This window comes from Pinus tabuliformis, chromosome X (genome assembly GCF_031772625.1).
Source record: "Pinus tabuliformis cultivar Carrire ecotype Pingquan chromosome X, CPIR1, whole genome shotgun sequence".
NCBI lineage: Eukaryota > Viridiplantae > Streptophyta > Pinopsida > Pinales > Pinaceae > Pinus > Pinus tabuliformis.
Window position 1 is genome coordinate 1,141,179,133 of NC_142308.1, and position 72,089 is coordinate 1,141,251,221.

Genomic DNA, 72,089 nt, shown 5'->3' on the forward strand with positions numbered 1-72,089 from the left:
AAGATCACAGTGTCAGCGCAAAAGACAAAGTGCTAACTAAAGATGGAAAATTGAGTGAATCCCTCAGGATCTCTTGATCCTAAGGGATCGTTGTTACTATTTTACCCTTCTTATCGCTTGGCCATTATAAAAGGTAGCGATTGTAAAGAGAACAGAACGATTATTCAGAAATTACTATTTATTGTTACTTTGATCATCGACTCTCGTTGTTGAAACAGAGAACGAACTATTGTAACTAATTTTCAAATGATTAATACATAATACAGTTGTTATTCCTTCTCTCATAATAAAGTAATCTGGCGGCGTTCATTAGTAGCTAAGGGCCCGGCCTTGGTGGATTCACTTGTTGTTCCTGTATCATTTGTTTACAGTTTCTGCTGTGTGATGGTTTGGTTTGATTTCCATTTATTGTAATCGCATCGCTTTGCTATTTCATATTCTCAGAATTACTCTGTTTTACATGCTGCAGAAGTATTGGTTCAAGTTGTTATTCAATTACCTATTTCAGTATTTCTTTATTATTTCAGATTGAGTCATTTGAGTTCAGCATTCTATTTCCAATCTAGTAATTAGTTCAGCGTGTTGTCTTGAGATTCTCCACTGTAAGAGCATTGACTACTGCTGTCTACACTCTCAGACCGAGATCCCTGCTGTTCAGATTAGAAAATACTTTTGGAATATCAATCAGTTAAAAGAGAAATGAGTTATTGCTACTGTATTCTTGACTGATACTTGAATGAATGTTTGATTTGGTTTTATTAGCAAGATTAAGCTTTCTTTTAATTGTAATTTGAGTTCACTAGCAACATCCATTTACTTTTATGTTTGAAAGCATTGTACTGCAATTTAGAAACATTACTCTTGAGTAAATAGCCGCCACATACTGTGTACACTCTTGAAATAGAAAATCTTGCCCGGATTGATAACTAATGTGAAGATAAATAGGAGTTAAAAAGACATCTTTTATACCTCAACAGTAGGTACCATGAATATCTTCCAATAATCACTGGGGATTTCAATAGGTTATGCAGGAAGTGGTAGAAGGGTTCTTATCACAGGAGTTTGAGTTGTTTTAACAGCACTCCCTTTATCCCTTGGTGATAAAAGTACCCCTACAAATTCTTCCTCTCTGTCACAATGGCTTGACTTTTCAGACCCCTTCTTTGTGACTTCTTCTTCCCTACTGGAATGGGTTGATCCCTCAGATCTTCTGCTTGCAACTTCTTCTTCCTTTGTTACCAGCAGCGGTACTTCTTTATTGGGTATACTGCTACATAACTCTTCTGTTGTTGTAAGGGTCTGTTGTGTTGAATCAACAGGGGTACTGTGGATAGCACTGGTTGTTCTACATATTGTCCCTCAAATCTTGTTCGAATACCTGGCCTTACAGCAGCACGAGAAGATGCCTCTAATTCATCTTTTGCGATGATTTGTTGGATATAAGTATTCCTTCCCAAATCATGTCCTACCTTCTTTGGGGCTCTTCCTCTGCCCCTTTTATTATAATCTTTGTTCATGCAAATCGGTGAGATGAAAAATATCTAAATTAAGTCACTATGCTCAGGACCTAGAGTAGGGTGTCAAAAGACCATTCCCTCCCCAGGACAAGAGATCGATTTTAGAAAACAAGAAAGGAAAATGGCTAAAAAGGAGATCTAGGGTCCAGGGCCTAGAGCAGGTTGTCAAAAGACTCTTCCCTCGATAGGACAAGAAACTTAAATAAGAAAAGAACACACATACAAGGAAATCTATAGCTCTGGACCTAAAGCAGGGCATCAAAGGACCATTCCCTCCCCAGGATGAGAGATTAAGTTTTAATAATGCAGAAAAATTCAAAACAGCTAACCAAAGAAAACAACTCGGCCCAAAAACAATAAAAGCAACAAAAATCAAAACAATATGCTCAGGACTTAGAGCAGGGTAGCACTTCCCTCCCTAAGATGAGAGATTTATCCTCTAGTTGATACAGATCATGTCTTGTACCTTGTTAGCCTCCCCAAAAATGGCACCCAAATGTTGGTGTCCAAGTGTGAATAAAATATTCAACCCTTTCCTACATTAATTCATCAATTTGGGTGCGGACAACTTTCAAGGTAATGCGCAAGGTATATGCAGGGGCAAGGTTACAGCCCTCCATCAACCAAGGATTCGTGATTAATAAATCAACACATCGTTGTAACAGGAATAGAAATTAAATCACAAAACTTAAAAGGCATTCACATCAATCTATATAGAGATCTGTAACAACAATAAAGAAATAAACACAACAAGTAAAATAGCATACATAAAAGAAAATATGCAGAACCTGATCAGAAGAGCAGGCCCATCTCTCTTATCAGGGCTACGTTAAATTACAACTAGAGATAGAGCGACAAAATTGCTTGTATTTTATTAATCTATAAAGAAGTTGTTACAATACATATCTCTACGCGGCTAACCCTTCACACAGGAATATAACCCCTTTTATACAATACATGGGTAATAACGTATTACTCCAAAACCTAGCAACTAAATGCCCAAAATATACAACAGTTTATAACAGCACTAGTCGCTGAGAGAGCAAGAAAAGAAACGATCCAAAATAGGCTTGAAAACAACTACAAGTTGGTTATGTTGTCTCAATGTTACCGAACAGCTGTTGTGAATCGCAGAACTGCTACTACATGCTGTGAAAGAGATACTTGTTCACTGAAATCTGCAAACATAACAAGTTTTAGTAGTTCGCATAGGCAAAACCCTCGTGACTTTACTTCATCAATTAAATATTCCAAGAGACATAAGAAAGGAGGGTTACCTCATAGGTTTATCATAATAAATGCATGTTAATTACTGCAAAAAGGATGAAAGGATGGGTGGAAATGTGAGGAAAAGATAAGCAAATTTGGTGCCCAACACAACTCATGACACTACTAACATGGACTAGCTTGATTATGTGGAAATGTCAAATCGTTGTTGTTGTTGAGTGCTATATGTGTTCTTGGATATGATTTCTCTTCTCCTCCACATAGCTTAGTAATGTGGTATCTTCAATGATCTTTGGTTTTGGAAGGTGGTTGTAAAATTATGTCCCTTTGCTTTTTCTTGGTAAGTCCACTTACTTGTTCAGCTACAAGTGAGTCTTTAGGCATGCTTCCCTCCTTCTTTTCCTTGTTCATCATCTCGCCATGACTTGATAGTGTGTCTCTTCTTGCAATTCACTCATGACGGGATGAAATCAATCTGAAAAATCCCTAGTCTAAGATGATGCATTATTTTCCGTGAACTGAGACCGGGACAAGTGACAGGCTAGGAGATAGGGCCCAGTAACTGAGAATTGCACAGTTCTAGGTGAAAGGGAGAGAGATTGATCACTGAGACTACGCAGAGCGCAGCTTAGGCTTGACTAACGAACTTTTTAGCACAATCCCCACTGGGGAAATAAATTATGCAGTGGCCACTGGGAGTCAATTTTGCACAGTTCAAGCCGGCAGTGATTAATGCAGGATCAAGCCCTGAGAGGTCAGTTCTGCGCAATTTTTAGAGGCAAGGGGGGTTGGGCAGTAGAGAGGCCTGGAGGAAAAATTTGTGCACTTCTTGAGGTCAGGGAGTTTTGGCTAAGGGAAGGACACTAGAGGACACATCTGTGTAGTTTTTTAGGCCAAGGGAGGTTTGGACCTCTGCAAATTGTGGGGTTCCAACAGGAAAGGGAAAATATTGAGGAGTGAAAGTGCAAAGTGTACAGTTCAAGGCAGACTGGGAGGCATAACTACGCAATTCTGGGGGTCAAGGAAGGTTGTTGGGCCCTGGAATTGCGGAGTACAACTGACCTGAAGGACAGTTATTGCGCAATGTGCAGTTCCAGGCAGCAAGGTCACATCAATGAGGGTTAAGACTGTATAGTGCACAGCTCAGTCGGGGCCTAGTGAAATTGAGTTTCCCAGTTGGGAAGATTTTTTGAAAATGGCTAAGTGCGGGAGGAAGATATATTCATGATGGACTTGAACTTGTGATCACACACTTAGCATACTTCGATGACACGAAAACATAGACCACCGAAGCAACAAACAAAGCATTACCCTCTATGTGATTTTCTCATGACAAGAAGCGACAAGTGTGACACTTGAGATAGACTTTAAGATGACCGTGACAACACTTGTGCAACAGAGCTCAAGACTTTGTGTATGAGGTGTCAGATGTTTACATGGTTAGGAAAACTTGTATACGCAAAATCCAACCTTTGAAACCACCAGAAAGGTTAGCAAACATGACATAACAGACAGACATGCTAGAAGATGAAAATTAATCCAACAAGCGAAACGATTCATTAACTTGGAGAAAGCTCGTGAAATGAGCTTAATTGTTTGCAAAAATCAAGGGAATGACCAAGGAAGGCTCTGAAATTTGAGTGCAAGACAAAATTTTGGAGAGTGTTGCAGCAACACAACACTTGGTGACACACTCGTTGAATACCAGCTTCTCTATCTTGGTTATTTTCTTCTGTGCAGGGCCTTGGTCCTTCAGGTAGTATTGATTCATCATGTAGATTACTTTGGCTTCCCCACTTACCCCATGGGAATACATGGTCCCCTCTATACCTTCTCAGTTGAACACAACATAAGATTCAACATCACAATGTTTTGATTTGGGAAGGGTAGTTTAGCTCGTGAGCTTAGTATTTTCAGAGTATAGTTTTTCATCTATGGTGTTGCTCCATTGCCACTAGCCCTGGACAGTACCCCAATGGAGTCACACAAGAACACAAACATTGCTCCGCTACTAGTGAACCTGGATAGTACCCCAATGGAGTTGCTTACTTCACCTCTCTATGCGGGAAGTCTTTCTCTTATTTTGTCTTTATTTATTTATTTAAAGAGAACTATGAATCAACACTTATTTATTTTTGGGCGGAAGAGGGATCCTGACTTATTAAGAGTAGGAGAGGTTGTTCCTTTAGAGAAGCATATAAAGATGTCTGATTTAGGTTTTCTCATTTAGATTTTCCCCCTTCTCCATTTCTACTAGTTAGATAGGCTTGAAAACACCAAAGCAGAAAATTGAGTATAGGCATGAAGTTTCCATACTAGACACCGGTTCATGGTTGGACCAAAACTATCCTTACAAATGGATCTTATTTTTTGGCAGAACATCATTAGCCAAAATATGCAACCAACACAAGGAAGATAGGCAGAAGGATAGCCAAGTGCTCCAGTTCACAAGACTCTTTCGACTTCAGCCACACACACACTGCGGTTAGGCACAAAAATTATTCACATGACAAAAGAACACAAAACTAAAACAAAGACATAAAAAGCAAAGAACAAAAGACTGTGTACATAATGTGGGGCTCAGCCCGAGATATTCATTGAAAATATTGCTAAGTCTTGGCTATTAACAGGGAGAGAGTTAATATTCTCGTCAAGTGATTGAAGATGATGTGTGTTGGCCAAGCTTTTCATGGACTGTGTATGGACCAATCCATAGGGACTGAAACTTAGTGTGTTTGCCTTTGTCCCCCCTGTAGATTTTCTATCAAACCATCTCTTGATACGACTCTGGTGAAGTGAAAATTTTCATTTTTCTTTCAGCCTTTCTTCCTGTACCTTATGCAAAGTGTCCATCCTACACTAAACTAAAAGACATGGCTTGCCTTGGGATTCTTGGGACAATTGGAGAGCGGGAAAGTAGATGTTCAGAGGGAGGATGGTTTCTTTTCCATACACCAGGAAGTAAGGGGAGGTGTTCAAAGAAGGTTTAGGCATGACTCGGTCAACCCATAAAGAATTCACCAAAGCAGAGTGTCATTTTCATTATTTAGAGAATATGATATTTTTTATGATACGGATGACGTTCTTGTTCATAGATTCAGAAATACCATTCCCTTGTGGATAATAATTAGCTAAATGTTTCAATATAATACCATTTTCCAATGCAAAATCATAAAGTCTTAACGATGAGAAGTATGTTGCATTGTCAAAAACAAGTGACGTAGGAACATCGAACCTGGAGATGATGTTTTGCTGCAGAAAGTTGATGACTTTGTGATCGTTCACCTATTTTAGTAGAACTTCCTCTGTCCACTGCATGAAATAATCAGTAGCAGTTAGAATATAGTGGTGTTTCTTTGACAAGAGCAGGAAAATTTTCCCAATGATATCCAAGCCCCACTATTGAAAGGGTTCTTCCACTACAATGGGATGCAGTGAGGCTGCTGACTTTTGATTTCGGTCGGCATAGCTTTGAGAGACCAGACACTTGCAAGCATAGGCATGAGCATGCTTGAATAATGTAAGCCGGTAGAATTCAGCCTACATGACCTTATGTGTTGTAGTGTTTCCTACAAATTTTCCCCCAGCTGGTCCATCATGGATATCACATAACACCTCTTCTAAATCGTGTGCCTCCAAACACCTGAGTAGTAATCCATTATGGTGTTTCCTGAACAGCACCCCATGCACCAACTCATATGACAATAATTTAAGTCGGAGTGCCCTCTTCTGTTGCATAGATAAATGAGAGGGCACTGTGACATGACCAAGGTATTTGAGCACATCCATGTACTAAAAGTTTATGCTTGAGGTGGGGGAGGTTCACTCAACATTGTACATTTCAATCTCTTGCTCCCATCCTATGAGTTGTTCTTCTTCCTCTTTTGTATTACTTGCTTTTGCTACTAATTTGAAAATACCATGACCCTTGATTGTGTGAATTGGATTGATGTCAATATCATATTCCTATAGTTCGGTCATCTAGTTCGCCCTCCTTTTACCCAACTCTTGTTGAACAAGCAGTGATCTGACTGCTATGTGTGGAACAAAGATAATAAAACAGTTTTTTAACAAATAGGGTATGAAGTGCTTTACCGCCTTGTACACTGCATAAGCTTGTTTGACAATGACGGGGTAATTTAGCTGTGATCCTTTCAAGTTTGCACTCATGAAGGAGATAGGTCGTTCATTGTTCAACTCATCCTTCTGAGTAAGCACAACAACAAGAGAGGTGTCGGAAGCAAAAGTGTAGAGCAAGAAGTCTTTATTGAAGCTTGGGTTGTACAACATGGGTGCTTCTGCTATAGCTTTCTTGATATGGGAAAACACGTCATTTTCCCTCTTGTCCCATTTATAAATTGCGTCCTTCTTGATCATATACTGTATTGGTTTAACAATCTGATCATAGTCAAATATGAACTTTCAGAGGAAGTTGATCTTCCCCAAGAAAGAGTGCATGGATTTCTTGTTCACTGGGTGGGAAATCTATGTGATGGTCCTGACCCTATCTGGGTCTACCTTGATCCCACTTTTAGCTATGGTGTGTCCCATGAGGTTACCTTTGGACACTACAAAGATACTCTTCTTGGCATTCAAGGATATCCTGTATTTACGACATCACTCAAAAATCTTCTTTAGATGGCGCAGGTGGTCTAACCTCTGTTTGGAAAATATTGTCGCATCATCAAGGTAGACCACTATGCTCTATCCAATAAGTCCGCTAAAGGCGATTTCCATCGCACGTTGGAATCTGCACCGGCATTGACTAGCCCAAATGACATTCGTTGAAATGCGAATGTTCCCCACTTTGTCTGGAACGTAGTTTTAAGTCTGTCAGGCTCTACTACCAGAACCTAGTTGTATCCTGAGAATCCATCGAGAATAGAAAACATTTTGGCCCCTGATACTAGTTGCAGTATTTGCTCCATGGATGGTGCAAGGTAATTATCCTTGTCCGAGGCACGGTTGAGATTGCGAAAATCTACGCACAGGTGGATCTCCCCAAACTTCTTTCTCATAGGGACCAAGTTTGATACCCACGTTGAATGTTGCAACTTGTAGATGATCTGAGCATCCAACAGTTTTCTCAAATCCTTCTGTATGAGGGGCTCAAGCATTGGGTGAACTTTCCTTAGTTTCTGCTGAAATGGCTTGGCCCATTCCTTGATTGGTATCACATGTTGGATGATTCACGTGTCATATGTCTTGAGTTCATCGTATTTCCACGCAAAGATATCACGGTACTGCTTGAATAAGTGGAAGAATTCTTGCCACTCTTGTGGTGTGTTGCAAGTACCAAGATTAACATATTTCAAATCTTTGTCAGTTCCCAAGTTGATTTTCTCATGCAATAATGTAGAACTGTGGGTCTTGGCATTAACCGGTCCTCGGAAGTAGCTCTGCAGATCATATAGCTTTTCAATTGATACTACACCCTGAGGGATGAGGTTTCCTTTATTGCGTTCGTGCTTATCCTCGTCGATCGATGTGTCTTTGAACACGTCAGCGTTCACCATAAAGTACAGTATCTATTGGTCATCATAAAAAATGTGTAAGTTAGTTATGTTATTTGGGACGAACAGTTTATACAAAATTTCAATAGAAAATTCATCCCTTGAAGGTAACATCCTAGCAGCAACATTTTCCAAGGCATTCGCAGTTGCGTTACACATTCTTGGTACTGAAATAATATTGAAAGCTTGGAAATGAGAGATGAGTCGCCATACCTCTTGTTGATAGCTCTTAAGATGAGGTGACACGCAGTGTATAGTGTTACGTACCAGATGCACCACAATTTTGGAGTCACCTACCACTTTTAGAACAGCAACGTTGAGGTCAATGACCTTCTGTAAGCCCAAGACGAGTGCTTCATACTCTGTAGTGTTATTCGTGCACTTGAATTCCAAGAAAATAGAGATCAAGTGTTTTCTCTACAGCGGGTCTATTAAAACACAACTAGCTCCAGAGCCCTCCTGTGTCTTGGATCCATCAAAGTACATTTTCCACATATCATATGTATAGGGATTGCTCACTACACTAGTACTACTACTACTACTACTAACTATACAAAGTTCATTATCACCAGTTGGACATGGAAGGAGATCCAACTGTGTATCTTGTGGAACTAGTGATGGATCTGCAAGATATCACCCCAATTGTGTTTCCAGAAAATAATTTCCAAATAGAAGTTATGTGAAATCCATTAGCTCGTTATGCCCATTCAAGGGATTCATTGTGTGCTTCATGTATCTCTCTAACTCTACCCAGATCTGACTGTTCTTGCCCCTCTACCGAAGCCATAAGTGTGACCAATCTGTAGAAAAGTACCCTTGAAGCTTGCTTGACCAATCTCTACTCAGTAACACTCCATATGCTTCCAAAATGTCCACAATCACTATATTGATACATTGGTGGACTCGCCCATCAGATGATAACCGAATGATGACATCCCTAATTTCACCAATTGCCTGGATGTGAGTTATGTCTAGCTGAATGTTTTCACATCTGTCTTGTCCCATTTAGCATTGATCTTCTTGGCCACAGATAGTGGCATGACATTCACCGATGCACCAAAATCAACCAAGCAATTATGTACATTGAAGTTGAATATTTCAAATGTTAACAAGAAAGGTCGGCAAAGTGTGTTTTCTTCCATCGTGAGTGCATTAAGTACAGATGTGAGAGCATCAGGAGACTTACTAGGTCCCTTGTCTAAAGAGGTAGCATTACTGGTAGAATGTTTTCTAAGTTCTTGCAAAAGGATGTCCCGCTAGCTCATGATATTTGTAAGTTCAAACAGGGAGGTGTTTGCAATAAATTTCTTCATATCCTCTACAATGTTATAATCTACAGTGGGAATACTGGTCGAGGTGTCTGGGGATGGAACTGGATTTGTGGTTTCCAGAGGGATGATTCTGTCTTTGTTGTTTTCAGAAACACTTTTCGTTGAAACTACTTTCCCGAACTTGCTCTGAATATTCAGTGTTGAGTTTGCTAGAGGATTGAGTTTTCTTAACAAGTTTTCTTTGAATTTCTATTTCAGCACCTCAATCAAAGTGGTCGACCCTTGGCTTCTTAAGTTGTATCGGTTTCTTTGCTTTTGGGTCAGACCATCACTCAAAGTCTGCATATTGGAAGTACTTTTCTGGGCTACGAGAATGCAATGATACATGTTCACTACATGCCTAGTGCTTGGAGCTTCATCAGTTGCAACAGCTTCTTCCTTCTCTTCATCGGGCTTAGCTTGCTCCTCAACCATGACTGAGTCAACAAAATTGGCAGCCATTATGATCATGAGTTGGTTCCATTGTGGGCATGTCTTCTCCAAATGATGCTCATTATGAAACGTGCAATACGAATCTGTGACAATCTTCTCAATGTTCAGAACCACATTGGAACTCTGCGCAGATTTTTTGGTTGATTGTTGCTGCTACCAGAAGTTGAAGTCCTTCTAAGCATGAACTTTGGGGCCCTACTACTCATGGTAGTCTTGCTTGTCCTTTGTTTTATTTCATCCATTTTAGTGGTCAGGGAATTCACAAGACGAGTCAGGCTTTCAAGATCATTCGGTTCCATTTCCTTAGCCTTGCTCACAGAGGCCTGAGACCTCTTGCTTGTGTCCTTGGAGTCTTTTGATAATCTGTGATGAATCCAATAGCACACAAGTCCTTCTCAATGATAATAGCCTCTTCATATTTTTTTGTTAATGTCGGTTTCATAGTTCTCTTTACAAATTGCGTAATACTTTTCAACAAGGCAGAAGTGTAGTAGTATATGGTGATGGAGTCATGGGGTTTTGTGTCATCTAAAAACTTGTTCAAGATGCGATTGAACCTTTGATTGAAATATTTAACTTTTTCCTTCTGCTCCATCTTAAGACTACCCAACTCCTTTAATAACATGGCGGGGGTCTTATCTTCAACAAATTTCTCAAGAAATATTCTTTTGAACCCCTCCAATTCTAGATGGAATTTGGAGGAAGGTTGTGATACTATATAGTTGTTATACCATCCAAAGTACATGGAAAAAGTATGCATTCAACGTCATTGTAACGTACCTCAAGTATTTGCAGATGTAGGTAAAATTTGTCCAAGTGATCTTCAACCTTCACTATATTTTTAGGGTCATTTTTTGTCAAAACCTTCTCTGCGTGCCTCGGCATCTTGTGCAAGACACCCGGAAGTGCCAGTGGGCCCTAAGTCATCCAATCCAAATTTTTCTCTACCATGTCTTCCTCTTCATTTTCCTCCTCTTCCTTTTCTGAATTTGATGGTTCCTCCTCCTCCTCTTCCTCTTCTGAATCTGATGGTTCCTCCTCCTCCTCTTCATTTTCTTCCTCTCTGTCTGTCCCGTGAGAAGTCAAACCTGAGAGTAAGGAGTTACCTCCTTCTCCTCCTTGAAAGAGTGGATGCTTTTCTTCCCTTTCAACAACATCTACTAGTTCTTCAAGAGTGTCGAGGACCACGTCTTCAATAGATGAGACCACTACTCCTATGGGGGTGGTTTTGTTCTTATTTTGAGAATATGGAAGAGTGATTACTCTTGGAATCAATCCAACAAACTTTGCAAACTGACGGGTGATGGGGCGAATGGCCCAAACTTGATGATACATGATTTCACGTTCAGGCCTAGGCGGTGAAGAGTTACCAACTTCTGAATTATGAGAAGGGGAGACAGAGTGAACGTTGTTTCCTTCACTAAAAGATGAATGAGTGGGGTCGGTGGGATAATCAGCCATAAAGTACTAGCTACCCTCCTTCTAGCACCAAAAATGTTGACATTGTTGGACCCACCAACATTCAGGGGATCTCCCTGATATGAAGTCCCAATTAGACATCACACTGTTTGGTGTAGGGTTCCCATATGGTATAAAGGCCCGATTGCTAAATCCTTAAATATTTTCCTTGGCTCTAGCTATCAACACAAGAGAGTGATGCAATGGTATCTTCGAAAATCAATGCGAGTGTGCTTGGTGAGTGTGCAACACAATTGTGTCTAGGTTCTCTTGCTACAAAGGGGGTAGAGAAAAGTGAGCCTCTAAATGAGAGGTAATAGTACCATCCAGGAAGAGAAACACACAGACCCAAAGGACCTATCTAGCATCCTGCGAAATAGTCCACAGGGGACGTGACAGTCATTAAAATCAACAAACAAGGGAAGATCCTTCTAACATCTAGCCGAATAGTCCACAATGGATGTGACGATTGTTATAACCAATAAGAAAGGAAATATTTGTCTGGTATCTTGTGGAATAGTCCACAAGGATGGGACAATAATAACAACCACTACAACACATTCTCAACAAGATAAACACTAAAATAATCGAAATAATTCAACTATCTTAGTACAGTGAAAGAAAACATGAAATATAAATGTCCACAAAATAGTCTTACAAACATTCATAAGTCATGCATGAAGAATGTGTTGGCCTTAAAAGGCTTTTGTTATTATGCAAAAGTTCCAAGACACATATTTACATTGTACATCACTAGCCCCAGTAGTTGTACATTGGATCCACTCCTTGCTCCTTAAAGAACTAGTTGGTCTCTCTAATGCCTTGCGGGAATATCCCTAGTGAAAAGTCCCCTTCTCATACAATGAGGGGGTATATATAACCAAGGGGTGATGCTTACCCCTTGTGACTCTTTGACTACCCTCATGACTGTTCAACTTCCTATGACTTTTCAACTTACATGACTCTTCATATTCATGTGTGTCCATTGGACTTCCACTTTACAATACATTTGATTTACAATATACATGGCCCACAATAGTGATGTGGCATATGACAACTCATGACACAAATTGACATGGAATTGCTAACATGGACTGGTTTGATGATGTGGCAATGTCAATTCGTTGTTGTTGTTGAGTGCTAGATGTGTTCTTAGATGTGCTTTCTCTTCTCCTCCGCATATCTTGGTAATGTGGGGTCTTCAATGATCTTCGGTCTTGGAGAGTGGTTGAAATTTTGTGTCCCTTTTCCTATTCATGGTAGGTCCACTCACTCGTTCAGCTACAAGTGAGTCTTTAGGCATGCTTCCCTCCTTCTTATCCTACTTCATCATCATTCCATGACTTGATAGTGTACATGTTCTTGCAATTCACCCATGACGGGACGACATCAATCTGAAAACTCCCTAGTCTAAGATGATGCATTATTTTCCATGAACTGAGCCTGCGACAAGTGACAGGCTAGGAGAGAGGGCCTAGCAACTGTGCATTGTGCAGTTCTAGGTGAGAGGGAGAGAGCTTGACCACTGAGACTACACAGAGCGCATCTCAGGCTTGACTGAGCAACTTTTCAACACAGTCCCCACTAGGGAAAGAAATTGCGGAGTGGCCACTGGGAGTCAGGTTTCATAGTTCAAGCTAGTAGTGGTTGATGTGGGATGAGGCCCTAAGAGGTAAATTATGCGTAATTTTTAGAGGAAATTGGGGTTGGGTAGCAAACAGGCTTGGAAGAAAAATCTGCGCAATTTTTGAGGTTAGTGAGCTCTGGCTAAAAGAAGGACACTGGTGGACACATCTGTGTAGTTCTAGAGGCCAAGGGAGGTTGGGCTCTCTACGCATTGCGGGGTTCCAGCAGGCAAGGGAAAAGCTTGAGGAGTGAAAGTGTGAAGTTCGCAGTTCAAGGCAGACCGGGAGGAACAACTATGCAATTATGGGAGTCAAGGAAGGCTACTAGGCTCTGGAATTGCGCAGTACAACTGCCCTAGAGGACAATGACTACGCACTACGCAGTTTTAGGAAGCAAGGTCACATCAATGAGGGTTGAGACCGCAGTGCGTAGCTCAGTCGAGGCTCGGTGAAGCTGAGTTTCCAAGTTGGGAAGATTTTCCAAAAATGGCTAAGTGCGGGAGGAAGATAGATTTGTGATGGACTTGAACTTGTGATGACACACTTAACATACTTCGACAACACGAAAACATAGACCACTGGAGTAACAAACAAAACATTAACCTTTGTTTGATTGTCTCATGACAAGAAGCGACAAGTGCGACATTTGAGATAGACTTTAGGATGACCATGATGACACTTGTGCGAAAAAGCTCGAAATTTTGTGCATGAGCGCGCTAGATGTTTACATGGCTAGGAAAACTCGTATACACAAAAACCAACCTTCAAAACCACTAGAAAGGTTCGCAAACATGGCATAACAAACAAACATGCCAAAAGACAAAAATTAATCCAAGTGAAAGGATTCAAAGAACGTGGAGAAATCTCGTGAAATGAGCTTAATTGTTTGCAACAATCAAGGGAAGGACCAAGGAAGGCTCTGAAATTTGAGTGCAAGCCAAAAATTTGGAGGGTGTTGTAGTAGCTACAATAGGTACCTAGCCATTGTGAAGTTTTTAGAAAAGGAATATGATGGAAGAACTACTGAAATTTTGGAAGGAGGGAAAAAAATGTTGTCGGAAGAAGGAGAGGAAGCAGTTAGCTACAGTATATGCTTGACTATAAGAGATTTCCTTAGAAACGTATGTGGGTGGTTGGTATTATGGCTAATGTGTTGTCCTTGATGGAAACCTACTTGATAAATATGTCAACATGATGGTTATGCAGACTAGTACAAATGTTACAGGTGATATGGACAAAGGAATGTCATTTCAGAGATAGATGGATGGAAAAGGTAAAGTTTGAGAAAGTATACGCAGGTACTGAGAAGCAAGGTCACGTACATACGTAGGTATTATGAAGAAAAGTTGTGTACAGAATCTGAACCATGGTATTTTGGATACTAGGGGTCATTACCATGGTATTGGCCCTAGTAATGGGTGCAACAACAATTATTTGATCCTGTCAAAGAATACTAACAAAATTACCAATGGATTTACCTAAGGTATTAGCTAAGGCTAAAAATATATAAGGAGATGGAGATTAAGGTGTTAAGTGTGCATATAATGGGTTATTCATGTGTAGTCTAATCTAAAACAAGCGTGCACTAGGGAGCAAGGATAAGACTCATTTATGAAAGATCTGAAGTATGTTGACATATATGCTTGTTTGATTTACTTGTTGAAAATGTCTAAGTAACTAACAATGATAGTTATGTGGTTATAATGATGTTATGATCTAAATGAAGTATTCAGAAGTCTGTAATTCTAACAGTAAAGGTTGTGGAGAATGAAATTGTGTTTGCAATGAAAGTTTTCATACATTGATCCATCCTTGTAGGGTCGCATATCTATATTGAGATAAAGTTTGCAATATGTTGAAATTTGTACATAGATGTTGTGCAAGGTAAGAACGTACATACGATGATATGTCTTGTGAATGTCGCGTATATATTCTAATAGAGATGTCAGTCAATGCCTTACTATGAAAACAATGTTGGTTACTATGATGCTATACATATGGGCTACCAATCTGATTCTTCTTATGAGAAATTCTTCAGATTGAGAATGACCAAGTACCATCATGAATACCTCCCTAGTTAAGAGGGAGTGTTGAAGAAAATGTAACTAGGTTCGGTTTTCATGACATTATAATTATGATTTTTGTAAAGAAAGAAAATAAATTTATTATTCCTTGTTGCATGGGTTTCATGAGCAAGAGTTTTATTTTATAGATGGCTCCCATTGAGAGCCTTAGGATTTATATTTAAGTTCAAAGAGTCAAAGTCATGAATAAGGAGCTCTTCATGAGCCTATGTAAAATGTATACAAGCCTAGAACAACCCTCCAAGATAAGCACAAAGAAGCCTACAAGAAAAGCGAGGTAGAATACATTCAATTTAGCCTAAAAGTATACATAAATATCATGTCGGCTCAATAAAGAAACACATCAGTTCACATGGACATGTCAGCTAAATATGGGAGACTAACTACTATAAATAGGAGGCTAAAGTCACCATAGGAATCACAAAAACTTGGATCTCTCTATAAATTTGGATGATGACAGAGGCACAGAACTTCAAATGGGTATAGGAGTACAAGAATCTTGGTCAAGTACAGTGGGATAGTCACTTTGAACAAGCTCAATAATTTAGGTTCTTGGATGGGTAAGAGCATTTTTGTTTTCGAAAGGGTATTGCAGAGATAATGACTCAATCTCTTCATTCACTGTCTTGGCATACAACGCAGTCATACTCTCATGATCTCGACATAGATGCAATTATGGTCTTAGTGGTGTCTCAATGAGGATATCAATGGTATAGAAATGATCTCAGTGCACTAGTGATGAAGATTTTTGGTAAGGTGCAATCAGGGTGTAGAAATGGTCTAGATTAAGGAACATTCATGATGCAACAGTGATCTAGATGAAGTAGAAGTTATAATACAACTATGATGATGATGATCTCAACAGTGACAAAGAAGAGGATTGATGTCTTCGTCTTGGAGGGGAACAACATGTCAAGGGTCATGATATTGGTATTAGTCAATTGGAATCTATATAAGTAGAACTTTTGTGGGTTTTCCTCTCCAAGAGGGAGAGGTTTTGGACTGGGTAGAAAGCCAAACATCTTGTGTTCTTGTCTCTTTGTTTTTGGTAGCTATTTGATGAACTAAGAAGACACACACTAATAATAACAAGTGAATATTTTTCTAAGAAGAAAAAGCTAAAACACCTCACAAATAGTTATCAAGCTAAGAAGAATCTCATTAACTACATCAGCTCTAGATTCTTCAACATAGGTTCCACCCATAGCACAAACCAATGAATCAAATTATTAGAATCCTGTACATACCTTTTAAGCAAAGAAACATGGAAAAATAATGAACTTTAACTGAAAGAGGTAAATTCGACCTATAGTCCATTGGTCCAATCCTTTCAACGATATCAAAAGGCCCACAATACCGTGGTACCAACTTGACACATGACCCAATATTCAAAGAAATTTTCTTGGGTTTGATTCTCAAGTAAACATGTTACCCTACTTGAAACTTTTTATGCACCCTATGTTGATATACATAGCTTTCTCCTATCCTATGCCACCTTTAGATTATGCTTGATGGTATGAATTTCCTACTCCATTTCCTTGAGCATGTCATGCCCAATAAGGAAATTGTTCACTTGATCACTCCAGTTGATAGGAGTATTGCAACTCTTCCCATACAGTGCTTCAAATGGACTATATTTATGGATTCTTGGTATCCATTGTTGTATGCAAACTATACAAGTGGAATATACTCCACCCAATTCTTGGGCTAATGTATCACATCCATCCTCAACATGTCCTCAAGGATCATATTTGTCCTCTCTCTTTTCCCATCCGTTTATGAATGATATATTGTATTGAAAGTCAACTTTGTCCCTAATCATACAAACAGTTCCTTCCAAACTTTTGAATTGAACTTAGCATCTCTATTTGAAATAATTTTCTTGGGAATTCCATGCACTCTCACAATGTCCTTTATGAATATTTGTGCCACCACACTAGCCAAGCTGGTGGACTTGACTACAAAATGATCTACCTTGCTTAATATGTCAACTACCAACATAATTGCACCATGTTTCCTGGAGGTTCCAAGTAAACATGTGATGAAATCCATAGAAACTAGCTCCCATTTCCATTTCAGAATGGGATTGGATTGCAACAATTATGTTGGATTCTTGCATTCATCCTTCACTTGCTGCAATTCTATGCATTTAGCCACAAAATCAACTACTTCTTTCTTAAAATTTGGCCAATAGTATAACTTTTTAATGGTTGTGAGAGTCTTTTGGTATCTTGGGTGGCCTGAATATAGCTTAACATGGAACTTATCATTATTTGGCACACAAATTTTGTTCTTGAACCTATTTAGGTTGTCATCAGTGAGGGTATATTCCTCATCCCCACCATATTTTAGTAGATTTCCTCTCGTTTGCTGATATTTTTCATCATGCTATCCTCAATTCTTGACCCTTTCTACCAGGTCCATTTTGTAAGAGCTTATGGCTTCCAAGTGATTCACTTGAATCCTCCTACTAAGTGCATCAGCAACCTTGTTCTCTTTTCCTTTGATGTACTTTATCTCAAAGTCAAACTCATTAAGTGTGGTCAACCATCTACCTTGTCTTGCATTCAAGTTGGGTTGCCCAAACAAATAATTGAGCCCACTATGGTCTTTCATAAGTGTAAATTTCTTGCCAATGAGGTAATGCCTCCTCATCTTTAATACATGAATGATGGCATCTAACTCTAGATCATGAGTCACATAATTTACCTCATGCTCATTTAGTTTTCTTGACTCATAACATACTACCTGTCTTTCCTGCATCAAGACTCCACTGAGCCCTTCCTTGTAGGCATCTGTGCACACCACAAAATCCTTGCCAGGATCTATGATCCTCAACATTGGTGCATTTGTGAGCAATTGTTTCAATTTCTCAAAGCTTGCTGCACTTTGAGCTATCCACTCAATTTTATTTCCTTTTCTGTGCAAGGTTGTGATAGGATGGCCTATCTTGGAGATATTTCTAATAAATATCCTATAATAACTTGTTAATCTCATGATTGATCTAATCTCTTTCACATTTTTTGGTGTTGGCCACTCCACCATATCTTTGATATTCTCTGGATCAACTAATATCCCATCCTTGGAGACAATATGCCCCAAATAGTGTATTCGTGATTGGAAGAAATCACACTTGTTGAGATTTTGATAGAGCTTGTGCTCCCTCAGTAACTGTAGTACTGCAACCAAAATTATTTTCATGCTATTTCTCAGTCTATGAATACACTAATATGTCATCGATAAATACAATAACAAACTCATCCAAATAAGGCTGCAACACATTATTCATTAAGCACATGAATGTGGCAGGAGCATTGGTAAGCACAAAGGGTAACACTAGAAACTCATAGTATCCATACCTTGTCTAGAAACTAGTTCTATGAATGTCCTCCTCCTTGATCCTTACTTGATGATATCCTGGACTCAAGTCAATCTTGGAGAAGATTGTTTCTCCCCTTAATTGATCAAAGAGATCATCAATCCTTGGCAATGGGTACCTGTTCTTTATGGTCAAATTGTCTAATTGCTTGTAATCAATGCATAAACTAAGGGTACCATCCTTCTTCCTTACAAATAGTACTGGAGCTCCCCATGTTGACACACTCGGCCTTGTGCAGCCCTTGTGCAACATCTCCTTTAGTTGTATTTTTAGCTCAACTAAATCAGGGGTTCTCAACATGTATGGTGCCTTGGATGTTGGTGCTACTACAGGAACCAATTCAATAAAGAAATATACCTCTCTATGAGGAGGTAATTCAATAACCTCCACTGGAAATACATATGCATATTTTTGTAGAACCATGTACCTTTTTAGCAGTTCACTTTCTTCATTCTCAACATCACTTCGAACATTCACATCACAAAATATTGGCACTGCAAATAACATGCATCATTTTATGATATTGTGCTTGGCTTGCATAGCCATGATTAGCCTTACTAAAGTAGGCTTTCTCTTTCCTTGCAAAACCCTTTTTTTCCCTTGCTCATCTAAGAATTCAATTTCCTTTCCAAAATAGTTAACTTTGGTCATGTGCAAGTACCTCCAATCCATGCCCAATAGCATGGTTTATGAACCCAATGGAAATAAATTCAAATGTGTTGTTCTGGGCATTCCATTGAGCTCAAATGCACATAATCGCACCCAATAATCAATATTTTTTTTTCTGGTTTCCAATTGAACCAAGCATGGTTCTTCATTCAATTCCTTGACCAAATTGCATTTTTCAACAATTTTGGGCTAACATAGTTGTAGTTAGAACCTGGATCAATTAGAATAGATACAATTTGATTACACAACTTACCTTCCATATCAATGATGGATGCCTGGTGGTCTATTTGGCGATTGTCTACAACTACATATATTATGGGCAAACTTTGAGCTGCATCACCCACTATACAAGCCTCATGGGTGTTCTAAACCTTTGGTCTATCATTTTTTTGGTGTGGAAAGTCCATTTTCCTATTGTTTTCACAACATGTCCAACAATTTAATTTCTTTATGCCTTCAAGCTTGTGTTAACCTGATGTTGGTTCTTACACATTTCCCTTAGCAGTAATGTTATTTGTAGGGAATGGATGCTTACCTTCCCTCTTTTCTAAACTTTTCTTAGGCCATTTCTTCTTATTTCCAGTGTTGTTCCTTGCCTTATAGGCAACCTTAAGTTACGGTAAGTATTTTTATTGCTCATAGAAATGCTTTAGCTTCTTAAAGGCATCCTTCAGAGTCTATGGTTCCAACAATTCAATTTTGTCTCTGAATTTCATAGGTAGCCCACTCATAAATCTTTGAATCTTAGATTTCTCATCCCTAAGATATGGCACATACCTCAATAGTTACAAGAACTTAGTGACATGCTCATCATCTATCATTTGTCCCATCTTGAGTTCATAGAACTCTTTTGTTTTTCCATCATAGTGTTAAGATTTAGCGGAGAACATAAATTTATTACTGAGATTTACAGAGAGGAACAATAACCAACAACAATCATAAACACACAAGTTTATCCGGGAAAACCCCAAATCTGGGGAAAAACCCAACCCAATGAGATCTCATTATCCTTGGCCAAAAACTTGTCCAAGACGGCCAAGTGAGCCTTCACCACTCACCTCCAGGCCTACATTACAATGAAGTATTCCCAGCCTTTTATAGGCTCCATTTCATGCAATACCACAGACCATAATACCATGGGTACACTATACCATGTGCCCAAAACTAGTACTATTTAACTAGGACAACCTTGACTCAAACCCCGAGTTAATTTTACCTAACAATTCCCCCCTTAAACTTGACTTGGGGTTCCTTGACTAAATCTAGCCAAAACCTACTAAGTGAGACAATCCCTCTCACTCTAGCCCTTACCCCCCTCAAAGTTTAATACCTGGGGTATCAGTTAACCCGACATCCCCCTATCACCTAGGCCTAACCCAGACTTTACCAGTGATTACCAAGGGGTATGCATGCCATACTAGGTCTTACAGTAGTATGCCCATTTACATGCAATAAAATTTGACTCCATTATATATATATATATATATATATATATATATATATATATATATATATATATATATATTACCCTTGTTGTTATCTTTGTACATATGACATCAATGTCCATATAAAAAGAACCCATCTACCGATTACATGGGTCACCAGTGTAACCACCAGTTATCTAGGTGTTCTTTTCACATACATGGTTCATCAATTAATTGATCCATGTGCACATATTCTCCTCATCCACTGAATCTCTCATGACACATTTTTCTTGCTACTCATTTCCATTCCTTTAATTAGTTGTTCCATCCACTATAACGATGAACAAAGGTAAGCAGACATGTAGCTCACAGCCTCGAGGCCCTCAAAACTACCAAAGAATGATGGGGCCAATGTATAGGCTTGGTGCACCATCATTCTCCTCCACTACCACAACAAACCATGAAGCCTCTCCAACACTTTCATACCCTTGCATTTTCCCAAGACAAAACATATATGGTAGTCCTCCCATCACCAGCTGCTTGATTCGTGTACACTGATGGTCCCAATCCTTGAGTCTCAATATAGAGAAAATGGTCCCCATCTGCATCATGATCTTCACGATCACCTTCGCTCTCGTATCTCTTGCCATCGTGCCTACCTCAACACTTGTGGCTTCGGCTCCCATGCCAATGTTCCTAAATGTGTCTGGCATCCTTGACAAGTTCGGGCAGTTCAATACCTTCCCGAGCCTCTTGAAGAGAAAGCAGGTGGGCGTGCAGTTCTAGAGCCAGCTGAACAATCCTCAACCACTCAAATTTATTTCTCTCTCAGGTCATCTTTCCTCCCTTCTGACCCTGCTGAAATTAGATTTTTATTTAGATTTGGAACATGCCTTACCTCCTTCAACAGCCATTGATTTCCATTCTGTTGTTTTATAAAAATTGTACCCATTCTAATGGTTTTACATGGTTTATCATCACCCAATCAAACCTGTCCAAAATATCCTTGAACATAATCATGAAAATGTTTCCTATCAAGTGTGGCATGGAATGACGCCCCAGAATCTACCACCCAGGCATCAATAATATTTTTTAATGAAAGAATCAAAGCATCTTGCAACACATCACCTGTCACATTCGCTTCATGATTGTTTTCTTGTTGCGCATCTCCTTCGTTTCCCTTTCGAAACTTGTAGTCTTTATTCAGGTGTCATTTCTTCCCACATTTCCAGCACACTATCCCCAATCTAGACTTGGATCTGCCTTTCCTTCAATTACTCTGATATCCTGGGCTCTTTTCTCTTTCCATTTTTCTTCCCCTAGTCTTTGCAGTGAAAGCATTACCTGATGTCTCACTGGAGCTTTTCTGTTGGATTTCCTCGCTAAAGATTGCATCAACGACATCATCAAACTTTAAAGTACTAGATCCAGAGACAGAGTTACTAATAGCCATAACTAAACAACTCCAACTTTCTGGCAATGAGCATAGAAATAACAGAGCCCTAACTTCATCATGAAAAGTTACCCCTACTTAACTTAACTAATTGGTAACTGTATTAAATTCATTTAAATGATCAGCGATAGATCCCCCTTCTGACATCTTCATAGTAAATAAACACTTCATAAGAAATATCTTATTTGAGGTTGAGGGTTTTTCATATATTTTTTCCAATGCTGACATTAAACCCTCTATTGTCGTTTCCTTTGAAATATTAAAGGCTACCGACGCCGCTAAGCACAGCCATATTGTTCCAAGTTCCTTTCTGTAGAGAATATCCCACTCTGTGTTTGTCACTATGTAACCTGCCCAACTCCTGCTTCTTACCCAATTCATCTAGAAACCTTTGTAACCAAATCATTTCTTTACTAGCATCTGTAGTAGCAACATACTCTGCTTCTGTCGTTGAGAGTGCAACAACACTTTGCAGTTTTGAAACCCAACTAACAATTGTTCCATCTATAGTAAACAGATAGCCTATTATTGAAAACAATACAGAGGGGGGGGTGAATCAGTATTATCAAATTCTTTTTCAATTTATACAAGGATTTGCAGATCTGACTAATGAAACTTGCAAATACCTTCCAGAATTATAATTTAATTTATTCTTCAGATGTTGATCATTAATCTGTGTGTCAGAACCATATAATAGTAAGCAGGAACAGAAAAGTAGAGTAGACAGTCACACAAAATAACACAAGATATAAGGTGGAAACCCAATGTGGGTGAAAACCACCTGCTGCAATATGTCTCTATCTTCTTTCAATTAGAAACTTCTTTTTACAATGATTCTGTACTGGTGCAGTCTTATACCAGCACGCAGGCTTCAACCTGTAGAAGGCTACAACCTTCTCTCATTCTCCAGACTCTCCTGGAAGGGAGCTACAACCCCCTTAGCTCTTGTACTAGCTGAGGTACTAGTACATAGGTGCTGACCTACAGAAGACTTCTCTTTTCTTCCAGGGACCATGTTTCATAAATTTTCAGACTGGATCCATGAATATCAATCAAACATCAAATAGATCTGCAATCAACCAAATTCCTTGTACAAATACTGAATCAATAACTTCTCAGAACACAGTACCAGTAACCAGACACCAATTCAGAACCCTGAATGCTGCAGTAATAGACAAAAGCATCTAAAACATATTTCAAGAAAAAGTCTGCAACTTCACCAATAGAAACCTGCGTACGTACGCAGTATTCACTTCCTTAACCTATGGGTATCGGCGCCTCTACTGTGTTGAGCATGCGGGTATCCTCGCCTGCGCTGTGTCAAACCCGTGTATATCCACACTTGCGCTGTGTCGAGCCTGCAGGTATCCGTGCCTGCGCTATGTCAAACTTGCGTATATCCGCGCCTGCACTGTGTCAAGCCTGCGCTGTGTCAGACCTGCGGGTATAGATAATTTATCAGACTTCAATTATACCCAGATTATCAGATTTACAGATCTGATCATGCGCCAAAGAGATCTCGACCCATCAGTAGATCCTTCTTGTAATGCTCAGGTTTCTCCTTGATTCAGGTCCACCTATAACTCACCAACTGATCACCAGTATTTCAGATCTTACTCTTCTCAAGATATTCAACACATTAGTCACCCAAGCCAAATGATCTCCTTTCCTTTTTATAGTCTAGGCCTTACTCAAACCATGGTCCAAAACCATAGAGATCCAATACTAGGGACCCAATACCTGGGTGAAATACTTTAGATGCAAAACCACGGACCAAAACCATAGGTTCAAAAATGTTGGACTAAATACCATGGACCAACCATAAGATTTCCCACGTGTGTGCGCTTTTCTCTGCATGAAAGTGCGTGAATTTTACGTACGCACTTTTTTTTCGGTACACCTGCGTATATGTATGCACCTTTTGTTCAGTGCACCTGCATATGTCCGCAGCTTTGTGAAAGGGAACTTGCGGGTATCTCATTTTCTTCCATTCTGAGAGCCTAAACTATGATCTACCATTTGAGTTAGTTGCCATCAAGGACAACACTTATGTCATCAAGCCAAACCTGTGCCAAACCTGTGTCATAATGCCAACAATCTCCCCCTTTGGACTTGATGGCAACCCAAAGTCACTCAAAGTCTTTTCTCCCCCTTTGACATCAAGGGCAAAGGGTTATGCTCCCCCTGAGTACATGCTGAAATCTCTGCTCTGTTGTGTTGTCCAAGCTCCCCCTGACATATAGGCAAGATCTGCAAGAAGATGTTCTACAAAAGAAATATGACTTTATACATCATAACTGACCTTCCTATCACCAAAGACTCATACATACGACTCCCAACCAAGTGGGGATACATGATATAATAAGCATATTACATTATCCATCCCAGGCATAGTGGGGCAACCAAGATAGGTCGTTACATGACCTTGACAAAAGAAATATAGAGACAAAATATCAGCAGCATCTGTCAATCATTATTTAGATCAGTATCCATGTTCTCCTTCTGCACTTGCTCCTCTTGAAATCAAAACAACTGAAGAATTGAACCAAGATCTTCTATGATAATGCCAACAATGCATTATTAGAAGAATATATGCTCCCCTTGAACCTGTGCCAGATGGTCTCTGACAGACCCATATCGAACTCTTCTCATCCTTGCTTTTCTTCAAGTCAATTGTACCCACATAAACCAGTGTATGTACACGTATACCCCATATGAAACTCGCGTACAACCAACAAATAAGATTCAACAGCAAGATGATGCATCAACTACCCCCAGCTTTTGTCTGAGGTATTCAAAGGTCTCCCTGGGCAGTGGTTTGGTGAGAATATCAGCAACTTGTTCCTTAGAGGGAACATACTCCAATTTGACCTTTTGTTCAAGCACTTGTTCTCGGAGAAAATGATACTTGATCGGTATGTGCTTAGTCTTTGAATGCATGACAGGATTCTTTGAAATATTGATTGCACTTGTATTATCACAGAAAATGGAGATAGGTGGAGTACAAGTGATTTGAAGATCTTGCAATGTTTGCATCATCCAAAGGAGTTGTGTGCAGCAAGATGCAGCAGCTACATATTCTGCTTCAGCTGTAGATAATGCAATAGAGCTTTGTTTCTTGCTGAACCAAGATACTAATCTAGGACCCATGAAGAATGCACCACCACTAGTGCTTTTCCTGTCATCCACGCTTCCTGCCCAATCCGCATCAGTGTATGCATGAAGTGTGAGATTTGTACCTCTAAGATACCATAAGCCATAGTTTTGAGTTCCTTGAAGATACTTGAAAATTCTCTTAACTGCCTGAAGATGAGTTTCCTTTGGATTTGCCTGAAACCTTCCAACTATTCCCACTGCATGCATAATGTCTGGTTGGGTACCTATTAGATAGAGCAGACTACCAATCATGGATCTATAGGTTGGTTGATGCACTGTTGCCGATTCATCATTTGCTTTGAGGATGCATCCTGTCACCATAGGGGTACATACTGGTTTCAAATCCTCCATCCCATATTTCTTCAAGATCTGCTTAAGATACTTGGTTTGTGATAGAAAAATGTCGTCTTTGTTTTATTGGACTTGCAAACCAAGAAAATATGTGAGCTCACCAAGCATGGACATTTCAAACTCTTTCTGCATCACCAAGGAAAAATTTTGACTCATGTCTTCTTCATTGCTACCAAAGATGATATCATCAACATACACAACAAGTATTAGCAATTTATCATTGTCAATTTTTATATATAGATTGTTATCAATTGATCCTTTTATAAAACCTTGTTGATGGAGGTACTTATCCAACTGATAATACCACACCCTTGGAGCCTGTTTAAGGCCATAGAGAGCCTTTTTGAGTCTGCATACACGTTTTGGATCATTTCCAAGAATAAACCCATCTGGTTGTTCAATATATACTTCTTCATTCAAATCTCCATTCAGAAAGGCAGATTTTAAGTCCATCTGAAATACTTTGAACTTCTGAAAGCTAGAGAGAGCAAGGAACATTCTTATAGCCTCAAGTCTGGCAACTGGTGCAAAAGTTTCTTCAAAATCTATGCCTTCTTGTTGCGCATATCCTTTACAAACAAGTCTTGCCTTGTTTCTAACCACATCTCCATTTTCATTCAGCTTATTTTTGAAAATCCATTTTGTCCCTATGACATTCTTATCTTTTGAAAAACACTTTTCAAGCATGCAATCTACAACCATTGAGGCCTTTTTACAAACACTTTGCAAGCATGCAATCAAAAATGATTGAGGCATTTTGTCAAACACTTGGTAGCAATGAATTTGAGATTATTCTTCAACCTATTTATCTCATAAAATTCATCAATTGAACTTCAAATGTTGGCATCTTAAAACAGGGAATAAATAATCTTAGTCTTTCATTGAAAACTCAACAACAAGCGCACATAATTGATAGCAACAATTTGCAAAATCGCCCATATTTACGATATGGATTCTGAAAAGTGTTTTTTGGGAATCAAACCGGGGGTTACAGGTCCAACTGGCACGGATACTCCCTGATGTTTTCCTAAATCATTACGAAACCACACATAGATGCATTTTTTAAAAAGTAGCAAATATGTTGACTCCAGGAATTTCATTTACAAATTCTTTCCAACAGATGGAATGCAAGCTTGAATCTACAACTATGCAAAACAAACAACATAGAATTAAATTATAATTACTTATGTATTGTCTAAATGCTTTTTGAAATTATTTCATCCACTATAAGTGAATTGAGGGACTTGAGATTCATCAAGCATTATTTTCATTCAATCATTCCTACAAACACATGGCAAGCACCCTGAACTATTGGAATACATAATGATTGAAAATTACCTCAATGATTCTCTTTGAAACTCTTGGTTGCCATCATTTTTTTGCATTTTCATTTTAAGGGTTGATGTAGTGAATCCTCTAGGTATATTTCGAGTATGCATCCATTTCCTACTCTGGTAGGCTGCAAGTTAACACTTATCCATGCATAATGATTAAAAATAATAATAGCATTTCCCATTCAGGGATTTTGTCAAACACTTTGCAAAATATCCTAAAACCCTTTCTAAAACATGCCTCTAATTACCTGAAACAAAACCATAACTCATGAAACTCTTACCCAAGTCCTTTGGAATTTCTTTATTGCAATTACCTTCAGAAATATTTGGCTTTCCTTTCTCAAATGCTACAATACCAAGGTTAGTACAATAAACTACACCAATAATAATTCCATAACATCTTGAGATCTAAACATCCATACATATAGACCACTCTTAGTCTTCATTTTCAACTAGCCAATAAGATTCTAGATAACATAAGCTTAAAACAAAATTAGATGCTTACAACAATTTAAATTTCTACTCTTTATTTTATACTAAAGTTATACTACAATTTTAGGACAATGAAAATTATACTTGAAGAGATATTCAACTCTAAACAACATAAACTTTGAAACGGGAACCGACACTGTTACCCGTTTCGTAAAGATAGAAAAAAAATTGACCCGATTTTGAAAAGGGGCGATGCAGAACACACATATTTTTTTAGAGCATAGTTTTTGACACTTTAAATAACCGATACGATTACCCGTTTCGTAAGGGTGGTAAATACGTGACCCGATTTTGAAAAATGGTGGTGCAGAATACATTTTTTTTTTTGGAGCATATTTTTGACACTTTAAATTTTCTTATGTATCAAATATAAATATTTGTTTTTAAATGTTAGTGATTTTTATGCTGATTTTGAAACGTGTTGATGCAGCATACCTTTTTTAAGAGGACTTATTTTTCACACTCTAAAATTTATTATGTCCAATATTTTTTTAAATTATCATTACTAACGAATTTTCAAGTTGTTTTATTTTTCTTTTTTTAAATATTGATTACTTAAAAAGACAAATATAAAAATATATATATATATTAAAAAAAAAAAATGTTTAAAAAAAATATTTCATAAACCATAAAAGAATTTGGAAAAATAAAAAATAAAATAAATAAATAAAATTACAAAATATATATAAAATTACGTAAGTAAAAATTAAAAAATTAAAAAAACATTAAACAAAAAAAAAAAAAAACAAACTAGATCAAAAGAAAATAGAAAATTAACAAAAAATAAAATAAAAGACTAGTAAAATTAATATTATAAACATTTAAAAAAAAAACAAAAATAAACTCAAATATATATATATATATATATATATATATATATATCAAAATTTAATATATATATATATATTCACAAATGAAAAAATAAAAATAAAAAAGTCTAAAAAGAAATATGCATTTTTTATTTTTTTAATTATTTTTTATTAAGTCTATATTTTTTTCTTTAAAAGAAAAAAATTTAAACAATTTTAAAAAATAAAAATAAATAAATAAACAGATTTTTTTATTTAAAAAAAAAAAAAATTACCTTCGCCTGTGTTGACATAGCCTTAGGCGGAGGGGTTTGCATGCAGACACTCCGCCCAGGGCCACACAACCATGGGCGGCCGGAGTGGCTATTCTCGAAATCACCCCTCTGCCCTACATTTTTTATTAAAAAAAAAAAACAACAACAACAACAACAACAATTTTTTTTTTAAATCAAAATACATATTTCTTTTTAAATTTTAAATGTTTTTAATTTAATTTGAAAAAATATATTTATTTTTAAAATTTTCGTTTTTTTTGTTTTTTTTTTTTTTTATAATTTGAGTTTATTTTGTTTTTGAAGTTTTTTTTAAATCTTTTTAATATTAATTTTACTAGTTTTTTTTCGTTAATTTTCTATTTTTTTTAATCTAGTTTGTTTTTAATTTTTTTCCTAATTTTTGTTAATGTTTTTTTAATTTTTCTATTTTTGCTTATATATATATATATATATATATATATATATATATATATACATTTTTTCCTAAATTCTTTTATGGCTTATGAGATTTTTTTTTTTTTAACATTTTTTTTGTCTTTTTTATATATTTTTTTATATTTGTTTTTTTAAGTAATCAACATTTTAATCTTAATTTAGTAGTTTTTTATTTTTTTATTAATTTTCTATTTTTTTTTAATCTTGTTTGTTTTTAATTTTCAAATTTTTTTATAGTTTTGTGTTAATGTTTTTTAAATTTTTCTATTTTTTTCCATATTTTTTTTTCCTTTGCCAATTTTTTTTTTGTGGTTTACAAGATAATTTATTTATTTTCCATTTTTTTTAATATGTTTTTCTTACTATTTATTTGTTTATAATTTTTAAGTTTTTTTTTTAGTTTTTTAATTCTCATCTTTTATAGGTTAATTTTGTTTTCTTTTACATTTTTATGATTGAGTTTTTTTTTTATGTTTGATTTTTTTTGTCTTTTTTATATATTTGATTTTTTTTTTGTTTTTTATTTTTATTTTATGTTTTGTTTTTAGTATATATTTTAATTTATGTTTTGTTATTTTTTTTACTTTTTTTTGTTTTGTGTTTTTTCATTGTTTTAATATTTTATTTTATTTTATTTTATGTTTTCATTATTTTTTTTGAAATTTTAATGTTTTTCGAGGTCATGATAAAATATTTTACACCATTATTTCAAAATGTTGAAATTTTACCCTTGAAAAAAAAATGTTATCCAAGCGTCAACACTTTTCGTTTTGAGGGTGTTTTTTGCACAAAATTTACTATTGAAAAAAAATGTGTTGTTTCGAACATCAACACTTTTCGTTTTGAGAGTGTTTTTTGGACAATTTTTGCACAAAAAATTGGTTTTCACCGCCATTTTTAAAACTTATTGAAAATTTACCTTAGAAAAAAAAAAAAAAAGGTGTTATTCTAGCATCAACACTTTTCGTTTTTAGCACTGTTTTGATGTTTTTACAAGGTTTTTTTGCCAAAGTTCTCGTTTTGAGTTTATAGTTCCCGTTTCAAAGTTTACATTGTTTCTAATTGTTGAGAGTATGATTCATCTTTGATCCCTTAACCAACTCATTTGAATCATTTGGTTTTCCATCCAACCATATCCAGGGAGAACTTCTCCCCCTAGAACCCCCAAGCTGTAAGAGCTCACAAGCAGTACCAAAATATAGCAGTAGAGAGGTATACAAGGAAAACTAAGGAAGATAAGTTTCACTTCCTCTCAATACCAATCATGATTAGCTCCACCAGGTAGAGCTACTTAATAACTTAGTTTAGGAATTTTAAATTCATTTTGAAAGCAATTAGCTACTCTCCAAGTCTCTCCCTCTCTTAATATTTTTATTTTTTTAAATCTCTCCAACTCTTTTTATCACAATTCACCTTCCCCAAGTGAGAATACATGAGACAAATACATATGAGGAGAAACAAATTCTTGCCATAAAGGAGGATTAATATGCATGCCTTGCATTCCATTTAGAGGATTGTAACTCATGCCATTAAGGAGAGGTATCGATGCCTTAGTAAAGGAGAGTGTAACATATGCATTAAAGAGAGCATAAGAGGAATCTTTTATGAGATGTATTTAATGAGTGTAAGAGGAATATGCCATTATTTGATGAGTGCATAAAAAAGAGTGCAATGTATTATTAAAAGAGAGAGAGAGTTACATAGAGCCATGAGAATCATCAAAGAGAGAGGTGTGAAGTGATTGATGAGATGAAGGTGACTTGTAATTCCCTTCTAATAATAATATCATCACTAGTAAAAAATGAGAAATTAGGAACTAGGTGACTAAAAAAGTTAGCCATCACAACTTTTCCAAGTGAAATACTACAAAAAATGAGCAATTTTAAGTGACCCAACTATAAAAAATTAACATAAATGACTAATTTAGTCGCGGGTTAAAATATATGACTAGCTAATAAGTAATACAACTAAAAATGACTAATGTAAACTAAACTATGGCTAACTTCTAATAGGGTAATTTTGAGCTATCTACAACTACTTAAAGTTTATTAATAACATTATTCCCCAAAAATAATGAGCTACCTAGTACTATTTGAGTTTATTAATAACATTATTCATAGAATTAGGTATATTTTCCACCTCCTTAAGGGTTAGTTGATATTCCCCTTATGTGTAAACCTCATGTCCTCTTTCCCTCTTTATGTGAACATACTTTCTTAGGGAGGTCTTTAATACTCTCATGTGATGGATCATGAAGACATTTTTCAAAATAAGGTTTTTTATAATTTTTATTGATACCCTCAAACTAAAATTATCACTCTTTAGGCCTTCAACAATATTAAATATATAGCCTCTATGTGAAGTGACCTCCTTTTACTCAAATGAAAAAAAGAACTTAACTCAATAGTGGCAACATAAAAAATTGACAAATTGTTAAAATCTAAGCTTGGCCTACTCTAAAATCTAAAATCAACCCATTAAAATTTAATTTCCTACTACTCTTCTTCCTTCCCAGGTTGGGATGGGTTCAATGCTCTTCCTCTACGCATAATCATCTCTTAGATTCTGTTGTAGAATTCAAGAGGAACGTGTGGATCCTTAACTTGGGTTATAGAATCCATTTGTTCATGATGGAAAAGGGTTCGAGACCTCAGGAGGAAAAGAAGTTGAGAAGGGCGATGCTAATAGCGGGGATATTTTTTCATCTATTGCTATCATCATCTCATACAATCAGTTCTAATAGTTGGGATCTATTGCTTGTAGAGTAATTGCACAATTCCTCAGTTCTCATTCTCTTCTATAGTTTGTTAAGAGTTTGTGATATCTGCAATAGCAGAGAGGATTGCAATCAAGCCATTAATAGTAGGCCCTGGATCTCTTTTCGATGAATTCACTATCAATTTTCCTACCCAGGTGAGGATTCAGGATTTACCCCATTTAGGAGATTACTTAGAGGTACCTAGTTTTCATAATCCTCTGATGCAGAACAAGTATATTCATCCCGGTGGAGGGTTTTTTGTCACTGAGAGTGATATGGTCATGGAGAATATAGTTGTGGAAATGAAAACAATAGGGAAAGAGATGTAGAGGTTTTATCACAGAGCTGGACCTAGGTCTAAGGTATGTTTTATCCCTAATGAAGTCAAGGTTGTCATTATTAGATGTGGGGGCTTATGTCCTGGGCTTAATACTGTTATCAAGGAGATTGTAGATGGTCTCTGGATTCAGTATGGGGTAAGGGATATCAAGGGAATTAGGTCGTATTATCATGGGTTCTATTCATTTGAACTTGGTGTTTTGAATCCCAAGTTGGTGCATAATTGGCACAAGAAGGGTGGGGGAGGGGTAGTGGTGGGGAGCTCAAGAGGGGGCTTTGATCTGCACAAGATATTTGATATCATCGAAGCCCATAGTTTTAACCAGGTTTATATCATTGGTGGGGATGGAACCATGAGGGGAGAAATCAACATATTTGAAGAGGTCAAGAAGAGGAAGCTTAAGGTCTCTATTGTTAGGGTTACAGAGACTGTGGATAATGATTGTTGGGGTTCTGAATGTTAGGTCCTTATAATACTAGTGTATTACTTCATTGTTATTGTCAGTGTAGCCCCCTTATTGTTATTGTTATGCCCATGTAGTCTCAATATTGTTATTATTGTGCCCCATAGAATCCCACTATTGTTATTGTTGTGCCATTACATTATTATTATTATGTAGGCTCTGATTATATTGTGACCCTTACACTCTTATATATAGAAAGGATTTTTTGTCATTTGAATCATCCAAGAATTGTTGATTTGTGTAATGTAAAGGAGGTTCCCCCTCGAAGAGGCTTCTTTTGAAGTCGTTGATCTATCTATTCTTCTATTTTGTGAGTTGGTTGCATAACATTTGATTTCAGAGCTTTGGATTCTCGGGTTTTTGCTTCTTCAAACATGTCATCTTGGAATGTTCGCTATAAAAAAATTTCTACTAAGTTTTAGAAGCTGAAATTTTTACCACGTGGAGTCGAAATATCATAGAACTTTGTGTAAAAATTTCAGATTATGGTTCACTATATTTTCGTAGATATGCTTTGTGGAAGGTAGGTTTTTTCGGGCTCCAAAATTCTGTCCCAAACGGGTGACCTAGGGAACATTGTCATAACATTTTTTTTTACGAGACTTGAGAAGCTGAAATTTTTATCACATGGAGCTGAAATATTAGAGAACTACGTGTAAAAATTTCAGATCTTGTTTCACTATATTTTCGGAGATATGCTCTAAGGAATTTAGGGTTTTGTTAGGCTCCAAAATTTTGTCTCAAACAGGTGACCTGGGGAAAATCATCATAAATTTTGTTTCAAGCATCAGATTTGAATTTTGTAAAAGTTTGTTGAAATTCCACAGACTATAGTTTTTCTTGTGGAAATTTCAAGTCTGAAGGTTGAAACAATGAACGTTGCATCTCGTACAACTTCGATCTACTGAACCAGTCCATAATCAGGTCATCGTGAGAGATTTGGCATAAGTATTTCTTGAATAATCCCAATCTCGATCATACTTGTGGGGTTGGAAAGAGGACTCAGAGAGATATCACAAGAAGAAATTTCAGAACTTGGAGATTTGAAATTACATAGTTATAATCGTTTCAATATTGAGATCCTAAAAGCAAGAAAAAGGTTTGTATTGTTTTTAAAATTGCATAACTTTTGTTTGAAAAATCAGTTTGAAGTGATTCAAAGGGCATAGTGAAGCATATATATCATTGTTTGATTTCAAAATGCCTCGAACCAAGAAAATGGAAACACATAGTAAGCAACCAGAAATATCTACTATGACGCATGAAGAAGAATAAGAAATGTAACATGATATATCAAAATTACGAGACCAACTGCAACAAATTTCACTCTCACAAAGAGTAACCAAAATTTAAATGGAAGCTAAGATGGATGGTTTGAAGAATAGATTAAAATTAGACATGGAAGGTTTGACAAACTTGCTACAAGAAATTATTCCTAATGCCGAAAGGGTATTAGATGAAACTCATGATGAGAACAAAAGAAATGTTAATCATGATTTCATAGGCTCTAACCTTGGATTGAAGACCCAACATATTCCAAAGATCGATATGAGAAATTTTGATGGAAAGGATCTAGTAACATGGATACTACAAATGGAGCAATATTTTGATCTTCATAATGTGCAACACACACAAAAGGTACGCATTTAAACTTTATATTTAGAACCCAATCAGTTTGTATGGTATCAATGGATTTTTTCTCATAAACCACTTGTCACTTGGTCAATTTTTACGAAGGAAATGATAGCACATTATGAGGATAAAAAGAGCAACGTATTCTCTAGCCAATTGATAAATCTCAAACAAAAGGGTTCAATGGTAGAGCACATTGAGGCCTTCCAAAAATTGAATATAATGGTAAATGATATTCTAGAGGAGGATATTATTGATGTGTTCATAGGGACTTTAAAGGATAACATCCAACGTGAGGTTTTCCTTTAGGAACCTGACTCGTTGGAGAATACATTTAGGTTGGCAAGAAAAATTATGGCAACAAGGAAGCCTGCCACTCACAACCATAAAGATGGAAGTGTTATTGCTCCTAACCTTCCACAACCTACAAGGTTGGCACCACAAAAATTTGAAGAAAAAGAGCAAAAGGGATTTATTACAGTTGCAATAGAAAATACACTAAATATCATAAGTGTGCGGAGAAGAAATTAATTTACATAGATTATGAAGGGGGGGAAGAAAAGGAACAAGAAACATCAAAAGAAGAGGATATACACCAAGAACCAACCCCGAAGAAAGAAGAAATGAATCTGACCATATCTTGTAATGCATTGGTAGGAATTACCACTCCTCAAAATATCAAGATATAAGGGCATATCAAGAAGAAAAAGGTAATAGGGTGGACTAATTCGGGTAGTACCAATAATTTTATTCATTGTAAGATAGCTAAGGAATTGAATTGCTTCCTATATCCAGCACCAGAGTATCAAGTGATGGTTGCAAATGGAGGAACCATAAATTTCTCTAAAAAGTGCCATAATATCAATCTATCCATGGGATAATATGTATTTAATATTCCAATTATTTCCATTCCAATGGGTGGTGATGATGTTGTACTAGGAGTCCACTGGTTACAATCCTTGGGTATAATAGATTTAATTTTCAAGAACATTTCTTGAAACTTTTTTGGGAAGGAAAGGAAGTTGAATAAAGGGGTATCACAGGGAAACTAGGAAAGATAATCAACTATAATGGCATGACAAATCTTCTAAAGAAATAACAATGAGGTGTAATTGCACAATTATGTTCACTAGAGGTTCAAACATCAAAATCATATATTTCTCCAAATCTCCAAAAATTCTTGGACAATCATTATAAGGTTCAAGCAGAGGAATATTGCATTGATCTCAAAAACAAGTTCTACAACTTTTAAAGGATAACCTCACTTTGGCGCAAAATAGAATGAAACAACAGGCAGATCAACATAGCAACGAAAGAAGTTTTGATGTAGGTGACTGGGTATTTTTACGGCTACAACCATACAAACAAATGTCCCTCAAACAAGCTAAGAAGGACAATAAATTATCACAAAAGTATTATGGTCCTTACAAGGTGTTGCAAAAGATTGGTACTATGGCATAAAAATTGGAGCTTCCTGTATCTTCCTGAGTGCACCAAGTTTTCGATGTTTCATGCTTAAAGAAGGTGTTGTAGTGGCTGCAACACCCTCCAAAATTTTGGCTTGCATCCAATTTTGGAGCCTCCCTTGGTTTTTTACTTGATGTTTACAATCACTCGGGCTCACCCCATGGGCTCGTGTTGAGTCTTTGCACCCTCTTTTCTTGACCATTCAACAGACAACTTTTTGCATGTTGGTCACAATGTCATGCTTGCACCCATGTTCTGGTCGTGCACAAGGTCTTCGCTTTGTGTGTACATGTTGTGCTCACTATGTAAACATTTGTCGCACTCACACATGAAGTTGTACGCACTATCGCACAAGCGTCGTCGCGGTCATTCAACGATCTATCACAAGCATCGCGCTTGTCGCTTGCACCATCAGTCAGTCATGTTGAGCATATGTTGTCTTGATGGTTTGAGGTGTCTTGTCGTCAAGTCATGTGAGTGTGTGTTTGCAAGGTCGTGTATGCACAAATTCATTCGCTCACACACTTAGTCATTTTTCTGAAGTTTTGACGATCGGATCACCCTCTAACAACCAAACCTCCACCTTGCAATCGACTCGACCGACTGTCACCCAGAACAACGCAGAAGTGTCCAACAAGTTATTTCAATCTGCGATGCCCACGAGCTGATCAACCAACCATCATGCTAATCAACCAAAGATTTTGTGATCCAGAGCTTGGGGGGAGGCCCCCAAGATCTAAAAAAAAATGAAATGGATCTTGGGGGGGAGACCCCCAAGATCTGAAAATTGCAATGCCAGAAAGAAAATGAGAGAAAACACAGTAAATAAAAACACAAAGAGACTTTTTATTAAAACAGAGAATAATTGTAAAAGCTACATTGTAGTGGAAAATCTGTCCTTTTACAAAATGCAACTTGTTACTTATAGTATTTTTCAGTTACAGTACCACAGATCAATTCCATGGGTGAATGAATACCGTGGGTGGATGCCACAATACCATGGGTGAATGAATACCATGGGTAGATGTCACTTACAATACCATGGGTGGGTGGATGCCACTTACAATACCAGGGGTAAATTACATGGGTGGATGAATACTATGGCTTGATGCCATTTTCCATTCAGTTCAGTTTGCCTAGTTAGTCACCCCAGGACTCACTCCTCTAAAAAATTGTGCAGAAGCTACAGACCTTGCCTGCTCCGCTGACAGAGGAAATTGCACAGACAGTCCAGACAGACACCCAATGCCCATCCCTCTCTCCCTCTAGGAATTGCACATTTTTTCCTGTCAGCCAGTCGGTTGCTCACCTAGAAAATCGTGCAGGTTTCATGAGCAAGCCTTCAATTGTCGAGCACCCCGCTCAGCTCAGAAACTGCACAGAGGTGTTTAGCAGGACAACCTCCCAGCAAATGCATATTTTTTGTATCCAGCAACCCCACAACCCACTACCAGCTCCCTCCAGGAATTATGCAGTTTTTGTTTCCAAGCCATCCTGCAACCTGCTACCAGCTCCCTCCAGGAATTGCGTAGTTTTTTATGTCAAGCCTCCTGCAAACCGTAGCAAGCTCCCTCCAGAAATTTCTCAGCTTTTGTTGCCAAGGACCTTTACTGCCCGCACTACTTCCCTCCAGAAATTGCACAGATCTATCATCCAGCTCAGCCAAATCCTGCGGACAGTCACTGTTGATCTGGATTGTCCTTCTCAGTATCCCAGTGACCTCTACGCAATTTTCACCGGCAGTTCCCAAAGCTTGCATCCCATCTTGAAATTTTCCTCACGCAGTTTCGCAGCCTTGTCCTCTCTCCCGATCACCTGCATCCGAAAGAAAACAACCATGCATCATGGTAGACTATCACATTTATGAATTTGATGTCATCTCGTCATGAGTGATTGCAGATATAGGTACATGAATAGACATGACATGACGACATATGGGATGCACAAGGAGAGTTCACACAAAAGTAAGTGTTCTCGAATGAACGAATGAATGATGCGTGCAAGGAGATATGTTTGCGAATAGACGAACGGACGAATAAACAATGCATGCGAGGAGATTTGTTTGCAAACGTACAACCATGCGAAGATGTGTCCACGGACAGACAAACGGATGAACATGCAAGGATGTGTTCACAGATGAACGAACATGCGAGGAAATATTTTCGTGAATGGACAAACATGTCAAGCATGCCAAAGTATAAGCAAGGAGAAATGTGCACATGCAAGATCAAGTGAACCCAATGACCATCAAGGACTCCGCACATCTTGTCATGTGAAGGTGAAGTTGTGAAACACCAAGAGGACATCCATCACTCAGCATCGCTACAACTCGACATGCACACCAGCAGCAGCATGAACATACCAACACAGTCATGTCGATCTGTGTCATGAGTCATGTCAGCCACATCACTACTCTGGGCCATATTGTTGTCAATCAATGTAATGTAACGTGGAAGTCCAAGAGACTCACTTGTAATATGAAGAGTCATGCAAAGTTGAAAATTCATGAAAGTCAAACAGTCATGAGGGAAGTCAAACAGTCACAAGGGCCAGTTTTACCCTTGGCTATAAATAACCCTCATTTGTACATGCAAACGACCTTTTACCTTGGCTCCTCCCACATAGCCTTGAGAGTCTATAATATTTTATTTAAGGAGCGAGCAGTGGCTCCAACGCCCCACCTATAGGGTTAGTGATGTAATGGTGTACCGATGTATCTTGGAACTTTCGCTTAATTCATAAACCTGTTAACAGGCCAGCATGTTTTCACACATGTATTGTAACTATTTGTAAGACTAATATTGAACACTTGTAATGCATGTTGCTTTCACCTATGTTAAAACAATTAAACTCTTTCGATTGCTCTAATACCTCTATTTATGAAAATGTGTTGTATGAGTTGTTAATGTTGTCTTGCCCACGTGGGTTGCCTCACCCAACATAAGACATAACCTTTCCCATAAACTTGTTATAATGACCGTTGCATTCATGCGGACTGCTCCACTGGGTGTTGTACGTGCTATCTTCTCTTATGTTTGTGACTACCGCATCCGCGTGGACTGCTCCACGGAAGCTATGCATGTCTTGTGTGTTTTGTGTCTCTGACAGAGTTGGGACTCTTCCCATTCGACAAGAGACTCACCTCCACCCTCTCCCTCTATAGTGAAGTAACCTTGACACAAGTTACACTAACACTCACTAGGCATGCGAACCTCGTTGTTCGAAAAAAAATTAGACCACTCTCACTTGCTGACAAGCAAGAGCTAAGACATATCTTTAAGATAATGGAAATTGGGCCATTGTACCGGATGGAATTCCTACACAAAACAGTGTGAGGTCTAGTTGGGACTTCATACTGGGGAGATCCCCTGATGTTGGCTAGTCTAACACCATCAACATTCTAGCGCTAGAAGGAGGGCCAAATGACAAGTTGAGTCCTCACATCTGTTTTGAATGTCTGCATAGCCATCATGACTAACTACATAGTTTCTCTTCCAGAGTGTATGTCTTATGGAAACAACTTTGAAATCTTGGAAGAGCTCTGGGATAACTTCTCACATAAAACATACGATGGTGGAGGCCAAGTAGCCTTGGTCAGACATGCGATCAATGTTGTAGGATCCTGTGAAAAACATGAAATCTTTGAATATTACATGACCTGTGAGTTGTTCGCCTACACACTTTGAGGGAACCCAATGCATTGGTGTGCCACGCTTCCCGAAAAATATATCCATTCTCTTTCTCATCTGGTCACAAAGATAAATCGTGCTTTCAATCACTTTGACCGTAAATCACTCAACAAAGAAATTCTAGAATTACAAAAAGAACCCGATGAATCCATTGAACAGTTTCACACACACTTTTGTAATCTTGCATATCGATTTCCCGAAGATGAAATTGATTGGTAATTTCTCGATGGAAGATTTGAGTATCTTCTTCACACATCTGAAAATCCGAAATTCTTGAAATCAATCAAATCCTACAGCATACTTCAGTGATGGAGTTGCGCAATCACAGGCAAACACAGTCACTGTCACAAGTGATTGTCCACCTTCACCTCATCGAACAGCTGCACCACCACAAAGTGATGTGGGAGAAAATGCACACACATTTGTTGAACTGTCACATCCTCCCACCCCATATGTTCTTGATATCTGTGCAGATTTGGCTTGCAAGCTTGTTGGTTGTCACATGGATTTGTTCCCTCAACCTCCGTCCCTGTGTTCCATTGATCCTCCGAATTGTACTATCTTGTGTTCTTTCATTCTTGACTCCACATGTGTTGTGAACAAGGATCAAGTTGTTGACGAAGTTGGTGTTGTGCATCCAACCTACGTTATCATTCATGATGAGTGTGTACAGGAATCTAAAGAAGAACTAGAGGTGAAGGATGACTCCCTTCCATTCGCGCCTCATCTTCTCTATCTTGAAATCCCTTGTGATTCTGTTGCTGTTGATTTCCCCTGTGAAAATTCATTTCTGGATGTTTCTACTTTTGATCGTTCATAGGACACATTGGATTTCAATATATCACTACATTATGGAGAGGACACATCTTCGTCAGAAAATTCGTCCAATCCATCATCTATCATTTCTGAAAACACAGAGGGTGAACATCCTTGCTTCTCATCTACTCCTCTACACGATTCATCAAATCATGAGGATGTCGACGAACATCCTGAATTTTCTGATCGTGGTTGTTGTGATCTCTGTACTTCTTCATTCGATCACGATGTTGATTCACTCAGTATTAATATGTATAGGCCACCGATCTCCGATGATATACCTGTTGACTAAGTCGAAACTCTGTAGGATGTCGAGGCACTTCATCCTGAACTGATGGTTATGTCATGCCCTCGTTGTCCTGAGGTTGGTTTCACTTCTGCTCAGGAAATTGTTGAAACACGCAAGGCTCCTCATCACTCTTTGCTTCACATTGAATATCAATCAAACACCTAGATTTTGCTTCCTCCACTCAAATCACATGATCCCATCTCTCTTGCATTGGAGGAATCGTATATAGTAAGCACACTTGTGCGGTGTAACTAGTCTACCTTTCTCACGTTTGCTTGCATGTCACAGTCAAGAGAATGCATATGCTTAACATATGAATGCAGTGTCGCGCAGCACCATGGCAAGTCCACAGAGTGCATGTCATGTGCTTTCACTCAGTTCTTTTCTATGGATGCACTTAAACTGAGAGTGTATTTGTCTTCTTCGTTATATCTTTCATGTTTGCTGGTTTGCATGACTGTGCTATTTGCGAACCATGCCTTCACCAACATGGGCTAGCCAATGCTCTAGTGGCTGCATTGGAAATATCACTTCACGTAAGTAGGCCCATACATTGTTTAGCATAGAAGTAGGAGCAGTCTTTGCTTCTTTTCTTTGCTTTGTTTTGCATTCTAGTCTGCATGTTTGCTTTCTTGCTTACATGCTCTGGTTTGTTTGTCTACATTCTTTCCTTGCTTGTTGTTTTGTTTTCTTTGCTTAATGTTTTTGTTTCATTTTGTTTTGTTTTCTTACTATCATGATATTTTTAGTTTTGTAAATAAGTGTTGCACTCTACTAAGTTCTGGCTTTTGAATGAGTATGTGGCTGAAATCTAAATAGTCTTGTGAAACTATAGCACTTGGTCAGTCTTGTGTCTGTCTTCTATGTGCTTGGGTATAACCTTTGGCTGATGAAGTCTTGATGGGAAATATGAACCAGTTACAAGGGAAGACTAGGTCCAACCATGAACTTTTGCCCACACTAGGAAACCCCATGCCTGCACTCATCTTTCTGCTTTATGTGATCAAGCTCATCCAACTAGTAGAAATGGAGAAGGGGAAAATCTAAACGAGCAAACCTATGTCAGAGGTATTACATGCTTCTCGAAAGGAACAAACTCTTCTGCTCTCAATAAGTCAGGATCCCTCTTCCGCCCCAAAATTAATAAGTGCCTATGCACAGTCCTCTTTAAAAAATACAAAGGCGAAATAAGAGAAAGGCTTCCTGTGCAGAATGGTCAAGCATCCAACTCCACCAGGATACTAACCAGGCTCGCTGGTAATGGAGAAATGCATGTGTTTTTGAGTGACTCTGTTGGGGTATTGTCTAGGCCTTCTGGTAGTGGAGCAACACAAGAGATGAAAACTTATACTCTGAAAAAATTCAACTCGCAATCCAAACTACCCTTCCCAATTTCGAAACATTGTGATCAATCTTAAACGTTTTGGTGTGTTTGACTGAGTTGGAAAAAGGTGAACCATGTCTGTCCATGGGGTAAGTGGAGAAGCTGAAGTAACCCGCATAGTGATTCAATACTCCCTAGAAAGACCAAGGCCCTGTGTTGTCAATGAACCAAAACAGAGAAGCTGGAGTTCTACCAGTGTGTTGCCAAGTGTTGTAGTGGCTGCAACACCCTCCAAAATTTTGGCCCGCATCCAATTTCAGAGCCTCCCTTGGTTTTTTACTTGATGTTTGAAATCACTCGGGCTCACCCTGTGGTCTCATCTTGAGTCTTTTCACCCTTCTTGCTTGACCATTAAATAGACAACTTTTTTCATGTTCGTCACAATGTCACGCTTGCACCCATGTTTTGGTCGTGCACAAGGTCTTCGCTTCGTGTGTACATGTTGTGCTCGCTATGTAAACATTCGTCGCACTCACACATGAAGTTGTACACACTATCGTGCAAGCATCATTGCAATCATTCAACGATCTATCACAGGCATTGCACTTGTCGCTTGCACTATCAGTTAGTCATGTTGAGCATATGTTGTCTTGATGGTTTGAGGCATCTTGTCATCAATTCATGTGAGTGTGCGTTTGCAAGGTCGTGTATGCAAAAATTCATTCGCTCACACATTTAGTCATTTTATTGAATTTCTAACGTCCGGATCACCCTCTAACAGCCAGACCTCCACCCCGTAATTGACTCGACCGACTGTCACCCAGAACAACGTAGAAATGTCCAATAAGTCATTTCAGTCTGTGTTATCCACAAGCTGATCAACCAACCCTCCTGCTAGTCAACTAGAGAGTTTGACCGGTCAATCACCCCGGGACTCACTCCCCTCAAAAATTACGCAGAAGCTACCAACCTTTCCCGCTCTGCTAACTAAGTAAATTGCACAAACAGACCAGATAGACACCCAGTGTCTGTCCCTGTCTCCCTTCAAGATTGCACAGTTTTTCCGGCCAGCCACCTAGTAAGCCGGTCGGCTTCTCACCCAAAAAATTGCGTAGATTTCATGAGTAATCCCTCAACTTCCCAGCACCCTTCTCAGCTCATAATCTATGCAGAGGTGTTCAGCAGACTAGCCTCCAAGCAACTACACAGTTTTTGTCTCCAGAAACCCTGCAGCCCACTGCCAGCTCCCTCCAAGAATTACGCAGTTTTTGCTACCAAGCCATCTCGTAGCCCATTGCCATCTCCCTCCAGGAATTGCACAGCTTTTGTTGCCGAGCCTCCTACAGCCTGCAGCTAGATCCCTCCAAAAATTGCATAGTTTTTACTGCCAAGGCCCTCTGTTGCCCGCACTGCTTCCCTCCGAAAATTGCGTAGATTTGTCCTCCAGCTGAGCCAGATCCTATTAACAGTCACTACTGATCCGAATTGTCCTTCTCGGTATCCTAGTGACCTCTACCCAATTTTCCCCAGCAGTGCCCAGAGCTTGCATCCCAGCTTGAAACTTTCCTCACATAGTTTCGCAGTTGTGTCCTCTCTCCCGGTCACCTGCATCTGAAAGCAAACAACCATGCATCATGGTAGACTATGAGGTTTATGGATTTGATGTCGTCTCGTCATGAGCGATTGTAGATACAAGTACATGAATAGACATGACGTGACGACATATGGGATGAACAAGGAGAGTACATGCAAAAGTATGTGTTCGCGAACGGATGAATGAATGATGCATGCAAGGAGATGTGTTTGTGAACATGTAGGTTTTAACCCCGTACAGAAATTACCTGCATACGAATTCTAAAACATAGAAAATAAACAATGTGAGAGCATAACACATAAAACACATATACACAGAGATTTCCCCTGGATCCCAAAACCGAGACTACCAGCTTGATTTTTCATTATTTTCCTTTCAATGTTATAATACATATTTATACATGTCGAAGCATCCAATACCATGGACCGAAAAACCATCACACCAAATACCATGGGCCGAAAACCATCGTATCCAAAAACATGTGCGAAAATCATGCACAAAACCATAGGTGGGTCCACCTAACCTAACATAGAGTCCAAAACCAAAAATTTTCCGAGGCGCTGCCTCGGACCCCATAAAGTGGGGTTACAGGTACACCTCAAACCCCATGTAACCCCCCCCACCCCTCGCTACACAATCGTCTCAATGAAGGGGGTGCTCCGGCCCCCCTTTAACCCCCTAGTTAACTACATGGGCTAGTCATGGAAAGAACATAACACAACCCAACATTCTCCCACTTGTTGTTTTCTTTCCACAGGGGGCCAAAAGAGAGCTTAGTCATTTTTCCAGCCTTGAAATGCCCATTGTCTCTCTACACCAAGAGAACTTCTCAAAGCTCACAGATTTTATCAATGCATCTACAGTATTCTTCAAAGTGTCCACCTTTACCAACAACACCTTTTTGTCTTCTATCATATCCCTCACAAAGTGATATTGAACATCAATGTGTTTTGTCTTTGAATGATATGTGGGGTTCTTTGCCAAGAAAATTACACTTTGGCTGTCACAATCTATCCTTATAGCTCCATGTACTAACCCCATACTTGAACACAATCTCTGCAACCAAACTGCTTCCTTGCTTGCATGAGTGGCTGCCATGTATTCTGCCTCTATAGTTGATAATGCCACTACAGATTGTTTCTTACTCATCCAACTGACTGCACCTCCAAATAGGTTAAACACATACCAACTTGTAGATCTTCTCTGATCCAGATCTCCAGCCCAGTCTACATCAACAAAGCCACGAATATCCAACATTCTGTCCAATCCTGCTCTTCCTTGGTAGCACAAACCATAATCACTAGTGCCATGCAAATACCTAAAAAAACCCGCTTCACTGTTGTCTAGTGCTCCTTCCCTAGTTTTGACATAAACATGCTCAATACTCCCACTGCATGTGCAATGTCTGGTCTAGTATAGACCATTGCATACATCAGGCTACCAACTGCACTTGCATATGGAACATGCGACATGTCCTCTTCCTCTTCTTGTGTCTTGGGACACTGTTCAGCAGATAACTTCACACCTACAGGAATAGGAACCTTCACCGGTTTACTATCCTGCATATTAAACCTCTGCAGTATTGTATCGACATACTTCCACTGGTTTTTAATTTCCATTCCAAAATATAGTTTGTAGCACCAATATCTTTCATGTCGAATTTGGAGGACAATTGGGTCTTCAAATCCTGGATAATTTCTTTGTCATTTCCAACCAGCAACATATCATCCATGTACAAGACCAGATAAATAACACGGTCACCAATTAATTTAAAATACACACAGTGACCTGCTTTGCTTCTGGTGATGCCAAGTCCTCGTATAAATGTATCAAATTTTGTATACCACATCCTTGGTGACTATTTTAACCCATACAGAGACTTCTTTAACTTGCATACCAGTTCTTTCTTACCCTTCACCGCAAAACCTTCAAGTTGCTTCATGTATATTTCCTCTTGTAGATCCCCGTGAAGAAATGTTGTCTTCACATCCATCTGTTCTACCTCAAAATCAAAAGCAACAGCAACATATAGAAGTAATCTAATGGAATTTACCTTGGCAACAAGAGAAAAAATATCACCAAAATCAATTCCCGGCACCTGGGAATAGCCTTTTACTACCAACCGATCTTTGTATTTCTCCACCTTTCCTTCTACATTTGTCTTCTTCTTGAACACCCATTTGCTGCCAATGGATTTCCTTCCAGCTGGAAACTCCACCAGATCCCAAGCCTCATTTTTGTGTAAAGATGCCATTTCATCAACCATGGCCTCTTTCCAAAGTTTTCCATCCTCTGAATCCACTGCTTCCTTCACAGTTCTGGGATCATCATCAGTAACAGACAAATCAAAATTTGAACAGAAAGCAGATGTACTATACCTTTCTTGCTGCCTTCTTTCTCAAACTGATCTTCTCACAGCCGGAATTTGTGGCTCTTCATCTTCTGATTCCTCCTCTGCTGTAGAGTCTGATTCTTCCTCCTTTAGCTCAAACTCTATCTTCTCAGGTTCCTTTGGTTGGACTTCATGTTTAGTAACATCTTTCACCTCTCTGAACACCACATCTTGGTTGTACACAACCTTCCCTGTTACTGGGTTCCAAAGCTTATAACCTTTAAACCATCCTTATATCCAATAAAGATGCACTTTTCAGATTTACTATCCAACTTGGTTTGTTTCTCCTTTGGAACATGTACATATGTATCACATCCAAATACCCTTAGATGTGAAAGAGAGTGTTTCTTACGAGTCCATACCTCTTGTGGAGTCTTATCCTCCAACGCTGATGAAGGTGACCTGTTGACTAGGTAACATGCAGTATCCACCGCCTCTGCCCAGAATTCTTGTCCTAACCCAACACCAATGAGCATGCTTCTTGCCCTTTCCATCAACGTCTTATTCATTCTTTTTATAACTCCATTTTGTTGAGGTGTATATGGAGTAGTCTTCTGCCATGATATACCACACTTCTTACTGAATTCTTCAAATTCCTTGTTGCAAAACTCTCCACCATTATCTGTCCTCAGCACCTTTATCTTCTTCTCTGTGTCTGATTTTCCACGAGAGCCTTAAATTCTTTAAACCTGTCAAAGACTTCAGATTTCTTCTTAAGGAAATATATCCATGTATTCCTTGAGAAGTCATCTATAAATGATACATAGTACACAGACTTACCCAGTGATGCAACCTTCACAGGTCCAAACACATCATTGTGCACAAGCTCTAATATCTGTTTCACCCTCTTACTACCAGAACGGAAACTCACCCGATTATGCTTCCTGTATACACAATTTTCACAGAAATCAAAATCCAGAGAGCTATTACTCATACCTTCTACCATACCTTTACCATGAAGTATTTGAAGGCCCTTCTCTCCAATATGTCTAAGCCTTTGATGCCACAACATGGTCTTCTCTCCAGATACCACTAGATTTTCTGCTCCACTTTCAGGAACCATAGAACTGTTGCACCCATCAATAACAGTGCTACCTTGCAGCTTGTACAGAGTTCCAATTCGAACTCCCCGCATCAATACCAGTGCTCCCCGAACCATTTTGTAGGTATCCTTCTCGAACACTGTTTTTACACCTGCATCATCTAGCTTGCTTACAGAAATCATATTTCTGGCTAATGCAGGAATATGCAAAACACCCGGAAGTGTTCTAACCCTTCCACCTTGCAACTTCAACTTTACTTTTCTGCGACACACGATTCTAGCCTTCCTGTAATCCCCCAAGAAGACATCACCACCATCATATTTCTCATACTCGCAAAACCACTCTCTATGGGGAGTGAAGTGAAAGGATGCACCTGAGTCAATCAACCATGCCTCATGATCTACATGTGTACTTGAAGAAGCCAAGTACACATCCCCACCTTCATCTGAGGTGGTTTTCGCCTCTGCAGAAGGAGCATCATCAGATCCCTTTCCTTTGTCAAGAGCTTTATATTTACAGTGCCTTTTGTAGTGCCCTTCCTTTCTGCATTTCCAGCACACCACCTTTACAGGTTTTCCTGGGGATTTAGATCTCCCACTCTATGACTTACTTTTGTTTCTGTTCTGGGACCGTCCTCGTACAGACAAGGCATCACCATTCTGGCTCTCCATATTTTTCCGTCTCATCTCCTCCGTCAGCAAGGATGAGACTATTTCATCAAACTGCAAGGCAATTGCATTGCTACCTATTGCAATAACCAGACTATCCCATGCTACCTATTGCAATAACCAGACTATCCCATGAATCTGGTAGAGAACACAACAAACTGATGCACTTATCTTCATCTGAAATTTTAATATCAACAGATGCTAACTAACTTACCACAGTATTAAATGCATTCAGATGCTCTGTCACCGAGTCTCCATCTTTCATCCTCAGGTTATACAGCTTTTTCCACAAGAACAGTTTATTCACCAGAGACTTAGATTGGTACAAAGTCCCTAACTTGTCCCACAAAGCCTTCATCGTAGCTTCCCCTGATACATTCAGCAATACTGATTCTGAGACACAAAATCGTATCGTGCTCTTTGCCTTCCTATCCAACTTCTTCCATTCTTCATCGGACATTCCCGTTGGTTTAGTACCCAAATCTACTGCGATCCACTGATCTTTATCCACCAACAGATCCTCCATCTTGAGTTTCCAAAACTCAAAACTCTGACCATTAAATTTCTCGATCTCTATCTTTCCACTGCTCGCCATCTTCTTTCACCACCAAAATCGATCTCGCAGATCTCCCACTGAACAGGGTCTACCACAGGCCCGAGTGAAACCCCTCAGCAACAAAGGCGTCCCCTTGAAGCCAAAACTGCTCTGATACCAAATGTAGGTTTTAACCTCGTACAGAAATTACCTGCATATGAATTCTAAAACACGGAAAATAAACAATGTGAGAGCATAACACATATAAATAGAGATTTTCCCCTGGATCCCAAAATCGAGACTACCAGATTGATTTTTCATTATTTTCCTTTCAATGTTATAATACATATTTATACATGCCGAAGCATCAAATACCATGGACCGAAAAACCATCGCGTCCAATACCATGGACCGAAAACCATCGCGTCCAAAAAGATGTGCGAAAATCATGCAAAAAACCATAGGTGGGTCTGCCCAACCTAACATAGAGTCCAAAACCAAAAATTTTCTGGGGCGCTGCCCTAGACCCCATAAAGTGGGGTTATGAGTACACCTCAAACCCCATGTGCCCCCCCCCCCCACTACACAATCGGTGCAACGAAGGGGGTGCTCCACCCCCCCCCTCTAACCCCCTGGTTAACTAAGTGGGATAGTCGTGGAAAGAACATAACACAACCCAACAAAACAGACGAATGGAAAAACAAACGATGCATGCAAGGAGATGTGTTCGTGAATGGACGACCATGCGAAGATGTGTCCGCAGATGGACGAACAGACGAACATGAAAGGATGTGTTCATAGACAAACGGTCGAACAAACAAACGAGGAGATATTTTCGTGAATGTACGAACATGTCAAGCATGCCAAAGTACAAGTATGGAGAAAGGCACACATGAAACATCAAGCGAACCCAATGACCATCAAGGACTCTACACATATTGCCATGTAGAGGTGAATTTGTGAAACACCAAGAGGACATCCATCACTCAGCAACACTACAGCTCGACATGCACACCAACAGCAGCATGAACATACCAGCACTATCATGTCGAGTCATGTCATGAGTCATGTCGGCCACATCACTACTATGGGCCATATTGTTGTCAATCAATGTAATGTAACGTGGAATTCCAAGAGACCCACTTGTAATCTGAAGAATCATGTAAAGTTGAAAAGTCATGAAAGTCAAACAGTCATGAGGGAAGTTGAATAGTCACAAGGGCCAGTTTTACCCTTGGCTATAAATAGCCCTCATTTGTACATGCAAAGGAATTTTCACCTTGGCTCCTCCCACATAGCCTTGAGAGTCTGTAATCTTTTCTTTGGAGAGCAAGCAGTGGCTCCAATGCCCTGCCTACGGGGTTAATGATGTAATGGTGTACCGATGTGTCTTGGAACTTTCTCTTAATTCAGAAGCCTATTAATAGGTCAACACGTTTTCACACATGTATTGTAACTATTTGTAAGACTAATCTTGAACACTTTTAATGCATGTTGCTTTTACCTGTGTTAAAACAATTGAACTCTTTCGGTTGCTCTAATATATCTGTTTATGAAAATGTGTTGTATGAGTTGTTAACGTTGTCTTGCCCGCGTGGGTTGCCTCATCGAACATAAGACAGAACCTTTCCCATAAACTTGTTATAATGATCATTGCATTCACGTGGACTGCTCCATTGGGTGTTGTATGTGTTATCTTCTCTTTTGTTTTTTTACTACCGCAACCGTGTGGACTGATCCGCTGAAAGTTATGCATGTCTTGTGTCTTTTGTATCTCTAACAGAGTTGGGACTCTTCCCATTCAACTAGATACTCACCTCCAACCTCTCCCTTTGCAGTGAAAGAACCTTGACACAAGTAACACTAATGCTCACCAGGCACGCGAACCTCATTGTTCAAAGACAAAGAAGACCACTCTCACATGCTGACAAGCAAGAGCTAAGGCATATCTTTAAGATAACAGCGACTGGGCCATTGTACCAGATAGGAATCCTACACCAAACAGTGTGAGGTCTAGTTGGGACTTCAAACTGGGGAGATCCCCTGATGTTGGCTGGTCCAGCACCATCAACAGAAGGTTATAGGTGATAAGCTCTCAGTTCAAACAATATTGCCAGAACTTGACGAAGAAGAAAAAAATCATATTGGAACCTGAAGCAATCATGGAAACAAGAACTCAACAACTACAAAATCGATCAATTTTAGAGTATCTCATCAAGTGGAAGAACTTACCCACTGAAGATTCCACATGGGAGGATGATAATTTTATACAAAAGCATCTAGAACTACTCAAGCATTGAGGACAACACTTTTTTTGAAGGAGAGGGGCATGTTAGGTCCCTATAATACTAGTGTATTCCCTCATTGTTATTGTCAATGTAGCCCCCTTATTGTTATTGTTGTGCCCATGTAGTCCCCATATTGTTATTATTATGCCCCATAAAATCCCACTATTGTTATTGTTGTGCCCTTACATTATTATTGTTATGTCCACTCTAATTATATTGTGACCCCTTAGACTCCTATATATAGAAAGAAGGTTTTTTCATTTGAATCATCCAAGAATTGTTCATTTTTGTAATGTAAAGGAGGTTTCCTCCTCGAAGAGGCTAATTTTGAAGTCATTGATCTATCTCTTCTTCTATTTTGTGAGTTGGTTGCATAACACTGAAGCAAGAAAATAAAAAAACTAGTTCCAACTATGATGATTTTGACAAACTTTCTTTGGTCAATATTTAGGTGCCAGGAAAATCCTCGTCTTTTGATGGTGTTCTGATTCCTAATTTTTAAATCAAATTACAACGGTATAGCCTAACATTTTTGTTTTGCAGCAAGAAAGCAAACGATTGCGGGATTTTGTGGTTGCAGCGTACTGGGTTTCAATTGTAACATATGTTGTTCTGTAGAAAACCTACAAGCATGTTCTTCAACTTAGAGCAAGGGAGTAAAATTCATTAGAGTCTAAACCAGAACAATTTTTAATACTCGTTGGAGACATTCCTCATGTACCAACTGGGAAGACACACAGAGAAAAATTGGACTCCATCTTCCATAGGTTGTACCCAAAAACTTTTGAAATATCTTTGATTGTCACTAACATGTCATAGGTATTTGAAATTTCACTCTTATCTTTATCATAGTGCTCTTGCTAATATTTGTAATAAGGGACCACATATTCTTATTCTTCTCCTAATTGGGAAGAATAGGTCCCTCATGCAGTCCAATAGCAGTAGGTGGTAGAATGGTAGAATTTAAAATAATAAAATATAATATTTTCATCCATTAAAATTTTGAAATATATTTGATAGAAGCACAACAAAGTGAAACAATTGACTTTGTTACTATTTGATTTCTATAATATTCCAAAATTTATAATATAGATAAATATAACCATTTTATTGACACATAATAAACTTTGACTAGCCAGCTGAGTTGTGGATTCAAGCTTAATTTCAGCCCTAGCCATAACTCCATAAGTCATTTTTCAGTGTCATTTGATTTTGGTCTTCTGCTAGTTTTATGGAAGCTGACAAGTTTGGTCGAATTCAATAGATATGGAAAAGTATTTAAAGATATGTGTTAAATTTAACTGGAGAGAAAACCAATTTACTAAGAGAAAAAACAAAATAAATTAGAGCAATATAATACACAAAAAGTTTATCTTGTAAATCCTCAATCCGATAAAAATTAGCTAACGAAATTTTTTTAATCTTTGAGCCAAAACCCCGCCAATTTTCCAAATTTAGCCTTCATTGCTCACCTCTTTGGTTCATTACAATGAAGTTTTTCCAAGCCTTTCAAATGCTTCATTACATGTAATCCACACACAAAACCATGGACCCAAAACCACTACTTTTGACCCATCAACGTTGACTCCTTACCTAGTTAAATTTTTACTTAAAAATATGTATTGTATTCCTACAAAATCCATGGTTGAGGAGTTGCTCAAAAACATGTATCATCAACAATTATGTTTGAACTCATTCCCTATGCCTTCTCTTTCTTTGGTGGTCTAAATGGAGTCTATTGTATTCAGTATTCAATCGAGCACACATCGATTGATACAATGGGGCACTCTATCATTACTTAAGTTCACCTAATATTTGCACCATCTTCTCCATCCTATCCACCTCTCCTTCAAGTATGTCCTTAGTTTGTGGTCACTTGGGAGTAAAAATATTGGATAAAAAATTATCAATTTTCTAAACATCTCAATATATTAAGCATTAAGAAGAATGGGTGGCATTGGAAGCAATGCCATTAGCCGCATAATACACCCTAGTTACATCCTCTACATCTTCCTTGGTTTGCACATTATATATTTATAATAGTATTATTGATTTAAAGACCCTCTTTTTCATTATATTTATGTCACTAGAAGAACCCCCTTCACTTACACTAGAGCCTTCAACTTGGGGCATAACTGAAACTCTTGCTGACTCATAATCAAACACATGATTCTGAAGTTTTTGATTAAAAGAACTGACATCTTAATATTCTTAGTTCCCATGTGATGCCAATTACATTCAAATTTTGTTGAAGGAGACATTTGAATGCATAAACTAATCTAAAACCAACATAGATCCATCTTAACTCTAGATCTACCTAGTGGGAATCAAATCTCTTGAGTTGCAAAGCTTTCTTCAAGTTTTGCACTCAAAAATATGTTTTTAAATCATTAGTTTTGGATTCAATTCATGATTATCAATAGTTTGGAACTAAGAAATCCCTTTTCATATTCACTCATAAGAAACTAAGAATTAATCTCTCTGCCTTACAAATTTAAATTTTTTAGGGTATTTGTTCAAAAAGAAACAACATGAATTTTCTTATACTCTTCCTCACTTTTAATCACATGCTTAGACTTCATATCTTTGCCTTGACCAGTTACATCTATAACACCAATTAGGTCCAGAACTTCCTTTTCACATTTGACAATGCCTTGAAGAGAACTTGTTACTGAACCCATAATTCAAATAGCATTTCATGCCCAATCTACTATTGCATTATTAGAAGTCATTGAAGAGCTATTTTATGAACATTACTCAAGTCTAGTTAACATTTCATAACACTAACAACATCTCTACTTGTATAAAAATAGTGATAATGAATGACAGTATGGCTAGGGGTAATAACATGGTCATTCATATAATTGTCAACAAGCCACGGGATTCAATCCCTGGCACCAACAAATCTTCCTCCCATGCCTTCTCTACATGAAGACAACATGCTCTGCACCTCATCAACCATCCTTGTTTAGCTGCTAGAAGCTTCTCACATTGGAATTTTAATGATGGGAGTTTTTTTTTTTTAAATGGACCTTTGAATTCTTTGTCAAAAGGAATAACCAATCAGATTTGTAGCACCACCTCTTAGGCTGAAATCAAAACTACTCCATAGAGATGAAATACCAAGTTCAGAAGAATACACATCTTCATCATTGTATTGTTGGCAAGACTATCTCAAATTGCACATTTGACAATGCCTTGAACAACACTTTCTACTGAAACCAGAAGTCAAGTAGCATTTCATGCCCAATATTCTATTGCATTATTAGAAGTCATTGAAGACCTATTTTCTAAACATTACTCAAGTTTAGTTAACACTTCACAACACTAACAACATCTCTACTTGTAGAAAAATAGTGATAATGAATGACAGGTTGGCTAGGGGTAATAGCATGGTCATTCATATAATTGTCAACAAGCCACGAGATTCAATCCCTGACACCAACAGATCTTCCTCCCATGCCTGCTCTACGTGAAGACAACATGCTCTACACCTCATCAACCATCCTTTTTTAGCTGCTAGAAGCTTCTCACATTGGCATTTTAATGATGGGAGTTTCTTTTTTCTAAATGGACCTTTAAATTCTTTGTCAACATGAATAACCAATCAGATTTGTAGCACCACCTCCTAGGCTGAAATCAAAATTACTCCATAGAGATGAAATACCAAGTTCAGAAGAATACACATCTTCATCATTGTATTGTTGGCAAGACTATCTCAAATTGCACATTTGACAATTCCTTGAACAACACTTACTATTGAACCTAGAATTCAAGTAGCATTTCATGCCCAATCTATTATTGCATTATTAGAAGTCATTGAAGAGCTATTTTCTAAACATTAGTCAAGTCTAGTTAACATTTCACAACACTAACAACATCTCTACTTGTAGCAAAATAGTGATAATGAATGACAGGATGGTTAGGGGTAATAGCATGGCCATTCATATAATTTTCAACAAGCCATGGGATTCAATCCCTGATACCAATAGATTGTTCCTCCCATGCCTGCTCTACATGAAGACAACATGCTCTGCACCTCATCAACCATCCTTGTTTAGCTGTTAGAAGCTTCTCACATTGGCATTTTAATGATGGGAGTTTTTTTTTCTAAATGGACCTTTAAATTATTTGTCAACAGGAATAACCAATCAGATTTGTAGCACCACCTCCTAAGTTGAAATCAGAACTACTCCATAGAGATGAAATACCAATTTCAGAAGAATACACATCTTCATCATTGTACTGTTGGTAAGACTATTGGTTGAACTATTAATATTGGTCTTAATATTAAGACTATTAATGTACTATTAGTAGTCCAACCAATTTTGGTAAGACTATTAATATTGGTGGAGTGTTTCTTGTATGATCCAATAACAAAGAAATATCTTGTAGTTGTTGTGGTTTCCTTGACTGGGTTTGCACTTGTGGGTGGACCTACTAGATAGGATCATCCTCGTGCTATACAAGCTTTGTCCAAGCTTGATGTTCCCTACATTGTGGCGTTTCCACTAGTGTTCTAGACTACAAAGGAATGGATTATTAGCACTTTGGGATTGCATCCAATTCAAGTTACATTGCAGGTTGCTCATCCTGAGCTTGATGGTGGTTTGGAGCCAATTTTTTTCTTGGGTTGAGATGCAAGAACAGGTAGGTTTCATTGTTTTTCTAAACATTGTTTCAGCAAGTTCATCAATTAGATAATCTCATGACAATCTAATCTCTCTAAAATTGTTAACCTTGTTTTGAAACCCATATTATCATTACATCAATGTTAGAATACCAAAACAGGGCCATGGTACCATACAAATATGTAGGATCAAAGTTTCTCTCTACCCATTGCAGGGTTCTTTTGAAGTGGCTATAAAAATTTGTTTCTAACTTCTTTATATTGATGTGTAGGTAAGTCCCACACACTTCATAAGATTTTTAACATATTTTTATAAGGGCTATCAAGTGGGCTCAGCTAAAGAGAATAACAAAGGTGATCATGTCAAAATGCCATTTTAATTTATTTTTCATGTTACAACATGATGAGATAATTAAAGTTAGTTGTAACGATAGCCTTCACTAATGCAATATATTATTACTTACATGTCTGCAGGAGGATAAGAAAATATCCATAATAGAATTTAGCTTCCCACCCGACAAAGGCAATGTTGGCACTGCAACCTACCTCTTGTTCTCTTCAATTTTCAGTGTATTACAAGAACTAAAGAAACATGGCTCTAATGTAGAAGGTTTGTCATATAATTTTGAAGCACTAATTGAAGACATAATTCATGATGAAGAAGCTAAGTTCAACATCCCAAATCTTAATATTTCTTACAAAATGAATGTGAGAGAGTACCAACAGCTCACACCTTATGCTAAGGCTTTGGAAGAAAACTAGGGCAAGCCTCCAAGGAACCTTAATTCTGATGGGGAGAACCTACTTGTATATGGAAAACTTTCTGGAAATGTTTTCATTGGAGTGAAACCAACTTTTGGATATGAAGGCAATCCAATGAGGCTTCTTTTCACAAAATCAACAAGTCCACACCATGGATTTGTTTCTTATTACTCATTTTTGGATAAAATCTTTAAGGCCGATGTTGTCTTGCATTTTGGAACTCATGGATCCTTAGAATTTATGCTTAGAAAGCAAGTGGGGATGAGTGATGTGTGTTACCCAGACAGTTTGATAGGAAATATCCCCAACATATACTACTATGTTGCAAACAATCCTTCTGAAGCTACTATAGCCAAATGCTACAGTTATGCCAATACAAGTTACCTAACACCTCCAACAGAGAATGTTGACTTATACAAAGGTTTAAAACAATTGAGTGAACTCATAGCTTCATACCAGTCACTAAAGGACAGTGGAAGAGGCACACAGATAGTCAACAATATCATTAGTACTGCTAAACAATGCAACCTTGACAACATACTTGATCAAATGTTCCTAATCATGATGCACCAACCAGAGCCATTAATCATTTTTTATAGTTTGTTCTCATAATATAAGTTTTATCTTTCTTTATCTATCTAAACTTTTCCATAAATGAAAACGTCCAGGTTATGCAGTGCTTCAGTTGCCAAAATTTGTCTGAGTCATTTCCCCAGACACATAGCTTGGCGTCCTCTTATAAGTATTTGATACTCAGATTGGAGTTTTATGTGGAGAGTGAGTTCAAGAGTGATATGGTTTGTAAAGAATTAAACATGAAGCAGAGTTGAAGTTTTAGTTTTGAGAGGACTTTCATGTAGATAGATTATCTCTAGACACTGATCAAAGTTTAATACAAGGGATTTGAGGTTTCCTTACATATTTAGCTATGTTGAAATGACTTGGAGGGAACAAATGGAAATGGAGTAGTTACTTTTGTTATTCATTTCTCTAAGAAACACATAACGTGGTTGTGATTCTTCTTTTTATAATTGAGAAAATTTTGCCATGCCCATTACAAGGCAACAAGACTTACTCCATCGAGAAAAGATTATTGAGATGGATGAAAAAGTGGAGAGACCGGTTAAAAACACCAATGTTTACAGGAAGGATGGTTGTAGACCCTAGACTATCACAAATGAGGCATTTTTACAATCAGGGCAGGGGATAGCATGTGAGTCAAACTTTATTCCATCAAATTTAAGTCATATAATCTTTAATTAAACCAAATGGAGGAATGTGCATTGCAAATCACTCCTTGCAAACTGGTGAGGAATTTTCTCTGGAATTTTCACAGGAAGCATCAAGGATCCAAAAGGGATATAGATTTGGAAAGGTACCGGTTCTAAAGGTAAATTTTCCTAAGGCTAACCCCTATGTTTATGAGGATATAACATACATACTTGACATAGGTCGAACAAATTCAGGTATCAATTCTGAAATTTCTACGTGGGAAACAGACAAAGGAAACTTGAGTGATTTTGGGAGCAACTTGAATCCTATATATGCTGAATTTGTCCAAGAAATGCAAACTTCCCACTATGTTGATGATGGTATGTATCAACTGGATAGAGGATTGGTTGCTCATTCTTCTTGGAAAACTAGACTTCAGCAAATGTCTTCATACTCCACATATCAATCTTACCTTTCAGGGACATCAAATGATTCTCCCTCATGGAAGGTAATGTTCATGTGCATATTTGGAGGAACAATCCTACCTAGGCCAAGTGATGGGAAGATCAGGTATGTGGGGGGCGAGACTCACATCATCAATGTGAATAAGGATATTAGCTATGAGGAACTTATGCACAAGATTAGAGACATTTATGGCTTGGCTCTTATTCTGAAGTATCAACTACCTGGTGAGGATCTTGATGCTCTTGTTTTTGTTACCTCTGAGGAGGATCTTGATAATATGATGGAAGAATACAAAAAACTAGAAGATAGTGATGGATATTCTAGACTCTGAATCTTTCTCTTCATTGCAGTTGACCAGGATCTTACCAATTTGATGCACTAGTTGATAGAAGGAATTTAGAGCAGCTATATGTTCATGTTGTCAATGGAATCCATGGAATTGGCTTTAGAAAGAATTCAGACAACATGGGAAGTATCCCATTGCAACATTCGGAGAATTTGGTTGGGCTAGATGTCACAGAGAATTAGAGCATTACTCAAAGATCTCAAGAATGTTGTCTTGATACATTGCTACCTCAATTTTCCAAATATGGTGTGAATACTAAAAATCTATCATATATGATACCACACTTTTCAAAGCCACCTATATCTACTGCTTCTTTTGACACCAAGTCACCTACTCTTCCACCACCATCCTCTACTATGTCAGTTAGTGTCCAACAATCTGAAGTAGTGGAGACTTCTATCCACATTCTTCTAGTAAAGGCTTACAGGTTGATTGTTAATCATAATGTATAGTTATGTCTTATGTTATAAAGAAATTGAATTAATTCATGGAGCCATGTGCGTTGATCTAAGTAGTTTCTACTTTTGTTTCCCATTTTTCCTTCATGGTCGTGTTGTGTTGTGGCTTGGTGTTTAGCCAACCCCTTAAGCGACTTTTGTGAAATAATTTTTTTTTGGTGGAAAAGCCTTATAGCAATTTTCTATGAGAAATAGAGTGAAATTTTCTAATAGATATCCCTTCCAAGTTCCATTCAACTAGAAGAACCTAATTTTGTCGAATGAGTTTTATTCTGAAAGTGTGAGACACTCAAGGAATTCATTGGTAAATCTTTTTGAAAATGATGTTTTGACAAGTCAGTCGGTATGTGCATGTATGTTTAGATAAAGATAAATGTGTTTATGTCTAGAAATGGCCTGATATAGTCAATGGGACAAGACATTCAATGCAAGGGAGTAAAATTTGGAAAATAAAATGCCTAAAGTGTATTTATTCTAACTTTCTAACTCTACTATGGTACCAATAGAGAGGGAATGGAAAAATGAATACAAAATTAAAATTGGCAAGGTGTGTTTTATAGCATTTTGGTTATAGAAGAGGATGAGAAAATTCAAATTGAAGTGGTCCTTTATTTTATGGATTTCTTGCATTGTAAGCAGGCATGATCCTATTCATTTTCCTTTGGTGCTAATGCTTTCAGATGCTTCTTGTGTTGCACCTAAAGGTCTGAACACCTCTACCGATGTGTCCTTTTGATGCATAGAAAAACCTGTATGAGCAAGCATCTTCATTCTAGATGTAGGCTCTATCAATAAGTTCATTTTAAATTTGTTTGGTTACAAGCCATTGCTGGATGGTTTAGGAGTCATGACAACTTAGTAAGGAATTTGTCTTGTTACAAGCCATTGTTGGATGGTTTAGGAGTGATGACAACTTAGTAAGGAATTTGTCTTGTTACAAGCCATTCCTGAGTTAGGAGTCAGGACAACTTAGCAAGCAATGCATATTTATGCACATTGCACAATTACTGGTCAAAACTGTCCACTGAAGCATGACATGCAACTTTTATTTATGGATAATCTTGGACAAGGCAACCATAAAAAAATTAAAAGCTTCAACGTTGTGCATACAATTTGGATCTGTTTAGGAAATATTACATGCATGATTCACTAGTTCTTGCTATAATGTTAAAAAGGACAATTTACTTGCATATTCATTATATTCACTTCTTGGAGGTGTTTGAGTGGCAAGAGAACTTAGCTATGGATGGCCTTATCAGAAGAATGTCTTTGCAAACTAAAGCCAAGGAAATCTCTAGAATGGATTGAAAACAAAATAGTCCATGGAAATGTTACAATACGTTATATTGCATGACAACCTGATAACTCTTTAAAACATACATTTTCCTTATCACCAAGTATGTACTTTGTCGTTGTTTATGATTAGAGATTTATAACATCTTTGCCAGTTTCTGTTGTAGTGGGTAGGATAATGCGAAAGAAAAGTTGGGAGGAATATTGCTATATATTTGTGTTATACACTACAATCCATCCATCTTGATAGTTTTAGTTTGGAATATATATTTATCCACAAGGTGATTAATAAGTGAATTTTTCCTAGTTTTAATAATAACTTTGTTTGAGAAATTTTTTCTCCCTGCAGTTTCAACCATCAGTTGAATATGCAAAAATGGTTGCTTGTGGGTCCCCCTTGTCGTGATTGTCTGTATGATGCCTTCTTAACTGCAAGCTTACTAAGTCACAATGGCATATCCCTTGTTGAGAACTACATATGCATTGACAAAACATTTCTTTTGGCATCTTGCAAGTCGGACAAGAGTCATTTCTATCTATTACAAGATCATATTACAGAGGAGTGGTTGGAGTGTTACTGGTTTATGACATCACAAGGTACTTTTCTCTAGATTTATAGTGACTTTTTCAAAACAAATTATTTAGGGAAAGTTCTTTCAATTCATTTAGTAGAAGTTCAAATCATACTTTAAAATATGTGCTATAGTATGCTCTATGTTGGGCTACCATTTATTTTATACTAAATGAGGAATTTTCACGGGAATGATCAAGGATCAAAAAGGGCTCTGGATTTGGAAAGGTACCAGTTCCAAAGGTAAATTTTCCTAAGGCTAACCCCTATGTTTATGAGGATATAACATACATACTTGGCATAAGTCGAATAGATTCGGGTAGAAATTGTGAAATATCTATGTGGCAAACAAACAAAGGTAACTTGTTGATTTTGGGAGAAACTTGAATCCTACATATGTTGAATTTGTCCAAGAAATGAAAAATTCCCACTATTTTTATGATAGTATGTATCAACTGGATAGAGGATTGGTTGCTCATTCTTCTATGCAAACTAGACTTCAACAAATGTCTTCAAACTCCACATATCAACTTACCTTTCAAGGACATAAAATGATTCTCCCTCATGGAAGGTAATGTTCATGTGCATATTTGGAGGAACAATCCTACCCAGGCCAAGTGATGGGAAGCTCAGGTATGTGGGGGGTGAGACCTAGATCATCAATGTGAATAAGGATATTAGCAATGAGGAACTTATGCACAAGATTAGAGACATTTATGGCATGTCTCTTATTCTGAAGTATCAGCTACCTGGTGAGGATCTTGATGCTCTTGTTTTTGTTACCTGAGGACGATCTTGATAATATGATGGAATAATACAAAAAACTAGAAGATAGTGATGGATCTTTTAGACTCTTAATTTTTCTCTTCATTGTAGTTGATCAAGATCTTGCCAATTTGATCCACTAGTTGATAGAAGGAATTTAGAGCAGCTATATGTTCATGTTGTCAATGGAATCCCTGGAATTGGCTTCAGAAAGCATTCATACAGCATGGGAAGTATCCCATTGAAACATTCAAAGAATTTGGTTGGCCTGGATGTCATAGAGAATCAGAGCATAACTCAAAGAGCTCAAGAAGGTTGTCTTGATACATTGCTACCTCAATTTTCCAAAGATGGTGCGAATACTGCAAATCTTCCATCTATGATACCACACTTTTCAAATCCACCTATATATATTGCTTCTTTTGCAACAAAGTCACCTACTCTTCCACCCCCATCCTCTACTCTGTCAGTCAATGTCCAGCAATCTAAAGTAGTAGAGACTTCTATCCACATTCTTCCTTATAAAGGTGTAATAGCCTTGGTAAAAATTCCATGTAAAAATATATAAGACCACGGTTGATGGGACATGTATTCCAAGCTAAAAGTTGGGCAAGACATCCTAGTATGGGTGTTCATTGGGTTGTTTATGGCTAAGGAAATTGGCAAAGGCAATGGCTAAGGCTTTGGAAAGGAAAAACGACATTTTTGGCACATTTATTTATAAAATAATGGAAATTGGGAGAAAAAGAATTTGAAATTTCACAAGTTTCATGTGAGGAGGAAATTGAAGGAAAATGATGGAAAATGAAGAAAATAGAGGCCTCATTGATAAAAGGACTTTTGAGGATCAATGGGAATGCTTGATTAGTTCAACTTTGGAGTTCTCTTCTATTTTCTCTCTTTCTCTCACTCTTCAACACTTAGAGTTTTCTTGGAGCACTTTGGCATTGGAGTAAGAAAGCCAAAGAAGGCAAGAGGAAGCAAAGATCAAGCAGGGAAGGGCAGGATCAAGCAGCTACAACAGGATTCATTGCAAGTATCGACTTGCATGTGTATTTTCCTTGCTAGATTTGGCATGCATGGTATTGCATGTGGTTCTTTTCTATCATGGCATGGGTTTTGCCAGGTGTGACAGTGTTCTCCAGCCTAGCCTTTCCATTTCCTGGTAGCTTTGAAGAGATGGGTTTCTCATATTCGATTAATGTGGGATGGACATATTGATTCGAAGTTGAGTGATGTGGATCTCTAAACTGAAAAACACATGGCCTAGTCATCCCTGAACCGGACTATGGATCATGGTAAAGCCACCGGCCTAGTAACCCTTGAACTAGACTATGGATTGCGGCAAAGCCAGATTGTGTGCCTCGATGGGCCTAGGAATCTTTACTGGTGAATGGTGGGATATATGGTAAAACCAAGAGGTGGATTTATCTCTGTTGTGCCTAGTAGTCCCAAGATGGGATGTATGGTAAATCCTAGAGAGTGTGTCTTGATGTAGGCCCTAGTGATCCCTAGATTGGACTGTGGAGTACAGTAAAGCCTGAGAGACTAGGAGGCACTCAAATTCCTCACGATGTAGGCAAAGAAATCTAGTGGCATACATGATTGTTGGTGTTTTTTGGTGTGTTCTATGAGCCCCAAATTCATGCTTGGAATATGATACGGGGGTGATTTACTGAAGCGATACTTGGCTTAGCCAATCTATGTTTGGGTGAAACGTAGTAGTCCCATCTCCGGTTGGTTTATTGCATTCATTAATGAGAAATTCATCCCCTTAATTTTCATGTGTAAATGTACTGATTTATATGTGGATTTTATGGCTGATATGTTTATGATATTTTTGTCCCTATTATGTTCGTTATATGTATGTTTTATGACAGCAACTATGTATGGCTCTTAGCATGTTTTTACTGGTAAATGAATGGATAATGTATCTATGGCCTAATAGATGATAATGAAACAAATGACATGAAAGAACAATGGTTCATAGTGATTCTCAGATAAGTATGAGATCCCTACACTTACTTATTTTGTTTACACCTATAGGTTACATATTGATGATATGTTTGACGAAATGCCTATCATGGCTAATAGGGGTCTGGTTAAAGTCTTGTTCAACTTATTGATTTGGCATCATTGTTTTCATGTTCTTTTACTGATATTAATGTATCACTCCATTATGGGAAATGATTTACGTTCTGGGCCTGAAAAAGTGGCTTAAAACCTGGGGTCATTGGCACAGAACTGGAAAATTGGGTCCCTAGATGCTGGTACATAAGCCTGTGAGAGCAACTTTGGGTTTCTGGACACTGTCATTCCTATAGCATGAGATCGCTTGAGGCCTAAGATGGTCAAAACTTCAGTAGGATCTAAGGGAAAGTTGTTTGAACTGTTAGATTGGTTTCTGTGGGTCCTGAAGTTGATGTTGGATGATTATGTGTGATGTTTTCGTCAATTCCACTTCCTTAAGGTCACATAGGAGGTCGAATCCAATCATAGTAGCCTCTCGTCGCATGTTTACCCTGGTTGGCTAGTTACTTGGGTAGATGTGGGAGGAGGGGTGTTATAGATTGGTATCAAAGCATGGTTCACCCCTCAGACTAGATGGGCGGTGTATGTTGGTCATGCATGCATGTCAGTTTCATGTGTGTCTCTTACACTTGCATTCCATGTGCTTGTTGCATTGCATAATGTTGATCATGGTCGTAGTAAGGTTTTCATGAGGAACTTGATGTTGATTTTGTGGAATGCATCATCATGAGTATATGACTTGTTACATATTGTTATATGTCACTTGATTACATCCTTGTATGTTAGGTTGCATTCTTGTATGTTTGATTACATGTATCAGTCTTGTAGATTGGTTACAAGTATTGATCGCTTATGCTCGACTACATGTGTTCATGTGTATGTGTAGTTGATTATGCATTGCTTATGCATGTTGATGGTTGCATGGGGAAATTTGTACAGTGGATTAATGGTTGTTGTCATGCATGAGGTCATGGTTTGTGAAGTTGATATGGTCATGCATTGATGTCTAGACTCTAACTAGAAGGATGTGTATATGGTTTTGTACTCATGTGTTTTATGTCTATATGCATTTGTTATGCATGTATGGTCTTGGTTATAGTTATGCATGAATAGTAGGTCAAACATGCCTTGTGAAGTCATGCTATACAATTTAGGTCATCATGGTGCTATTGGTATGTTATGATGCTAATGTCTTGAATGAGGTAAAGTAGGAGATGCATATAATCAAAGTGAAGTTGCAGCATTGGACATCAAGGCAAGAGCATGTCGTCATACAGGTTTGTATGTTGGGAATGCAGGTACGTAGGTTAAGGATTGTTATATGAATTAGGGTTATATACATCGGGTTTATGTACATGTATTTTGATGTTATGGTTACGTACATGATAGATGATAGTTGATTAGCATAGTCATATGCACATGAGTCAGATAGTCAAGAATGATGGTAACATATGGTTGTATGCATTGTTGTTATTGTTTTATGTTAGATAACTTAATGATTAGGTTATATGTTGTTGATGAGCATGATATATAACTTATTGTTGTTATATGTTATTAACTTGATGATTAGGGTTATTTCATTGAAATCTTGATGTTGTAATTTGGATTGGTCATATGCGTGATGGTTATGTTCATTGCATTGAAGATATTGATGTTATATGTATTGTGTTAACATGGTTTTACCTATGCAGATGGTTATGGTTATGATATTTAGGTAGGAGATGACATATTTTTGATATGGTGTCGTACTAATCTAGACTGATCATACATATGTGATTGTTATGCATGATCGAAAAAAATTTATGAGCTCATGATGTGAACATGTTAGTTAGTTATTGTTATGGATATCATGATTTATGTTTGAGTTGATATGTTGTGAAGTGGTACCGTGCTAACCTAGATTGATTGTGCAGACAAGATCGCCTCCCTGAATTACCGTAAGGTACTAGTTTGCTTATGTCATATATTGCGTGCTTGACTGTTTGATTATGTCGTCTAGTTAATTTATTTAGCATGGTATGTTGCAACTTGGTTGAACGTTTGATGAATTTCACAATATGAGTATGTGTTCAAATGATTTTTTTTTAAGAATATTGTATTAAAACATATGCGTTGAGACAGTTGATATGTAGTTGAAAGTTGTAGCATTATGTCTAATGACTATGAGTTGACTAGGGATTATGACATGATTGTTAGTCTTGGTAAAATTTGATTTCAAATTGATAGATATGATTGTCTTGATATTTGGAGCATGTGGTTGACATGTGCGAGAAGTTGCAAGAAACATGCTTGGTATTAGCATCACAAGGTAATAGTTGATGTGTTTATATAACTAAGCCTCGATTACAACAAGGTAAAAAGTTCAAAGAAAGGAATTGGGCAAGAATTCCTTTGGCTATGTTTGGAAACCCTAATTCCAAACGAATGAGTGCTTTGCCTGGAGGAAGTCTTCTTAACCTTAATCTTGTTGGAAATTATATGGATACATGCTATATTCATGAACACGTACTTGCAGGTGGATTTGTCAAAGGATTGGAGCCCTTGAGAGATGGTGTAGGTGTGTTCAGTTGCAAGCAACATGCTTGGCACAACAATATGAGGTAGCTGTTGTATTTCTATATTTATTTATGCACTAACAGTTATGTGTTTATGGTTGTATGATGTAGGGGATTGCATGGCAAAGAAATTTCCATGAAATTTTGAAGAAGGCTATGCTTGAGGTTTCCTTGGGAACCATGGGGATTGAGTCATGGTGTATGTTGTTAGTCTTGTGATTTTGGTCTTTTGTGATTGTTGCACTTGATTTGTGATTTTTCTTGTGTCTGGTGCATATCTATGCCACTTTGTTGTGGTGTCGTATTGATTTTGGTTTTCATGGTCTTCTTGTTGTTGTTTTCATTCTTGCCTTTTATTGTTTTGAGTCTTGGGAATTGGTTGGGAAAGAGGAAAGTTAATGGAGCTCGGGGAGAGTTGTGTGGTACCCAACAGGTAATGTAAGACACGGATGAAGCTTTGTGCATGAGTAAGCATAGCGGAAGGTAAGACTATGACAGTTGGTTGGACTGGTTGGGTCCATTGTGGTAAATGGACGGTGGCAATAAAGTCATGAGAAAGGTAACCAAAAAGGTAAAGTAAATGGATCTGAGGCGTCATATGCCTTGGCTATGTTGGGAATGACTATTCTTAATGTTGCGCATGTGTTGCATGAATAAAGGAAGTTCTCTTAACCCTTGACCTTAATAACTCGTAATTATGTTATGATCATGATTATGTTGATGTTTATATATGTATACATGTAGGTGTGTATGTATGTCATGTTTGACAAGGTCGTCATGGATCATGATTATTAATGCTAACATTTATGTGTATATATATGTATGTATGCATATCGTTGTTTGACAAGATCATGATTGTTTATGCTAATGTTTACATATATGTATGTATGTATCCATGTATCTATGTCACTGTCTGACAAATCATCAAGAATCATTCTTGTGGCTTGATGATTACTAATGCAGGTGAATGGCATGAAGAAGTTCCTGGCTATGAGGAATCAAGTGGGAAGAGTAGTCATGACAAATATATGAGGTGTGAATATGAATTTATATTGTATGATTATATTATGTGTATGCTTATGTTATGGACAGGTTATACTGAGAGATACATCAGCAAAGTGAAAGCAGTGTGGTCTACAACATGCTATGATAAGCATGGATAAGACACTGGAAGCAAGGTTTCTTGATAAGGAAAGTGTGGTTTTGGATGTGCATTACTACTGTTGTGCATATGTTGTATATGTTGTACATGTTGCATCTATGATGTGTGCACATGCAGTGTTGTGTATATATAGTGTGTGAACATGTTATTTATGCATTGTTATGTATAGGATGGTACAAATAGTGTTGTGTGAATATTGCATATGGTGGTGTGTGCATGATTGGACATGCAATTTTGTGTACAGATGATGTTATGTACATGTTAGATATGTAGTGCTATGTACAAGGGGTGTTGCATGCATGTACAAGTGGCTTGTGTGCAAGTGGTGTTGTGTACATGTCTTGCATGTGGATCTATGTACATGTAGTGTCACGTACCTGTCGTGTGTGTGGTACTGTGTACATGTGGTATTGTGTACATGTTGTATAGTGGTGCAATGTACATTTGGTGTTCTGTACACGTTGTGCAAGTGGTGCCATGTACATGTGATGTTGTGCACACATTGTGCAGGTGGTGCTTTGCACATGTGGTATTGGTGTACATATGGGATTGAGTGCATGTCATACATGTTGTGTTGCGGGCATGCGGTACTATATGTATGCATTGTGTAGTCATGGTATTGTGACATATGCATTCATTGTTTTGCACTCCATATATGAATTTATGTTGTGTTGTACACCGAGTGTAGGTGTATGTGTTGTATGTCAAGTGTAGGTGGATGTATTGCATGGTGTTGTATGTAGTGTGTGATTGTATGCGTGTGATGCACATTATGTGTACGTGCACATGGTTGAGGAGAAGGCACTGGTGATTGTCGGGTGTGTCAACTGATCCAAAGTGCGTACGGAATAAAGACAAAGATAGAAGCTAAGGATTAATTAAAGGGAAAGTATCAGTGTTTTATTTTAGTTTTATTATGCATATGTTCTATGATTCTAGTTTATGATGGTAACATGTGATTTATGATGTTGACCTATGATGGTTGTGTTTTGAGGTAACCAAATGTGATATGTTTATACATTATGTTTTTATCAAATAGTTAGTTTGACTTGTTGTGGCAGGAAGCGAACAGGATCGCAAGTGTACCTTATTGATGAACTACCAATGAGGTATGACTTGAGGTTGTTTCAATTTATTTGAATCTAATGGAAATTATGTGCTTGGAACAGGAATGCATGAACATGCCCAGTTGGGTGGTTGAAATTGACCGCAATAACTGGTAGTGGTAGCAAAATAAATTGGAACATGCAGCAGTATGATGGTAAAGCACTTCAGGAGCAGGGCCATTGTGGGACATTGGTACCCAATAGTGTCCATTGATTTCCATAAGCATGCTAAGACTGGTATGATGGTTTTGAGGCAAGTATGTTCCTTGGTCGTTTGACCTTCCGATGTGAGGAATCCTTGCCAAGGGATGGATCACCCGGGATAGGGGATGTCAGGGAACTTGGAAGGTGAGTGACTGCATGGAAGGGGTGACCGGATTGCCCGAGGGACTGTGTAGTAGAGAAGGGAATGCCAGGGATATATTTGTTTTGGTCATGAGCATTGCCAAATGGAATCATATGCACCTTGGGAGTGCGCCCCGGAACAATGAGTCGCTAATTGTTTACTGAGAGGACAAGTGGTGGAGGATTGTAGCATTGGACATTGGATGCAACTTTAACTATGGCAGTGGATTCTAGACTTCCTAGGAAGGAGGTGAATCCTAATATTACTTTGAGGGTAGAGGTGTGAGCCTCTCGATTCCCTTGTTGCAGATGCAGGCACCATATCCTTTATTTGTTGGTTTAGCAAATGTGCATATGTGTATATGTGGTTATTGTAAATATTGTAATGAGATGTGTTATAAAGCTCCAATATGTGGTGTGGTTGTTATTTGATGTTTTTCTTTTGAGTAGGTCATTCATTGTAAATACTGCAATGATTTGTGTTATAAATCTCCATGGGAAATATGTTTTGTTTTCAGTAATCTTGTTTGTTATAGGTGTCATTGAACACCGAGGATGGTGTTCCCCAAGGGGGAGGCTTTTGTAACAGCCCTGGTAAAAATTCCACGTAAAAATATATAAGACCACAGTTGATGGGACACGTATTCCAAGCTGAATTTTGGTCAATACATCCTAGTGTGGGTGTTCATTTGGTTGTTTATGGCTAAGGAAATGGCTAAGTATTTGGAAAGGCAAAATGGAATTTTGGCACATTTATTTATGAAAATAATGGAAATTAGGAGAAAAGGAAGGTGAAAAGTCACAGGTTGCATGTGAGGAGGAAATTAAAGGAAAATGATGGAAAATGAAGAAAATAGAGGCCTCATTGATAAAAAGTTTGTTGAGGATCAGTGGGCAAGCTTGATCAATTCAGTTTTGGAGCTCTCTTCTATTCTCTCTCTCCCTCTCACTCTTGGACACACAGAGTTTTCTTGGAGCACTTTTGCATTGGAGCAAGAAAGGTAGAGAAGGCAAGAGGAAGCAAAGATCAAGCAGGGAAAGGCAGGCTCAAGCAGCTACAATAGGCTTCATTACAAGTATCGACTTGCATGTGTATTTTCCTTTTTAGATTTGGCATGCATGGTATTGCATGTGGTTCTTTTCTATCATGGCATGGGTTTTTCTAGGTGTGAAAGTGTCCTTCAGCCTAGCCTTGCCATTTCCTATCATCTTTGATGAGATGGTTTTCTCATATTCGGTTAATGTGGGATGGCCTGATAGATTCAAAGCTTAGTGGGGTAGATCTCTGTAGTGACAAATACATGGCCTAGTCGTCCTTGAGCCAGACTATGGATCATGGCAAAGCCATTGGCCTAGTAATCCCTAAACTGGACCGTGGGTTGCAGTAAAGCCATATTGTGTGCCTCGGTGGGCCAAGGAATCCTTTCCGGTGAATGGCAGGATATGTGGTAAATCCAAGAGGTGGATTTGTCTCCGTTGGGCCTAGTAGTCCTGGGATGGGATGTACGGTAAAGCCTGGAGAGTGTGTCTCAATGTAGGGCCTAGTGATCCCTAGATCGGTCTGTGTATTACGATAAAGCCTGAGAGACTAGGAGGCACTCAAATTCCTCACTGTGTAGGCGGAGAACTCTGGTGGCATCCATGTTTGTTGGTGTTTTTTGGTGTGTTCTATGAGTCCCACATTCATTCTTGGAATATGGCATGGGGGTGATTGGCTGAAGAGAGACTTGGCTTAGCCAATCTATGGTCGAGTGGAATGTGGTAGTCCCATCTCGAATTGGTTTATTGCATTTATTAATGAGAAATTCATTCCCTTTATTTTCATGTGTAAATGTACTGATGTATATGTGGATTTTATGGTTGATATGTTTATGATATTTCTACTAATATTATGTTGGTTATATGTATGTTTTATGACAACAGCTATGTATGGATCTCATAATGCTTTTACTTGTAAATGAATGGATAATGTATCTATGACCTAATAGATGACAATGTAGCAAATGGCATGAGGGAACAATGGTTCATAGCGATTCTCAAATAAGTATGAGATCCCTACACTTAATTATGTTGTTTACACCTGTAGGTTAAACGTTGATGATATGTTTGACGAAATGTGTGTCATGACTAGTAGGGGTCCGGTTAAGGTCTTGTTCAACTTATCGCTTTGGCATCATTGTTTTCCTGTTCTTTTACTGATCTTAATATATCACTCCATTATGGGTAGTGACCTGGGCTTTAGGCCTGAAAAGTGGCTTAAATCCCAGGGTCGTTGGCACAGAACTGGAAAATTGTGTTTCTAGACGCTCGCACATAAGCCTCTGAGAGCGACTTTGGGTTTCTAGACGTTGTCATGCCTATAGCATGAGAGCGACTAAGGCCTAAGATGGTCAAAACTTTAGTAGGACCCAAGGGAAAGTTGTCTGAAGTGTTGGATTGGTTTATGTGGGTCCTGAAGCTAATGTTGGATGATTGTGTGTCATGTTTCTATCAATTCCACTTCCTTAAGGTCACATAGGAGGTCAAATCTAATCATAGTAGCCTCTTGTTGCATGTTTACCCTGGTTGGCTAGTTACTTGGGTAGATGTGGGAGGAGGGTGTTACAAAATAATTACATGTTGATTGTTAATCATAATGTATAGTTATGCCTTATGCTATAAAGAAATTAAATTAATTCACAGATCTATGTGCGCTGATATATATAGTTTCTACTTTTGTTTGCCATTTTTCCTTCATGGTCGTGTTGTGTTGTGGCTTGGTGTTTAGCGAGCCCCTTAAGAAACTTTCATGAAATTTTTTGTTTTGGTGGAAAAGCCTTATAGTATTTTTTATGAGAAATAGAGTGAAATTTTAAATAGATGTCCCTTCCAAGTTCCATTCAACTCAAAGAACTTGATTTTGTCAAATGAGTTTTATTCTGAAAGTGTGAGACACTCAAGGAATTCATTAGTAAATCTTTTTGAAGATGATGTTTTGACAAGTAAGTAATTATGTGCATGTGTGTTTAGATAAAGATAAATTTTTTGATGTCTAGAAATGGCATGATGTAGTCAGTGGGATAAGACATTCAATGTCAGGGAGTAAATTTGGAAAATAAAATGCCTAAAGTGTATTCCTTCTAACTTTCTAACTCTACTTAAGTTCAGTAGGTACCAAAAGAGAGGAAATGGAAAAGTGAATACAAATTTCAAATTGGCAAGGTGCTTTTTATAGCATTTTTGTTGCAGAAGAGGATGAACAAGTGCAAATTGAACTGGTCCTTTATTTTATGGATTTCTTGCATTTTAAGTGGGCATGATACTATTCATTTTCCTCTAGTGCTAATGCTTTCATATGCTTCTTATGTTGCACCTTAAGGTATGAACACCTCTGCCAATGTGTTCTTTTGATGCATAGAAAAAACCTATATGAGTAGGCCTCATTATTCTAGATGTAGGCTCTATCAATAAGTTCATTTTCAATTTGTTTGGTTACAAGCCATTGTTGGCTGAGTTAGGAGTCAGGACAACTTAGTAATGAATTTTTCTTGTTACAAGCCATTCCTAAGTTAGGAGTCAAGACAACTTAGAAAGCAATGCATATTGATGCACATTGCACAATTACTAGTCAAAATTGTCCACTGAAGTATGACATGCAACTTTTCTTTATGGATAATGTTGGACAAGGAAACCATAAAAATATTAAAAGCTTCAACATTGTGCATACAATTTGGATCTGTTTAGGAAATATTGCATGCATGATTCACTAGTTCTTGCTATAATGTTAAAAAGGGAAATTTACTTGCATATTCACTTCTTGGCAGTGTTTGAGTGGCAAGAGAACTTAGCTATGGATGGCCTTATCAGAAGAATGTCTTTGCAAACTAAAGCCAAGGAAATCTCTAGAATGGATTGAAAACAAAATAGTCCATGGCAATGTTAACATAAGTTATATTGCATGACAACCTGATAACTCTTTAAAACATACATTTTCCTTATCACCAAGTATGTACTTTGTCATCGTTTATGATTAGAGCTTTATAGCATCTTTGCCAGTTTCTATTGTAGTGGGTAGGATAGTGTGAAATAAAAGTTGGGAGGAATATTGCTATATATTTTCATTATACACAACAAATCCATACAAGTT

General features: G+C 37.9%; 1 pseudogene; it reads left to right on the forward strand.

The window, feature by feature from the left end:
* Positions 1–11,681: 11,681 nt before the first annotated feature.
* Positions 11,682–56,266, forward strand: LOC149143881 (magnesium-chelatase subunit ChlH, chloroplastic pseudogene; annotated as a pseudogene).
* The last annotated feature ends 15,823 nt before the right edge of the window (positions 56,267–72,089 follow it).